We start from the raw sequence: 72,089 nt of genomic DNA on the forward strand, positions 1-72,089 counted from the left end.
ATAGATACCCAGTAATGGGATGGCTGGGTCATAGGGTATTTCTATTTTTAACTTTTTGAGAAATCTCCATACTGTTTTCCATAGTGGCTGTACCAGTTTGCATTCCCACCAACAGTGTATGAGGGTTCCTCTTTGTCCACAACCTCTGCAACATTTGTCGTTCTTGCTTTTGGATGTTTTTGCCAATCTAACGGGGGTAAGGTGATATCTTAGTGTAGTTTTGATTTGCATTTCCCTGATGATTAGCGATGATGAACATCTTTTCATGTGTCTATTGGCCATGTGCATATCTTCTTTGGAGAAATGTCTGTTCATGTCCTCTGCCCATTTTTTGATCGGGTTGTTTGTTTTTTTGTTGTTAAGCAGTGTGAGTTCTTTGTACCTATTCTCCTCAAACTGTTCCAGAAAATTGAGAAAGATGGAGAACTCCCTAACACATTCTATGAAGCCAACATCACTCTGATCCCCAAACCTGACAAGGACAACACAAAGAAGGAGAACTACAGGCCGATATCACTGATGAACATAGATGCAAAAATCCTCAACCAAATTTTGGCAAACCGATTACAGCAATACATCAAAAAGATTATACACCATGATCAAGTGGGATTTATACCAGGGACACAGGGATGGTTCAACACCCGCAAGTCAATCAACGTGATACACTACATCAACAAAATGAAAAACAAAAACCACATGATCATCTCAATAGACGCAGAGAAAGCATTCGACAAGATCCAACACCCATTTATGATAAAAACCCTCAGTAAAACGGGTATAGAAGGAAAGTACCTCAACATAATAAAGGCCATATATGATAGACCCACAGCCAACATCATACTCAATGGACAAAAGCTGAAAGCCATCCCTCTGAGGACAGGAACAAGACAAGGGTGCCCACTTTCACCACTCCTATTCAACATAGTACTGGAGGTGCTGGCCAGAGCAATTCGGCAGGAAAAAAAATGAAAGGAATCCAAATCGGTAACGAAGAAGTAAAACTCGCGTTGTTTGCAGACGACATGATCTTATACATAGAAAACCCCAAAGAATCCACAGAAAAACTATTAGAAATAATCAACAACTACAGCAAAGTAGCAGGGTATAAAATTAACGGGCCCCAAAGCATCTTGCTTCCAGCTCTCGGGAAGCTAAGAAACAACTCGCTCTGCACAGTGCTCTAACAGCCTACAGGGAACATCTCTTACAAAGGCCTGTGAAACGCAGTTTCTTTGCAGGTCTGATCTAGCTGAAGTAGAACTTCTGCTCTGGGTGTGCTACATTGCCCTAGAGCTGCAAGGCACAAAGTGCTGCCTTCTTTCCAAAGGGTGAGAAGGGCCCCAAAGCATCTTGCTTCCAGCTCTCTGGGAAGCTAAGAAATAAGTCGCTCTGCACAGTGCTCTTACAGCCTACCGGCAACATCTCTTACAAAGGCCTGTGAAACGAAGTTTCTTTGCAGGCCTGACCTGGCAGAAGTAGAACATCTGCTCTGGGTGTGCTACATTGCCCTAGAGCTGCAAGGCACAAAGTGCTGCCTTCTTTCCTTAAGGGCAGATGGCCCCTAAAGCATCTTGCTTCCAGCTCGTTGGGAATCTAGGAAACAACTCGCTCTGCACAGTGCTCTAACAGCCTACCGGGAACATCTCTTACAAAGGCCTGTGAAACGCAGTTTCTTTGCGGGCCTGATCTGGCTGAAGTAGAACTTCTGCTCTGGGTGTGCTACATTGCCCTAGAGCTGCAAGGCACAAAGTGCTGCCTTCTTTCCAAAGGGTGAGAAGGGCCCCAAAGCATCTTGCTTCCAGCTCTTTGGGAAGCTAAGAAACAACTCGCTCTGCACAGTGCTCTAACAGCCTACCGGGAACATCTCTTACAAAGGACTGTGAAATGCAGTTTCTTTGCAGGACTGACCTGGAAGAAGTAGAACATCTGCTCTGGGTGTGCTACATTGCCCTAGAGCTGCAAGGCACAAAGTGCTGCCTTCTTTCCAAAGGGGCAGATGAGTCTCAAACATTTTGCTTCCAGCTCTTTGGGAAGCTAAGAAACAACTCGCTCTGCACAGTGCTCTAACAGCCTACCGGGAACATCTCTTACAAAGGCCTGTGAAACGCAGTTTCTTTGCGGGCCTGATCTGGCTGAAGTAGAACTTCTGCTCTGGGTGTGCTACATTGCCCTAGAGCTGCAAGGCAGAAAGTGCTGCGTTCTTTCCATAGGGGCAGATGGGCCCCAAAGCATCTTTTTTTGTTTGTTTGTTTGTTTGTTTATTAATCTTATGACGGATTACAAGCTTGTGAAATTTCAGTTGTACATTTTTGTTAGTCATGTTGTGGGAACACCACTTCCCCCTCCGTGCCCTCCCCCCACCCCCCCTTTTCCCTGGTAACCACCGATCAGATCTCCTTCTCAATATACTAATTTCCACCTATGAGTGGAGTCATATAGAGTTCGTCTTTCTCTGACTGACTTATTTCGCTTAACATAATGCCCTCGAGGTCCATCCACATTGTTGTGAATGGGCCACTTTCGTCTTTTTTTATGGCTGAGTAGTATTCCATTGTGTATATATACCACATCTTCTTTATCCAATCATCAGTTTCTGGGCATGTAGGCTGGTTCCACGTCTTGGCTATTGTAAATAATGCTGCGATGAACATAGGGGTGCAACGGACTCTTGAGATATCTGATATCAGGTTCTTAGGATAGATACCCAGTAATGGGATGGCTGGGTCATAGGGTATTTCTATTTTTAACTTTTTGAGAAATCTCCATACTGTTTTCCATAGTGGCTGTACCAGTTTGCATTCCCACCAACAGTGTATGAGGGTTCCTCTTTGTCCACAACCTCTGCAACATTTGTCGTTCTTGGTTTTGGATGTTTTTGCCAATCTAACGGGGGTAAGGTGATATCTTAGTGTAGTTTTGATTTGCATTTCCCTGATGATTAGCGATGATGAACATCTTTTCATGTGTCTATTGGCCATGTTCATATCTTCTTTGGAGAAATGTCTGTTCATGTCCTCTGCCCATTTTTTGATCGGGTTGTTTGTTTTTTTGTTGTTAAGCAGTGTGAGTTCTTTGTACCTATTCTCCTCAAACTGTTCCAGAAAATTGAGAAAGATGGAGAACTCCCTAACACATTCTATGAAGCCAACATCACTCTGATCCCCAAACCTGACAAGGACAACACAAAGAAGGAGAACTACAGGCCGATATCACTGATGAACATAGATGCAAAAATCCTCAACCAAATTTTGGCAAACCGATTACAGCAATACATCAAAAAGATTATACACCATGATCAAGTGGGATTTCTACCAGGGACACAGGGATGGTTCAACACCCGCAAGTCAATCAACGTGATACACTACATCAACAAAATGAAAAACAAAAACCACATGATCATCTCAATAGACGCAGAGAAAGCATTCGACAAGATCCAACACCCATTTATGATAAAAACCCTCAGTAAAACGGGTATAGAAGGAAAGTACCTCAACATAATAAAGGCCATATATGATAGACCCACAGCCAACATCATACTCAATGGACAAAAGCTGAAAGCCATCCCTCTGAGGACAGGAACAAGACAAGGGTGCCCACTTTCACCACTCCTATTCAACATAGTACTGGAGGTGCTGGCCAGAGCAATTCGGCAGGAAAAAAAAAATGAAAGGAATCCAAATCGGTAACGAAGAAGTAAAACTCGCGTTGTTTGCAGACGACATGATCTTATACATAGAAAACACCAAAGAATCCACAGAAAAACTATTAGAAATAATCAACAACTACAGCAAAGTAGCAGGGTATAAAATTAACGGGCCCCAAAGCATCTTGCTTCCAGCTCTTTGCGAAGCTAAGAAACAAGTCGCTCTGCACAGTGCTCTAACAGCCTACCGGGAACATCTCTTACAAGGGCCTGTGAAACGAAGTTTCTTTGCAGGCCTGACCTGGCAGAAGTAGAACATCTGCTCTGGGTGTGCTACATTGCCCTAGAGCTGCAAGGCACAAAGTGCTGCCTTCTTTCCTTAAGGGCAGATGGCCCCTAAAGCATCTTGCTTCCAGCTCTTTGGGAAGCTAAGAAACAACTCGCTCTGCACAGTGCTCTAACAGCCTACAGGGAACATCTCTTACAAAGGCCTGTGAAACGCAGTTTCTTTGCAGGTCTGATCTAGCTGAAGTAGAACTTCTGCTCTGGGTGTGCTACATTGCCCTAGAGCTGCAAGGCACAAAGTGCTGCCTTCTTTCCAAAGGGTGAGAAGGGCCCCAAAGCATCTTGCTTCCAGCTCTCTGGGAAGCTAAGAAATAAGTCGCTCTGCACAGTGCTCTTACAGCCTACCGGCAACATCTCTTACAAAGGCCTGTGAAACGAAGTTTCTTTGCAGGCCTGACCTGGCAGAAGTAGAACATCTGCTCTGGGTGTGCTACATTGCCCTAGAGCTGCAAGGCACAAAGTGCTGCCTTCTTTCCTTAAGGGCAGATGGCCCCTAAAGCATCTTGCTTCCAGCTCGTTGGGAATCTAAGAAACAACTCGCTCTGCACAGTGCTCTAACAGCCTACCGGGAACATCTCTTACAAAGGCCTGTGAAACGCAGTTTCTTTGCGGGCCTGATCTGGCTGAAGTAGAACTTCTGCTCTGGGTGTGCTACATTGCCCTAGAGCTGCAAGGCACAAAGTGCTGCCTTCTTTCCAAAGGGTGAGAAGGGCCCCAAAGCATCATGCTTCCAGCTCTTTGGGAAGCTAAGAAACAACTCGCTCTGCACAGTGCTCTAACAGCCTACCGGGAACATCTCTTACAAAGGCCTGTGAAACGCAGTTTCTTTGCGGGCCTGATCTGGCTGAAGTAGAACTTCTGCTCTGGGTGTGCTACATTGCCCTAGAGCTGCAAGGCAGAAAGTGCTGCGTTCTTTCCCTAGGGGCAGATGGGCCCCAAAGCATCTTTTTTTGTTTGTTTGTTTGTTTGTTTATTAATCTTATGACGGATTACAAGCTTGTGAAATTTCAGTTGTACATTTTTGTTAGTCATGTTGTGGGAACACCACTTCCCCCTCCGTGCCCTCCCCCCACCCCCCCTTTTCCCTGGTAACCACCGATCAGATCTCCTTCTCAATATACTAATTTCCACCTATGAGTGGAGTCATATAGAGTTCGTCTTTCTCTGACTGACTTATTTCGCTTAACATAATGCCCTCGAGGTCCATCCACATTGTTGTGAATGGGCCACTTTCGTCTTTTTTTATGGCTGAGTAGTATTCCATTGTGTATATATACCACATCTTCTTTATCCAATCATCAGTTTCTGGGCATGTAGGCTGGTTCCACGTCTTGGCTATTGTAAATAATGCTGCGATGAACATAGGGGTGCAACGGACTCTTGAGATATCTGATATCAGGTTCTTAGGATAGATACCCAGTAATGGGATGGCTGGGTCATAGGGTATTTCTATTTTTAACTTTTTGAGAAATCTCCATACTGTTTTCCATAGTGGCTGTACCAGTTTGCATTCCCACCAACAGTGTATGAGGGTTCCTCTTTGTCCACAACCTCTGCAACATTTGTCGTTCTTGGTTTTGGATGTTTTTGCCAATCTAACGGGGGTAAGGTGATATCTTAGTGTAGTTTTGATTTGCATTTCCCTGATGATTAGCGATGATGAACATCTTTTCATGTGTCTATTGGCCATGTTCATATCTTCTTTGGAGAAATGTCTGTTCATGTCCTCTGCCCATTTTTTGATCGGGTTGTTTGTTTTTTTGTTGTTAAGCAGTGTGAGTTCTTTGTACCTATTCTCCTCAAACTGTTCCAGAAAATTGAGAAAGATGGAGAACTCCCTAACACATTCTATGAAGCCAACATCACTCTGATCCCCAAACCTGACAAGGACAACACAAAGAAGGAGAACTACAGGCCGATATCACTGATGAACATAGATGCAAAAATCCTCAACCAAATTTTGGCAAACCGATTACAGCAATACATCAAAAAGATTATACACCATGATCAAGTGGGATTTATACCAGGGACACAGGGATGGTTCAACACCCGCAAGTCAATCAACGTGATACACTACATCAACAAAATGAAAAACAAAAACCACATGATCATCTCAATAGACGCAGAGAAAGCATTCGACAAGATCCAACACCCATTTATGATAAAAACCCTCAGTAAAACGGGTATAGAAGGAAAGTACCTCAACATAATAAAGGCCATATATGATAGACCCACAGCCAACATCATACTCAATGGACAAAAGCTGAAAGCCATCCCTCTGAGGACAGGAACAAGACAAGGGTGCCCACTTTCACCACTCCTATTCAACATAGTACTGGAGGTGCTGGCCAGAGCAATTCGGCAGGAAAAAAAAATGAAAGGAATCCAAATCGGTAACGAAGAAGTAAAACTCGCGTTGTTTGCAGACGACATGATCTTATACATAGAAAACCCCAAAGAATCCACAGAAAAACTATTAGAAATAATCAACAACTACAGCAAAGTAGCAGGGTATAAAATTAACGGGCCCCAAAGCATCTTGCTTCCAGCTCTCTGGGAAGCTAAGAAACAACTCGCTCTGCACAGTGCTCTAACAGCCTACCGGGAACATCTCTTACAAAGGCCTGTGAAACGCAGTTTCTTTGCGGGCCAGATCTGGCTTAAGTAGAACTTCTGCTGTGGGTGTGCTACATTGCCCTAGAGCTGCAAGGCACAAAGTGCTGCCTTCTTTCCAAAGGGTGAGAAGGGCCCCAAAGCATCTTGCTTCCAGCTCTTTGGGAAGCTAAGAAACAAGTCGCTCTGCACAGTGCTCTAACAGCCTACCGGGAACATCTCATACAAGGGCCTGTGAAACGAAGTTTCTTTGCAGGCCTGACCTGGCAGAAGTAGAACATCTGCTCTGGGTGTGCTACATTGCCCTAGAGCTGCAAGGCACAAAGTGCTGCCTTCTTTCCTTAAGGGCAGATGGCCCCTAAAGCATCTTGCTTCCAGCTCTTTGGGAAGCTAAGAAACAACTCGCTCTGCACAGTGCTCTAACAGCCTACAGGGAACATCTCTTACAAAGGCCTGTGAAACGCAGTTTCTTTGCAGGTCTGATCTAGCTGAAGTAGAACTTCTGCTCTGGGTGTGCTACATTGCCCTAGAGCTACAAGGCACAAAGTGCTGCCTTCTTTCCAAAGGGTGAGAAGGGCCCCAAAGCATCTTGCTTCCAGCTCTCTGGGAAGCTAAGAAATAAGTCGCTCTGCACAGTGCTCTTACAGCCTACCGGCAACATCTCTTACAAAGGCCTGTGAAACGAAGTTTCTTTGCAGGCCTGACCTGGCAGAAGTAGAACATCTGCTCTGGGTGTGCTACATTGCCCTAGAGCTGCAAGGCACAAAGTGCTGCCTTCTTTCCTTAAGGGCAGATGGCCCCTAAAGCATCTTGCTTCCAGCTCGTTAGGAATCTAAGAAACAACTCGCTCTGCACAGTGCTCTAACAGCCTACCGGGAACATCTCTTACAAAGGCCTGTGAAACGCAGTTTCTTTGCGGGCCTGATCTGGCTGAAGTAGAACTTCTGCTCTGGGTGTGCTACATTGCCCTAGAGCTGCAAGGCACAAAGTGCTGCCTTCTTTCCAAAGGGTGAGAAGGGCCCCAAAGCATCTTGCTTCCAGCTCTTTGGGAAGCTAAGAAACAACTCGCTCTGCACAGTGCTCTAACAGTCTACCGGGAACATCTCTTACAAAGGACTGTGAAATGCAGTTTCTTTGCAGGACTGACCTGGAAGAAGTAGAACATCTGCTCTGGGTGTGCTACATTGCCCTAGAGCTGCAAGGCACAAAGTGCTGCCTTCTTTCCAAAGGGGCAGATGAGTCTCAAAGCATTTTGCTTCCAGCTCTTTGGGAAGCTAAGAAACAACTCGCTCTGCACAGTGCTCTAACAGCCTACCGGGAACATCTCTTACAAAGGCCTGTGAAACGCAGTTTCTTTGCGGGCCTGATCTGGCTGAAGTAGAACTTCTGCTCTGGGTGTGCTACATTGCCCTAGAGCTGCAAGGCAGAAAGTGCTGCGTTCTTTCCCTAGGGGCAGATGGGCCCCAAAGCATCTTTTTTTGTTTGTTTGTTTGTTTGTTTATTAATCTTATGACGGATTACAAGCTTGTGAAATTTCAGTTGTACATTTTTGTTAGTCATGTTGTGGGAACACCACTTCCCCCTCCGTGCCCTCCCCCCACCCCCCCTTTTCCCTGGTAACCACCGATCAGATCTCCTTCTCAATATACTAATTTCCACCTATGAGTGGAGTCATATAGAGTTCGTCTTTCTCTGACTGACTTATTTCGCTTAACATAATGCCCTCGAGGTCCATCCACATTGTTGTGAATGGGCCACTTTCGTCTTTTTTTATGGCTGAGTAGTATTCCATTGTGTATATATACCACATCTTCTTTATCCAATCATCATTTTCTGGGCATGTAGGCTGGTTCCACGTCTTGGCTATTGTAAATAATGCTGCGATGAACATAGGGGTGCAACGGACTCTTGAGATATCTGATATCAGGTTCTTAGGATAGATACCCAGTAATGGGATGGCTGGGTCATAGGGTATTTCTATTTTTAACTTTTTGAGAAATCTCCATACTGTTTTCCATAGTGGCTGTACCAGTTTGCATTCCCACCAACAGTGTATGAGGGTTCCTCTTTGTCCACAACCTCTGCAACATTTGTCGTTCTTGGTTTTGGATGTTTTTGCCAATCTAACGGGGGTAAGGTGATATCTTAGTGTAGTTTTGATTTGCATTTCCCTGATGATTAGCGATGATGAACATCTTTTCATGTGTCTATTGGCCATGTTCATATCTTCTTTGGAGAAATGTCTGTTCATGTCCTCTGCCCATTTTTTGATCGGGTTGTTTGTTTTTTTGTTGTTAAGCAGTGTGAGTTCTTTGTACCTATTCTCCTCAAACTGTTCCAGAAAATTGAGAAAGATGGAGAACTCCCTAACACATTCTATGAAGCCAACATCACTCTGATCCCCAAACCTGACAAGGACAACACAAAGAAGGAGAACTACAGGCCGATATCACTGATGAACATAGATGCAAAAATCCTCAACCAAATTTTGGCAAACCGATTACAGCAATACATCAAAAAGATTATACACCATGATCAAGTGGGATTTATACCAGGGACACAGGGATGGTTCAACACCCGCAAGTCAATCAACGTGATACACTACATCAACAAAATGAAAAACAAAAACCACATGATCATCTCAATAGACGCAGAGAAAGCATTCGACAAGATCCAACACCCATTTATGATAAAAACCCTCAGTAAAACGGGTATAGAAGGAAAGTACCTCAACATAATAAAGGCCATATATGATAGACCCACAGCCAACATCATACTCAATGGACAAAAGCTGAAAGCCATCCCTCTGAGGACAGGAACAAGACAAGGGTGCCCACTTTCACCACTCCTATTCAACATAGTACTGGAGGTGCTGGCCAGAGCAATTCGGCAGGAAAAAAAAATGAAAGGAATCCAAATCGGTAACGAAGAAGTAAAACTCGCGTTGTTTGCAGACGACATGATCTTATACATAGAAAACCCCAAAGAATCCACAGAAAAACTATTAGAAATAATCAACAACTACAGCAAAGTAGCAGGGTATAAAATTAACGGGCCCCAAAGCATCTTGCTTCCAGCTCTCTGGGAAGCTAAGAAACAACTCGCTCTGCACAGTGCTCTAACAGCCTACCGGGAACATCTCTTACAAAGGCCTGTGAAACGCAGTTTCTTTGCGGGCCAGATCTGGCTTAAGTAGAACTTCTGCTGTGGGTGTGCTACATTGCCCTAGAGCTGCAAGGCACAAAGTGCTGCCTTCTTTCCAAAGGGTGAGAAGGGCCCCAAAGCATCTTGCTTCCAGCTCTTTGGGAAGCTAAGAAACAAGTCGCTCTGCACAGTGCTCTAACAGCCTACCGGGAACATCTCTTACAAGGGCCTGTGAAACGAAGTTTCTTTGCAGGCCTGACCTGGCAGAAGTAGAACATCTGCTCTGGGTGTGCTACATTGCCCTAGAGCTGCAAGGCACAAAGTGCTGCCTTCTTTCCTTAAGGGCAGATGGCCCCTAAAGCATCTTGCTTCCAGCTCTTTGGGAAGCTAAGAAACAACTCGCTCTGCACAGTGCTCTAACAGCCTACAGGGAACATCTCTTACAAAGGCCTGTGAAACGCAGTTTCTTTGCAGGTCTGATCTAGCTGAAGTAGAACTTCTGCTCTGGGTGTGCTACATTGCCCCAGAGCTGCAAGGCACAAAGTGCTGCCTTCTTTCCAAAGGGTGAGAAGGGCCCCAAAGCATCTTGCTTCCAGCTCTCTGGGAAGCTAAGAAATAAGTCGCTCTGCACAGTGCTCTTACAGCCTACCGGCAACATCTCTTACAAAGTCCTGTGAAACGAAGTTTCTTTGCAGGCCTGACCTGGCAGAAGTAGAACATCTGCTCTGGGTGTGCTACATTGCCCTAGAGCTGCAAGGCACAAAGTGCTGCCTTCTTTCCTTAAGGGCAGATGGCCCCTAAAGCATCTTGCTTCCAGCTCGTTGGGAATCTAAGAAACAACTCGCTCTGCACAGTGCTCTAACAGCCTACCGGGAACATCTCTTACAAAGGCCTGTGAAACGCAGTTTCTTTGCGGGCCTGATCTGGCTGAAGTAGAACTTCTGCTCTGGGTGTGCTACATTGCCCTAGAGCTGCAAGGCACAAAGTGCTGCCTTCTTTCCAAAGGGTGAGAAGGGCCCCAAAGCATCTTGCTTCCAGCTCTTTGGGAAGCTAAGAAACAACTCGCTCTGCACAGTGCTCTAACAGCCTACCGGGAACATCTCTTACAAAGGACTGTGAAATGCAGTTTCTTTGCAGGACTGACCTGGAAGAAGTAGAACATCTGCTCTGGGTGTGCTACATTGCCCTAGAGCTGCAAGGCACAAAGTGCTGCCTTCTTTCCAAAGGGGCAGATGAGTCTCAAAGCATTTTGCTTCCAGCTCTTTGGGAAGCTAAGAAACAACTCGCTCTGCACAGTGCTCTAACAGCCTACCGGGAACATCTCTTACAAAGGCCTGTGAAACGCAGTTTCTTTGCGGGCCTGATCTGGCTGAAGTAGAACTTCTGCTCTGGGTGTGCTACATTGCCCTAGAGCTGCAAGGCAGAAAGTGCTGCGTTCTTTCCCTAGGGGCAGATGGGCCCCAAAGCATCTTTTTTTGTTTGTTTGTTTGTTTGTTTATTAATCTTATGACGGATTACAAGCTTGTGAAATTTCAGTTGTACATTTTTGTTAGTCATGTTGTGGGAACACCACTTCCCCCTCCGTGCCCTCCCCCCACCCCCCCTTTTCCCTGGTAACCACCGATCAGATCTCCTTCTCAATATACTAATTTCCACCTATGAGTGGAGTCATATAGAGTTCGTCTTTCTCTGACTGACTTATTTCGCTTAACATAATGCCCTCGAGGTCCATCCACATTGTTGTGAAGGGGCCAATGTCGTCTTTTTTTATGGCTGAGTAGTATTCCATTGTGTATATATACCACATCTTCTTTATCCAATCATCAGTTTCTGGGCATGTAGGCTGGTTCCACGTCTTGGCTATTGTAAATAATGCTGCGATGAACATAGGGGTGCAACGGACTCTTGAGATATCTGATATCAGGTTCTTAGGATAGATACCCAGTAATGGGATGGCTGGGTCATAGGGTATTTCTATTTTTAACTTTTTGAGAAATCTCCATACTGTTTTCCATAGTGGCTGTACCAGTTTGCATTCCCACCAACAGTGTATGAGGGTTCCTCTTTGTCCACAACCTCTGCAACATTTGTCGTTCTTGGTTTTGGATGTTTTTGCCAATCTAACGGGGGTAAGGTGATATCTTAGTGTAGTTTTGATTTGCATTTCCCTGATGATTAGCGATGATGAACATCTTTTCATGTGTCTATTGGCCATGTTCATATCTTCTTTGGAGAAATGTCTGTTCATGTCCTCTGCCCATTTTTTGATCGGGTTGTTTGTTTTTTTGTTGTTAAGCAGTGTGAGTTCTTTGTACCTATTCTCCTCAAACTGTTCCAGAAAATTGAGAAAGATGGAGAACTCCCTAACACATTCTATGAAGCCAACATCACTCTGATCCCCAAACCTGACAAGGACAACACAAAGAAGGAGAACTACAGGCCGATATCACTGATGAACATAGATGCAAAAATCCTCAACCAAATTTTGGCAAACCGATTACAGCAATACATCAAAAAGATTATACACCATGATCAAGTGGGATTTATACCAGGGACACAGGGATGGTTCAACACCCGCAAGTCAATCAACGTGATACACTACATCAACAAAATGAAAAACAAAAACCACATGATCATCTCAATAGACGCAGAGAAAGCATTCGACAAGATCCAACACCCATTTATGATAAAAACCCTCAGTAAAACGGGTATAGAAGGAAAGTACCTCAACATAATAAAGGCCATATATGATAGACCCACAGCCAACATCATACTCAATGGACAAAAGCTGAAAGCCATCCCTCTGAGGACAGGAACAAGACAAGGGTGCCCACTTTCACCACTCCTATTCAACATAGTACTGGAGGTGCTGGCCAGAGCAATTCGGCAGGAAAAAAAAATGAAAGGAATCCAAATCGGTAATGAAGAAGTAAAACTCGCGTTGTTTGCAGACGACATGATCTTATACATAGAAAACCCCACAGAATCCACAGAAAAACTATTAGAAATAATCAACAACTACAGCAAAGTAGCAGGGTATAAAATTAACGGGCCCCAAAGCATCTTGCTTCCAGCTCTTTGGGAAGCTAAGAAACAAGTCGCTCTGCACAGTGCTCTAACAGCCTACCGGGAACATCTCTTACAAGGGCCTGTGAAACGAAGTTTCTTTGCAGGCCTGACCTGGCAGAAGTAGAACATCTGCTCTGGGTGTGCTACATTGCCCTAGAGCTGCAAGGCACAAAGTGTTGCCTTCTTTCCTTAAGGGCAGATGGCCCCTAAAGCATCTTGCTTCCAGCTCTTTGGGAAGCTAAGAAACAACTCGCTCTGCACAGTGCTCTAACAGCCTACAGGGAACATCTCTTACAAAGGCCTGTGAAACGCAGTTTCTTTGCAGGTCTGATCTAGCTGAAGTAGAACTTCTGCTCTGGGTGTGCTACATTGCCCTAGAGCTGCAAGGCACAAAGTGCTGCCTTCTTTCCAAAGGGTGAGAATGGCCCCAAAGCATCTTGCTTCCAGCTCTCTGGGAAGCTAAGAAATAAGTCGCTCTGCACAGTGCTCTTACAGCCTACCGGCAACATCTCTTACAAAGGCCTGTGAAACGAAGTTTCTTTGCAGGCCTGACCTGGCAGAAGTAGAACATCTGCTCTGGGTGTGCTACATTGCCCTAGAGCTGCAAGGCACAAAGTGCTGCCTTCTTTCCTTAAGGGCAGATGGCCCCTAAAGCATCTTGCTTCCAGCTCGTTGGGAATCTAAGAAACAACTCGCTCTGCACAGTGCTCTAACAGCCTACCGGGAACATCTCTTACAAAGGCCTGTGAAACGCAGTTTCTTTGCGGGCCTGATCTGGCTGAAGTAGAACTTCTGCTCTGGGTGTGCTACATTGCCCTAGAGCTGCAAGGCACAAAGTGCTGCCTTCTTTCCAAAGGGTGAGAAGGGCCCCAAAGCATCTTGCTTCCAGCTCTTTGGGAAGCTAAGAAACAACTCGCTCTGCACAGTGCTCTAACAGCCTACCGGGAACATCTCTTACAAAGGCCTGTGAAACGCAGTTTCTTTGCGGGCCTGATCTGGCTGAAGTAGAACTTCTGCTCTGGGTGTGCTACATTGCCCTAGAGCTGCAAGGCAGAAAGTGCTGCGTTCTTTCCCTAGGGGCAGATGGGCCCCAAAGCATCTTTTTTTGTTTGTTTGTTTGTTTGTTTATTAATCTTATGACGGATTACAAGCTTGTGAAATTTCAGTTGTACATTTTTGTTAGTCATGTTGTGGGAACACCACTTCCCCCTCCGTGCCCTCCCCCCACCCCCCCTTTTCCCTGGTAACCACCGATCAGATCTCCTTCTCAATATACTAATTTCCACCTATGAGTGGAGTCATATAGAGTTCGTCTTTCTCTGACTGACTTATTTCGCTTAACATAATGCCCTCGAGGTCCATCCACATTGTTGTGAATGGGCCACTTTCGTCTTTTTTTATGGCTGAGTAGTATTCCATTGTGTATATATACCACATCTTCTTTATCCAATCATCAGTTTCTGGGCATGTAGGCTGGTTCCACGTCTTGGCTATTGTAAATAATGCTGCGATGAACATAGGGGTGCAACGGACTCTTGAGATATCTGATATCAGGTTCTTAGGATAGATACCCAGTAATGGGATGGCTGGGTCATAGGGTATTTCTATTTTTAACTTTTTGAGAAATCTCCATACTGTTTTCCATAGTGGCTGTACCAGTTTGCATTCCCACCAACAGTGTATGAGGGTTCCTCTTTGTCCACAACCTCTGCAACATTTGTCGTTCTTGGTTTTGGATGTTTTTGCCAATCTAACGGGGGTAAGGTGATATCTTAGTGTAGTTTTGATTTGCATTTCCCTGATGATTAGCGATGATGAACATCTTTTCATGTGTCTATTGGCCATGTTCATATCTTCTTTGGAGAAATGTCTGTTCATGTCCTCTGCCCATTTTTTGATCGGGTTGTTTGTTTTTTTGTTGTTAAGCAGTGTGAGTTCTTTGTACCTATTCTCCTCAAACTGTTCCAGAAAATTGAGAAAGATGGAGAACTCCCTAACACATTCTATGAAGCCAACATCACTCTGATCCCCAAACCTGACAAGGACAACACAAAGAAGGAGAACTACAGGCCGATATCACTGATGAACATAGATGCAAAAATCCTCAACCAAATTTTGGCAAACCGATTACAGCAATACATCAAAAAGATTATACACCATGATCAAGTGGGATTTATACCAGGGACACAGGGATGGTTCAACACCCGCAAGTCAATCAACGTGATACACTACATCAACAAAATGAAAAACAAAAACCACATGATCATCTCAATAGACGCAGAGAAAGCATTTGACAAGATCCAACACCCATTTATGATAAAAACCCTCAGTAAAACGGGTATAGAAGGAAAGTACCTCAACATAATAAAGGCCATATATGATAGACCCACAGCCAACATCATACTCAATGGACAAAAGCTGAAAGCCATCCCTCTGAGGACAGGAACAAGACAAGGGTGCCCACTTTCACCACTCCTATTCAACATAGTACTGGAGGTGCTGGCCAGAGCAATTCGGCAGGAAAAAAAAATGAAAGGAATCCAAATCGGTAACGAAGAAGTAAAACTCGCGTTGTTTGCAGACGACATGATCTTATACATAGAAAACCCCAAAGAATCCACAGAAAAACTATTAGAAATAATCAACAACTACAGCAAAGTAGCAGGGTATAAAATTAACGGGCCCCAAAGCATCTTGCTTCCAGCTCTCTGGGAAGCTAAGAAACAACTCGCTCTGCACAGTGCTCTAACAGCCTACCGGGAACATCTCTTACAAAGGTCTGTGAAACGCAGTTTCTTTGCGGGCCAGATCTGGCTTAAGTAGAACTTCTGCTGTGGGTGTGCTACATTGCCCTAGAGCTGCAAGGCACAAAGTGCTGCCTTCTTTCCAAAGGGTGAGAAGGGCCCCAAAGCATCTTGCTTCCAGCTCTTTGGGAAGCTAAGAAACAAGTCGCTCTGCACAGTGCTCTAACAGCCTACCGGGAACATCTCTTACAAGGGCCTGTGAAACGAAGTTTCTTTGCAGGCCTGACCTTGCAGAAGTAGAACATCTGCTCTGGGTGTGCTACATTGCCCTAGAGCTGCAAGGCACAAAGTGCTGCCTTCTTTCCTTAAGGGCAGATGGCCCCTAAAGCATCTTGCTTCCAGCTCTTTGGGAAGCTAAGAAACAACTCGCTCTGCACAGTGCTCTAACAGCCTACAGGGAACATCTCTTACAAAGGCCTGTGAAACGCAGTTTCTTTGCAGGTCTGATCTAGCTGAAGTAGAACTTCTGCTCTGGGTGTGCTACATTGCCCTAGAGCTACAAGGCACAAAGTGCTGCCTTCTTTCCAAAGGGTGAGAAGGGCCCCAAAGCATCTTGCTTCCAGCTCTCGGGAAGCTAAGAAATAAGTCGCTCTGCACAGTGCTCTTACAGCCTACCGGCAACATCTCTTACAAAGGCCTGTGAAACGAAGTTTCTTTGCAGGCCTGACCTGGCAGAAGTAGAACATCTGCTCTGGGTGTGCTACATTGCCCTAGAGCTGCAAGGCACAAAGTGCTGCCTTCTTTCCTTAAGGGCAGATGGCCCCTAAAGCATCTTGCTTCCAGCTCGTTGGGAATCTAAGAAACAACTCGCTCTGCACAGTGCTCTAACAGCCTACCGGGAACATCTCTTACAAAGGCCTGTGAAACGCAGTTTCTTTGCGGGCCTGATCTGGCTGAAGTAGAACTTCTGCTCTGGGTGTGCTACATTGCCCTAGAGCTGCAAGGCACAAAGTGCTGCCTTCTTTCCAAAGGGTGAGAAGGGCCCCAAAGCATCTTGCTTCCAGCTCTTTGGGAAGCTAAGAAACAACTCGCTCTGCACAGTGCTCTAACAGCCTACCGGGAACATCTCTTACAAAGGACTGTGAAATGCAGTTTCTTTGCAGGACTGACCTGGAAGAAGTAGAACATCTGCTCTGGGTGTGCTACATTGCCCTAGAGCTGCAAGGCACAAAGTGCTGCCTTCTTTCCAAAGGGGCAGATGAGTCTCAAAGCATTTTGCTTCCAGCTCTTTGGGAAGCTAAGAAACAACTCGCTCTGCACAGTGCTCTAACAGCCTACCGGGAACATCTCTTACAAAGGCCTGTGAAACGCAGTTTCTTTGCGGGCCTGATCTGGCTGAAGTAGAACTTCTGCTCTGGGTGTGCTACATTGCCCTAGAGCTGCAAGGCAGAAAGTGCTGCGTTCTTTCCCTAGGGGCAGATGGGCCCCAAAGCATCTTTTTTTGTTTGTTTGTTTGTTTGTTTATTAATCTTATGACGGATTACAAGCTTGTGAAATTTCAGTTGTACATTTTTGTTAGTCATGTTGTGGGAACACCACTTCCCCCTCCGTGCCCTCCCCCCACCCCCCCTTTTCCCTGGTAACCACCGATCAGATCTCCTTCTCAATATACTAATTTCCACCTATGAGTGGAGTCATATAGAGTTCGTCTTTCTCTGACTGACTTATTTCGCTTAACATAATGCCCTCGAGGTCCATCCACATTGTTGTGAATGGGCCACTTTCGTCTTTTTTTATGGCTGAGTAGTATTCCATTGTGTATATATACCACATCTTCTTTATCCAATCATCAGTTTCTGGGCATGTAGGCTGGTTCCACGTCTTGGCTATTGTAAATAATGCTGCGATGAACATAGGGGTGCAACGGACTCTTGAGATATCTGATATCAGGTTCTTAGGATAGATACCCAGTAATGGGATGGCTGGGTCATAGGGTATTTCTATTTTTAACTTTTTGAGAAATCTCCATACTGTTTTCCATAGTGGCTGTACCAGTTTGCATTCCCACCAACAGTGTATGAGGGTTCCTCTTTGTCCACAACCTCTGCAACATTTGTCGTTCTTGGTTTTGGATGTTTTTGCCAATCTAACGGGGGTAAGGTGATATCTTAGTGTAGTTTTGATTTGCATTTCCCTGATGATTAGCGATGATGAACATCTTTTCATGTGTCTATTGGCCATGTTCATATCTTCTTTGGAGAAATGTCTGTTCATGTCCTCTGCCCATTTTTTGATCGGGTTGTTTGTTTTTTTGTTGTTAAGCAGTGTGAGTTCTTTGTACCTATTCTCCTCAAACTGTTCCAGAAAATTGAGAAAGATGGAGAACTCCCTAACACATTCTATGAAGCCAACATCACTCTGATCCCCAAACCTGACAAGGACAACACAAAGAAGGAGAACTACAGGCCGATATCACTGATGAACATAGATGCAAAAATCCTCAACCAAATTTTGGCAAACCGATTACAGCAATACATCAAAAAGATTATACACCATGATCAAGTGGGATTTATACCAGGGACACAGGGATGGTTCAACACCCGCAAGTCAATCAACGTGATACACTACATCAACAAAATGAAAAACAAAAACCACATGATCATCTCAATAGACGCAGAGAAAGCATTCGACAAGATCCAACACCCATTTATGATAAAAACCCTCAGTAAAACGGGTATAGAAGGAAAGTACCTCAACATAATAAAGGCCATATATGATAGACCCACAGCCAACATCATACTCAATGGACAAAAGCTGAAAGCCATCCCTCTGAGGACAGGAACAAGACAAGGGTGCCCACTTTCACCACTCCTATTCAACATAGTACTGGAGGTGCTGGCCAGAGCAATTCGGCAGGAAAAAAAAATGAAAGGAATCCAAATCGGTAACGAAGAAGTAAAACTCGCGTTGTTTGCAGACGACATGATCTTATACATAGAAAACCCCAAAGAATCCACAGAAAAACTATTAGAAATAATCAACAACTACAGCAAAGTAGCAGGGTATAAAATTAACGGGCCCCAAAGCATCTTGCTTCCAGCTCTCTGGGAAGCTAAGAAACAACTCGCTCTGCACAGTGCTCTAACAGCCTACCGGGAACATCTCTTACAAGGGCCTGTGAAACGAAGTTTCTTTGCAGGCCTGACCTGGCAGAAGTAGAACATCTGCTCTGGGTGTGCTACATTGCCCTAGAGCTGCAAGGCACAAAGTGTTGCCTTCTTTCCTTAAGGGCAGATGGCCCCTAAAGCATCTTGCTTCCAGCTCTTTGGGAAGCTAAGAAACAACTCGCTCTGCACAGTGCTCTAACAGCCTACAGGGAACATCTCTTACAAAGGCCTGTGAAACGCAGTTTCTTTGCAGGTCTGATCTAGCTGAAGTAGAACTTCTGCTCTGGGTGTGCTACATTGCCCTAGAGCTACAAGGCACAAAGTGCTGCCTTCTTTCCAAAGGGTGAGAATGGCCCCAAAGCATCTTGCTTCCAGCTCTCTGGGAAGCTAAGAAATAAGTCGCTCTGCACAGTGCTCTTACAGCCTACCGGCAACATCTCTTACAAAGGCCTGTGAAACGAAGTTTCTTTGCAGGCCTGACCTGGCAGAAGTAGAACATCTGCTCTGGGTGTGCTACATTGCCCTAGAGCTGCAAGGCACAAAGTGCTGCCTTCTTTCCTTAAGGGCAGATGGCCCCTAAAGCATCTTGCTTCCAGCTCGTTGGGAATCTAAGAAACAACTCGCTCTGCACAGTGCTCTAACAGCCTACCGGGAACATCTCTTACAAAGGCCTGTGAAACGCAGTTTCTTTGCGGGCCTGATCTGGCTGAAGTAGAACTTCTGCTCTGGGTGTGCTACATTGCCCTAGAGCTGCAAGGCACAAAGTGCTGCCTTCTTTCCAAAGGGTGAGAAGGGCCCCAAAGCATCATGCTTCCAGCTCTTTGGGAAGCTAAGAAACAACTCGCTCTGCACAGTGCTCTAACAGCCTACCGGGAACATCTCTTACAAAGGCCTGTGAAACGCAGTTTCTTTGCGGGCCTGATCTGGCTGAAGTAGAACTTCTGCTCTGGGTGTGCTACATTGCCCTAGAGCTGCAAGGCAGAAAGTGCTGCGTTCTTTCCCTAGGGGCAGATGGGCCCCAAAGCATCTTTTTTTGTTTGTTTGTTTGTTTGTTTATTAATCTTATGACGGATTACAAGCTTGTGAAATTTCAGTTGTACATTTTTGTTAGTCATGTTGTGGGAACACCACTTCCCCCTCCGTGCCCTCCCCCCACCCCCCCTTTTCCCTGGTAACCACCGATCAGATCTCCTTCTCAATATACTAATTTCCACCTATGAGTGGAGTCATATAGAGTTCGTCTTTCTCTGACTGACTTATTTCGCTTAACATAATGCCCTCGAGGTCCATCCACATTGTTGTGAATGGGCCACTTTCGTCTTTTTTTATGGCTGAGTAGTATTCCATTGTGTATATATACCACATCTTCTTTATCCAATCATCAGTTTCTGGGCATGTAGGCTGGTTCCACGTCTTGGCTATTGTAAATAATGCTGCGATGAACATAGGGGTGCAACGGACTCTTGAGATATCTGATATCAGGTTCTTAGGATAGATACCCAGTAATGGGATGGCTGGGTCATAGGGTATTTCTATTTTTAACTTTTTGAGAAATCTCCATACTGTTTTCCATAGTGGCTGTACCAGTTTGCATTCCCACCAACAGTGTATGAGGGTTCCTCTTTGTCCACAACCTCTGCAACATTTGTCGTTCTTGGTTTTGGATGTTTTTGCCAATCTAACGGGGGTAAGGTGATATCTTAGTGTAGTTTTGATTTGCATTTCCCTGATGATTAGCGATGATGAACATCTTTTCATGTGTCTATTGGCCATGTTCATATCTTCTTTGGAGAAATGTCTGTTCATGTCCTCTGCCCATTTTTTGATCGGGTTGTTTGTTTTTTTGTTGTTAAGCAGTGTGAGTTCTTTGTACCTATTCTCCTCAAACTGTTCCAGAAAATTGAGAAAGATGGAGAACTCCCTAACACATTCTATGAAGCCAACATCACTCTGATCCCCAAACCTGACAAGGACAACACAAAGAAGGAGAACTACAGGCCGATATCACTGATGAACATAGATGCAAAAATCCTCAACCAAATTTTGGCAAACCGATTACAGCAATACATCAAAAAGATTATACACCATGATCAAGTGGGATTTATACCAGGGACACAGGGATGGTTCAACACCCGCAAGTCAATCAACGTGATACACTACATCAACAAAATGAAAAACAAAAACCACATGATCATCTCAATAGACGCAGAGAAAGCATTCGACAAGATCCAACACCCATTTATGATAAAAACCCTCAGTAAAACGGGTATAGAAGGAAAGTACCTCAACATAATAAAGGCCATATATGATAGACCCACAGCCAACATCATACTCAATGGACAAAAGCTGAAAGCCATCCCTCTGAGGACAGGAACAAGACAAGGGTGCCCACTTTCACCACTCCTATTCAACATAGTACTGGAGGTGCTGGCCAGAGCAATTCGGCAGGAAAAAAAAATGAAAGGAATCCAAATCGGTAACGAAGAAGTAAAACTCGCGTTGTTTGCAGACGACATGATCTTATACATAGAAAACCCCAAAGAATCCACAGAAAAACTATTAGAAATAATCAACAACTACAGCAAAGTAGCAGGGTATAAAATTAACGGGCCCCAAAGCATCTTGCTTCCAGCTCTCTGGGAAGCTAAGAAACAACTCGCTCTGCACAGTGCTCTAACAGCCTACCGGGAACATCTCTTACAAGGGCCTGTGAAACGAAGTTTCTTTGCAGGCCTGACCTGGCAGAAGTAGAACATCTGCTCTGGGTGTGCTACATTGCCCTAGAGCTGCAAGGCACAAAGTGTTGCCTTCTTTCCTTAAGGGCAGATGGCCCCTAAAGCATCTTGCTTCCAGCTCTTTGGGAAGCTAAGAAACAACTCGCTCTGCACAGTGCTCTAACAGCCTACAGGGAACATCTCTTACAAAGGCCTGTGAAACGCAGTTTCTTTGCAGGTCTGATCTAGCTGAAGTAGAACTTCTGCTCTGGGTGTGCTACATTGCCCTAGAGCTGCAAGGCACAAAGTGCTGCCTTCTTTCCAAAGGGTGAGAATGGCCCCAAAGCATCTTGCTTCCAGCTCTCTGGGAAGCTAAGAAATAAGTCGCTCTGCACAGTGCTCTTACAGCCTACCGGCAACATCTCTTACAAAGGCCTGTGAAACGAAGTTTCTTTGCAGGCCTGACCTGGCAGAAGTAGAACATCTGCTCTGGGTGTGCTACATTGCCCTAGAGCTGCAAGGCACAAAGTGCTGCCTTCTTTCCTTAAGGGCAGATGGCCCCTAAAGCATCTTGCTTCCAGCTCGTTGGGAATCTAAGAAACAACTCGCTCTGCACAGTGCTCTAACAGCCTACCGGGAACATCTCTTACAAAGGCCTGTGAAACGCAGTTTCTTTGCGGGCCTGATCTGGCTGAAGTAGAACTTCTGCTCTGGGTGTGCTACATTGCCCTAGAGCTGCAAGGCACAAAGTGCTGCCTTCTTTCCAAAGGGTGAGAAGGGCCCCAAAGCATCATGCTTCCAGCTCTTTGGGAAGCTAAGAAACAACTCGCTCTGCACAGTGCTCTAACAGCCTACCGGGAACATCTCTTACAAAGGCCTGTGAAACGCAGTTTCTTTGCGAGCCTGATCTGGCTGAAGTAGAACTTCTGCTCTGGGTGTGCTACATTGCCCTAGAGCTGCAAGGCAGAAAGTGCTGCGTTCTTTCCCTAGGGGCAGATGGGCCCCAAAGCATCTTTTTTTGTTTGTTTGTTTGTTTGTTTATTAATCTTATGACGGATTACAAGCTTGTGAAATTTCAGTTGTACATTTTTGTTAGTCATGTTGTGGGAACACCACTTCCCCCTCCGTGCCCTCCCCCCACCCCCCCTTTTCCCTGGTAACCACCGATCAGATCTCCTTCTCAATATACTAATTTCCACCTATGAGTGGAGTCATATAGAGTTCGTCTTTCTCTGACTGACTTATTTCACTTAACATAATGCCCTCGAGGTCCATCCACATTGTTGTGAATGGGCCACTTTCGTCTTTTTTTATGGCTGAGTAGTATTCCATTGTGTATATATACCACATCTTCTTTATCCAATCATCAGTTTCTGGGCATGTAGGCTGGTTCCACGTCTTGGCTATTGTAAATAATGCTGCGATGAACATAGGGGTGCAACGGACTCTTGAGATATCTGATATCAGGTTCTTAGGATAGATACCCAGTAATGGGATGGCTGGGTCATAGGGTATTTCTATTTTTAACTTTTTGAGAAATCTCCATACTGTTTTCCATAGTGGCTGTACCAGTTTGCATTCCCACCAACAGTGTATGAGGGTTCCTCTTTCTCCACAACCTCTCCAACATTTGTCGTTCTTGGTTTTGGATGTTTTTGCCAATCTAACGGGGGTAAGGTGATATCTTAGTGTAGTTTTGATTTGCATTTCCCTGATGATTAGCGATGATGAACATCTTTTCATGTGTCTATTGGCCATGTTCATATCTTCTTTGGAGAAATGTCTGTTCATGTCGTCTGCCCATTTTTTGATCGGGTTGTTTGTTTTTTTGTTGTTAAGCAGTGTGAGTTCTTTGTACCTATTCTCCTCAAACTGTTCCAGAAAATTGAGAAAGATGGAGAACTCCCTAACACATTCTATGAAGCCAACATCACTCTGATCCCCAAACCTGACAAGGACAACACAAAGAAGGAGAACTACAGGCCGATATCACTGATGAACATAGATGCAAAAATCCTCAACCAAATTTTGGCAAACCGATTACAGCAATACATCAAAAAGATTATACACCATGATCAAGTGGGATTTATACCAGGGACACAGGGATGGTTCAACACCCGCAAGTCAATCAACGTGATACACTACATCAACAAAATGAAAAACAAAAACCACATGATCATCTCAATAGACGCAGAGAAAGCATTCGACAAGATCCAACACCCATTTATGATAAAAACCCTCAGTAAAACGGGTATAGAAGGAAAGTACCTCAACATAATAAAGGCCATATATGATAGACCCACAGCCAACATCATACTCAATGGACAAAAGCTGAAAGCCATCCCTCTGAGGACAGGAACAAGACAAGGGTGCCCACTTTCACCACTCCTATTCAACATAGTACTGGAGGTGCTGGCCAGAGCAATTCGGCAGGAAAAAAAAATGAAAGGAATCCAAATCGGTAACGAAGAAGTAAAACTCGCGTTGTTTGCAGACGACATGATCTTATACATAGAAAACCCCAAAGAATCCACAGAAAAACTATTAGAAATAATCAACAACTACAGCAAAGTAGCAGGGTATAAAGTTAACGGGCCCCAAAGCATCTTGCTTCCAGCTCTCTGGGAAGCTAAGAAACAACTCGCTCTGCACAGTGCTCTAACAGCCTACCGGGAACATCTCTTACAAGGGCCTGTGAAACGAAGTTTCTTTGCAGGCCTGACCTGGCAGAAGTAGAACATCTGCTCTGGGTGTGCTACATTGCCCTAGAGCTGCAAGGCACAAAGTGTTGCCTTCTTTCCTTAAGGGCAGATGGCCCCTAAAGCATCTTGCTTCCAGCTCTTTGGGAAGCTAAGAAACAACTCGCTCTGCACAGTGCTCTAACAGCCTACAGGGAACATCTCTTACAAAGGCCTGTGAAACGCAGTTTCTTTGCAGGTCTGATCTAGCTGAAGTAGAACTTCTGCTCTGGGTGTGCTACATTGCCCTAGAGCTGCAAGGCACAAAGTGCTGCCTTCTTTCCAAAGGGTGAGAATGGCCCCAAAGCATCTTGCTTCCAGCTCTCTGGGAAGCTAAGAAATAAGTCGCTCTGCACAGTGCTCTTACAGCCTACCGGCAACATCTCTTACAAAGGCCTGTGAAACGAAGTTTCTTTGCAGGCCTGACCTGGCAGAAGTAGAACATCTGCTCTGGGTGTGCTACATTGCCCTAGAGCTGCAAGGCACAAAGTGCTGCCTTCTTTCCTTAAGGGCAGATGGCCCCTAAAGCATCTTGCTTCCAGCTCGTTGGGAATCTAAGAAACAACTCGCTCTGCACAGTGCTCTAACAGCCTACCGGGAACATCTCTTACAAAGGCCTGTGAAACGCAGTTTCTTTGCGGGCCTGATCTGGCTGAAGTAGAACTTCTGCTCTGGGTGTGCTACATTGCCCTAGAGCTGCAAGGCACAAAGTGCTGCCTTCTTTCCAAAGGGTGAGAAGGGCCCCAAAGCATCATGCTTCCAGCTCTTTGGGAAGCTAAGAAACAACTCGCTCTGCACAGTGCTCTAACAGCCTACCGGGAACATCTCTTACAAAGGCCTGTGAAACGCAGTTTCTTTGCGGGCCTGATCTGGCTGAAGTAGAACTTCTGCTCTGGGTGTGCTACATTGCCCTAGAGCTGCAAGGCAGAAAGTGCTGCGTTCTTTCCCTAGGGGCAGATGGGCCCCAAAGCATCTTTTTTTGTTTGTTTGTTTGTTTGTTTATTAATCTTATGACGGATTACAAGCTTGTGAAATTTCAGTTGTACATTTTTGTTAGTCATGTTGTGGGAACACCACTTCCCCCTCCGTGCCCTCCCCCCACCCCCCCTTTTCCCTGGTAACCACCGATCAGATCTCCTTCTCAATATACTAATTTCCACCTATGAGTGGAGTCATATAGAGTTCGTCTTTCTCTGACTGACTTATTTCGCTTAACATAATGCCCTCGAGGTCCATCCACATTGTTGTGAATGGGCCACTTTCGTCTTTTTTTATGGCTGAGTAGTATTCCATTGTGTATATATACCACATCTTCTTTATCCAATCATCAGTTTCTGGGCATGTAGGCTGGTTCCACGTCTTGGCTATTGTAAATAATGCTGCGATGAACATAGGGGTGCAACGGACTCTTGAGATATCTGATATCAGGTTCTTAGGATAGATACCCAGTAATGGGATGGCTGGGTCATAGGGTATTTCTATTTTTAACTTTTTGAGAAATCTCCATACTGTTTTCCATAGTGGCTGTACCAGTTTGCATTCCCACCAACAGTGTATGAGGGTTCCTCTTTGTCCACAACCTCTGCAACATTTGTCGTTCTTGGTTTTGGATGTTTTTGCCAATCTAACGGGGGTAAGGTGATATCTTAGTGTAGTTTTGATTTGCATTTCCCTGATGATTAGCGATGATGAACATCTTTTCATGTGTCTATTGGCCATGTTCATATCTTCTTTGGAGAAATGTCTGTTCATGTCCTCTGCCCATTTTTTGATCGGGTTGTTTGTTTTTTTGTTGTTAAGCAGTGTGAGTTCTTTGTACCTATTCTCCTCAAACTGTTCCAGAAAATTGAGAAAGATGGAGAACTCCCTAACACATTCTATGAAGCCAACATCACTCTGATCCCCAAACCTGACAAGGACAACACAAAGAAGGAGAACTACAGGCCGATATCACTGATGAACATAGATGCAAAAATCCTCAACCAAATTTTGGCAAACCGATTACAGCAATACATCAAAAAGATTATACACCATGATCAAGTGGGATTTATACCAGGGACACAGGGGTGGTTCAACACCCGCAAGTCAATCAACGTGATACACTACATCAACAAAATGAAAAACAAAAACCACATGATCATCTCAATAGACGCAGAGAAAGCATTCGACAAGATCCAACACCCATTTATGATAAAAACCCTCAGTAAAACGGGTATAGAAGGAAAGTACCTCAACATAATAAAGGCCATATATGATAGACCCACAGCCAACATCATACTCAATGGACAAAAGCTGAAAGCCATCCCTCTGAGGACAGGAACAAGACAAGGGTGCCCACTTTCACCACTCCTATTCAACATAGTACTGGAGGTGCTGGCCAGAGCAATTCGGCAGGAAAAAAAAATGAATGGAATCCAAATCGGTAACGAAGAAGTAAAACTCGCGTTGTTTGCAGACGACATGATCTTATACATAGAAAACCCCAAAGAATCCACAGAAAAACTATTAGAAATAATCAACAACTACAGCAAAGTAGCAGGGCATAAAATTAACGGGCCCCAAAGCATCTTGCTTCCAGCTCTCTGGGAAGCTAAGAAACAACTCGCTCTGCACAGTGCTCTAACAGCCTACCGGGAACATCTCTTACAAAGGTCTGTGAAACGCAGTTTCTTTGCGGGCCAGATCTGGCTTAAGTAGAACTTCTGCTGTGGGTGTGCTACATTGCCCTAGAGCTGCAAGGCACAAAGTGCTGCCTTCTTTCCAAAGGGTGAGAAGGGCCCCAAAGCATCTTGCTTCCAGCTCTTTGGGAAGCTAAGAAACAAGTCGCTCTGCACAGTGCTCTAACAGCCTACCGGGAACATCTCTTACAAGGGCCTGTGAAACGAAGTTTCTTTGCAGGCCTGACCTGGCAGAAGTAGAACATCTGCTCTGGGTGTGCTACATTGCCCTAGAGCTGCAAGGCACAAAGTGCTGCCTTCTTTCCTTAAGGGCAGATGGCCCCTAAAGCATCTTGCTTCCAGCTCTTTGGGAAGCTAAGAAACAACTCGCTCTGCACAGTGCTCTAACAGCCTACAGGCAACATCTCTTACAAAGGCCTGTGAAACGCAGTTTCTTTGCAGGTCTGATCTAGCTGAAGTAGAACTTCTGCTCTGGGTGTGCTACATTGCCCTAGAGCTACAAGGCACAAAGTGCTGCCTTCTTTCCAAAGGGTGAGAAGGGCCCCAAAGCATCTTGCTTCCAGCTCTCGGGAAGCTAAGAAATAAGTCGCTCTGCACAGTGCTCTTACAGCCTACCGGCAACATCTCTTACAAAGGCCTGTGAAACGAAGTTTCTTTGCAGGCCTGACCTGGCAGAAGTAGAACATCTGCTCTGGCTGTGCTACATTGCCCTAGAGCTGCAAGGCACAAAGTGCTGCCTTCTTTCCTTAAGGGCAGATGGCCCCTAAAGCATCTTGCTTCCAGCTCGTTGGGAATCTAAGAAACAACTCGCTCTGCACAGTGCTCTAACAGCCTACCGGGAACATCTCTTACAAAGGCCTGTGAAACGCAGTTTCTTTGCGGGCCTGATCTGGCTGAAGTAGAACTTCTGCTCTGGGTGTGCTACATTGCCCTAGAGCTGCAAGGCACAAAGTGCTGCCTTCTTTCCAAAGGGTGAGAAGGGCCCCAAAGCATCATGCTTCCAGCTCTTTGGGAAGCTAAGAAACAACTCGCTCTGCACAGTGCTCTAACAGCCTACCGGGAACATCTCTTACAAAGGCCTGTGAAACGCAGTTTCTTTGCGGGCCTGATCTGGCTGAAGTAGAACTTCTGCTCTGGGTGTGCTACATTGCCCTAGAGCTGCAAGGCAGAAAGTGCTGCGTTCTTTCCCTAGGGGCAGATGGGCCCCAAAGCATCTTTTTTTGTTTGTTTGTTTGTTTGTTTATTAATCTTATGACGGATTACAAGCTTGTGAAATTTCAGTTGTACATTTTTGTTAGTCATGTTGTGGGAACACCACTTCCCCCTCCGTGCCCTCCCCCCACCCCCCCTTTTCCCTGGTAACCACCGATCAGATCTCCTTCTCAATATACTAATTTCCACCTATGAGTGGAGTCATATAGAGTTCGTCTTTCTCTGACTGACTTATTTCGCTTAACATAATGCCCTCGAGGTCCATCCACATTGTTGTGAATGGGCCACTTTCGTCTTTTTTTATGGCTGAGTAGTATTCCATTGTGTATATATACCACATCTTCTTTATCCAATCATCAGTTTCTGGGCATGTAGGCTGGTTCCACGTCTTGGCTATTGTAAATAATGCTGCGATGAACATAGGGGTGCAACGGACTCTTGAGATATCTGATATCAGGTTCTTAGGATAGATACCCAGTAATGGGATGGCTGGGTCATAGGGTATTTCTATTTTTAACTTTTTGAGAAATCTCCATACTGTTTTCCATAGTGGCTGTACCAGTTTGCATTCCCACCAACAGTGTATGAGGGTTCCTCTTTGTCCACAACCTCTGCAACATTTGTCGTTCTTGGTTTTGGATGTTTTTGCCAATCTAACGGGGGTAAGGTGATATCTTAGTGTAGTTTTGATTTGCATTTCCCTGATGATTAGCGATGATGAACATCTTTTCATGTGTCTATTGGCCATGTTCATATCTTCTTTGGAGAAATGTCTGTTCATGTCCTCTGCCCATTTTTTGATCGGGTTGTTTGTTTTTTTGTTGTTAAGCAGTGTGAGTTCTTTGTACCTATTCTCCTCAAACTGTTCCAGAAAATTGAGAAAGATGGAGAACTCCCTAACACATTCTATGAAGCCAACATCACTCTGATCCCCAAACCTGACAAGGACAACACAAAGAAGGAGAACTACAGGCCGATATCACTGATGAACATAGATGCAAAAATCCTCAACCAAATTTTGGCAAACCGATTACAGCAATACATCAAAAAGATTATACACCATGATCAAGTGGGATTTATACCAGGGACACAGGGATGGTTCAACACCCGCAAGTCAATCAACGTGATACACTACATCAACAAAATGAAAAACAAAAACCACATGATCATCTCAATAGACGCAGAGAAAGCATTTGACAAGATCCAACACCCATTTATGATAAAAACCCTCAGTAAAACGGGTATAGAAGGAAAGTACCTCAACATAATAAAGGCCATATATGATAGACCCACAGCCAACATCATACTCAATGGACAAAAGCTGAAAGCCATCCCTCTGAGGACAGGAACAAGACAAGGGTGCCCACTTTCACCACTCCTATTCAACATAGTACTGGAGGTGCTGGCCAGAGCAATTCGGCAGGAAAAAAAAATGAAAGGAATCCAAATCGGTAACGAAGAAGTAAAACTCGCGTTGTTTGCAGACGACATGATCTTATACATAGAAAACCCCAAAGAATCCACAGAAAAACTATTAGAAAGAATCAACAACTACAGCAAAGTAGCAGGGTATAAAATGAACGGGCCCCAAAGCATCTTGCTTCCAGCTCTCTGGGAAGCTAAGAAACAACTCGCTCTGCACAGTGCTCTAACAGCCTACCGGGAACATCTCTTACAAAGGCCTGTGAAACGCAGTTTCTTTGCGGGCCAGATCTGGCTTAAGTAGAACTTCTGCTGTGGGTGTGCTACATTGCCCTAGAGCTGCAAGGCACAAAGTGCTGCCTTCTTTCCAAAGGGTGAGAAGGGCCCCAAAGCATCTTGCTTCCAGCTCTTTGGGAAGCTAAGAAACAAGTCGCTCTGCACAGTGCTCTAACAGCCTACCGGGAACATCTCTTACAAGGGCCTGTGAAACGAAGTTTCTTTGCAGGCCTGACCTGGCAGAAGTAGAACATCTGCTCTGGGTGTGCTACATTGCCCTAGAGCTGCAAGGCACAAAGTGCTGCCTTCTTTCCTTAAGGGCAGATGGCCCCTAAAGCATCTTGCTTCCAGCTCTTTGGGAAGCTAAGAAACAACTCGCTCTGCACAGTGCTCTAACAGCCTACCGGGAACATCTCTTACAAAGGCCTGTGAAACGCAGTTTCTTTGCGGGCCTGATCTGGCTGAAGTAGAACTTCTGCTCTGGGTGTGCTACATTGCCCTAGAGCTGCAAGGCAGAAAGTGCTGTGTTCTTTCCATAGGGGCAGATGGGCCCCAAAGCATCTTTTTTTGTTTGTTTGTTTGTTTGTTTATTAATCTTATGACGGATTACAAGCTTGTGAAATTTCAGTTGTACATTTTTGTTAGTCATGTTGTGGGAACACCACTTCCCCCTCCGTGCCCTCCCCCCACCCCCCCTTTTCCCTGGTAACCACCGATCAGATCTCCTTCTCAATATACTAATTTCCACCTATGAGTGGAGTCATATAGAGTTCGTCTTTCTCTGACTGACTTATTTCGCTTAACATAATGCCCTCGAGGTCCATCCACATTGTTGTGAATGGGCCACTTTCGTCTTTTTTTATGGCTGAGTAGTATTCCATTGTGTATATATACCACATCTTCTTTATCCAATCATCAGTTTCTGGGCATGTAGGCTGGTTCCACGTCTTGGCTATTGTAAATAATGCTGCGATGAACATAGGGGTGCAACGGACTCTTGAGATATCTGATATCAGGTTCTTAGGATAGATACCCAGTAATGGGATGGCTGGGTCATAGGGTATTTCTATTTTTAACTTTTTGAGAAATCTCCATACTGTTTTCCATAGTGGCTGTACCAGTTTGCATTCCCACCAACAGTGTATGAGGGTTCCTCTTTGTCCACAACCTCTGCAACATTTGTCGTTCTTGGTTTTGGATGTTTTTGCCAATCTAACGGGGGTAAGGTGATATCTTAGTGTAGTTTTGATTTGCATTTCCCTGATGATTAGCGATGATGAACATCTTTTCATGTGTCTATTGGCCATGTTCATATCTTCTTTGGAGAAATGTCTGTTCATGTCCTCTGCCCATTTTTTGATCGGGTTGTTTGTTTTTTTGTTGTTAAGCAGTGTGAGTTCTTTGTACCTATTCTCCTCAAACTGTTCCAGAAAATTGAGAAAGATGGAGAACTCCCTAACACATTCTATGAAGCCAACATCACTCTGATCCCCAAACCTGACAAGGACAACACAAAGAAGGAGAACTACAGGCCGATATCACTGATGAACATAGATGCAAAAATCCTCAACCAAATTTTGGCAAACCGATTACAGCAATACATCAAAAAGATTATACACCATGATCAAGTGGGATTTCTACCAGGGACACAGGGATGGTTCAACACCCGCAAGTCAATCAACGTGATACACTACATCAACAAAATGAAAAACAAAAACCACATGATCATCTCAATAGACGCAGAGAAAGCATTCGACAAGATCCAACACCCATTTATGATAAAAACCCTCAGTAAAACGGGTATAGAAGGAAAGTACCTCAACATAATAAAGGCCATATATGATAGACCCACAGCCAACATCATACTCAATGGACAAAAGCTGAAAGCCATCCCTCTGAGGACAGGAACAAGACAAGGGTGCCCACTTTCACCACTCCTATTCAACATAGTACTGGAGGTGCTGGCCAGAGCAATTCGGCAGGAAAAAAAAATGAAAGGAATCCAAATCGGTAACGAAGAAGTAAAACTCGCGTTGTTTGCAGACGACATGATCTTATACATAGAAAACCCCAAAGAATCCACAGAAAAACTATTAGAAAGAATCAACAACTACAGCAAAGTAGCAGGGTATAAAATGAACGGGCCCCAAAGCATCTTGCTTCCAGCTCTCTGGGAAGCTAAGAAACAACTCGCTCTGCACAGTGCTCTAACAGCCTACCGGGAACATCTCTTACAAAGGACTGTGAAATGCAGTTTCTTTGCAGGACTGACCTGGAAGAAGTAGAACATCTGCTCTGGGTGTGCTACATTGCCCTAGAGCTGCAAGGCACAAAGTGCTGCCTTCTTTCCAAAGGGGCAGATGAGTCTCAAAGCATTTTGCTTCCAGCTCTTTGGGAAGCTAAGAAACAACTCGCTCTGCACAGTGCTCTAACAGCCTACCGGGAACATCTCTTACAAAGGCCTGTGAAACGCAGTTTCTTTGCGGGCCTGATCTGGCTGAAGTAGAACTTCTGCTCTGGGTGTGCTACATTGCCCTAGAGCTGCAAGGCAGAAAGTGCTGCGTTCTTTCCATAGGGGCAGATGGGCCCCAAAGCATCTTTTTTTGTTTGTTTGTTTGTTTGTTTATTAATCTTATGACGGATTACAAGCTTGTGAAATTTCAGTTGTACATTTTTGTTAGTCATGTTGTGGGAACACCACTTCCCCCTCCGTGCCCTCCCCCCACCCCCCCTTTTCCCTGGTAACCACCGATCAGATCTCCTTCTCAATATACTAATTTCCACCTATGAGTGGAGTCATATAGAGTTCGTCTTTCTCTGACTGACTTATTTCGCTTAACATAATGCCCTCGAGGTCCATCCACATTGTTGTGAATGGGCCACTTTCGTCTTTTTTTATGGCTGAGTAGTATTCCATTGTGTATATATACCACATCTTCTTTATCCAATCATCAGTTTCTGGGCATGTAGGCTGGTTCCACGTCTTGGCTATTGTAAATAATGCTGCGATGAACATAGGGGTGCAACGGACTCTTGAGATATCTGATATCAGGTTCTTAGGATAGATACCCAGTAATGGGATGGCTGGGTCATAGGGTATTTCTATTTTTAACTTTTTGAGAAATCTCCATACTGTTTTCCATAGTGGCTGTACCAGTTTGCATTCCCACCAACAGTGTATGAGGGTTCCTCTTTGTCCACAACCTCTGCAACATTTGTCGTTCTTGGTTTTGGATGTTTTTGCCAATCTAACGGGGGTAAGGTGATATCTTAGTGTAGTTTTGATTTGCATTTCCCTGATGATTAGCGATGATGAACATCTTTTCATGTGTCTATTGGCCATGTTCATATCTTCTTTGGAGAAATGTCTGTTCATGTCCTCTGCCCATTTTTTGATCGGGTTGTTTGTTTTTTTGTTGTTAAGCAGTGTGAGTTCTTTGTACCTATTCTCCTCAAACTGTTCCAGAAAATTGAGAAAGATGGAGAACTCCCTAACACATTCTATGAAGCCAACATCACTCTGATCCCCAAACCTGACAAGGACAACACAAAGAAGGAGAACTACAGGCCGATATCACTGATGAACATAGATGCAAAAATCCTCAACCAAATTTTGGCAAACCGATTACAGCAATACATCAAAAAGATTATACACCATGATCAAGTGGGATTTATACCAGGGACACAGGGATGGTTCAACACCCGCAAGTCAATCAACGTGATACACTACATCAACAAAATGAAAAACAAAAACCACATGATCATCTCAATAGACGCAGAGAAAGCATTTGACAAGATCCAACACCCATTTATGATAAAAACCCTCAGTAAAACGGGTATAGAAGGAAAGTACCTCAACATAATAAAGGCCATATATGATAGACCCACAGCCAACATCATACTCAATGGACAAAAGCTGAAAGCCATCCCTCTGAGGACAGGAACAAGACAAGGGTGCCCACTTTCACCACTCCTATTCAACATAGTACTGGAGGTGCTGGCCAGAGCAATTCGGCAGGAAAAAAAAATGAAAGGAATCCAAATCGGTAACGAAGAAGTAAAACTCGCGTTGTTTGCAGACGACATGATCTTATACATAGAAAACCCCAAAGAATCCACAGAAAAACTATTAGAAATAATCAACAACTACAGCAAAGTAGCAGGGTATAAAATTAACGGGCCCCAAAGCATCTTGCTTCCAGCTCTCTGGGAAGCTAAGAAACAACTCGCTCTGCACAGTGCTCTAACAGCCTACCGGGAACATCTCTTACAAAGGTCTGTGAAACGCAGTTTCTTTGCGGGCCAGATCTGGCTTAAGTAGAACTTCTGCTGTGGGTGTGCTACATTGCCCTAGAGCTGCAAGGCACAAAGTGCTGCCTTCTTTCCAAAGGGTGAGAAGGGCCCCAAAGCATCTTGCTTCCAGCTCTTTGGGAAGCTAAGAAACAAGTCGCTCTGCACAGTGCTCTAACAGCCTACCGGGAACATCTCTTACAAGGGCCTGTGAAACGAAGTTTCTTTGCAGGCCTGACCTTGAAGAAGTAGAACATCTGCTCTGGGTGTGCTACATTGCCCTAGAGCTGCAAGGCACAAAGTGCTGCCTTCTTTCCTTAAAGGCAGATGGCCCCTAAAGCATCTTGCTTCCAGCTCTTTGGGAAGCTAAGAAACAACTCGCTCTGCACACTGCTCTAACAGCCTACAGGGAACATCTCTTACAAAGGCCTGTGAAACGCAGTTTCTTTGCAGGTCTGATCTAGCTGAAGTAGAACTTCTGCTCTGGGTGTGCTACATTGCCCTAGAGCTACAAGGCACAAAGTGCTGCCTTCTTTCCAAAGGGTGAGAAGGGCCCCAAAGCATCTTGCTTCCAGCTCTCTGGGAAGCTAAGAAATAAGTCGCTCTGCACAGTGCTCTTACAGCCTACCGGCAACATCTCTTACAAAGGCCTGTGAAACGAAGTTTCTTTGCAGGCCTGACCTGGCAGAAGTAGAACATCTGCTCTGGGTGTGCTACATTGCCCTAGAGCTGCAAGGCACAAAGTGCTGCCTTCTTTCCTTAAGGGCAGATGGCCCCTAAAGCATCTTGCTTCCAGCTCGTTGGGAATCTAAGAAACAACTCGCTCTGCACAGTGCTCTAACAGCCTACCGGGAACATCTCTTACAAAGGCCTGTGAAACGCAGTTTCTTTGCGGGCCTGATCTGGCTGAAGTAGAACTTCTGCTCTGGGTGTGCTACATTGCCCTAGAGCTGCAAGGCACAAAGTGCGGCCTTCTTTCCAAAGGGTGAGAAGGGCCCCAAAGCATCTTGCTTCCAGCTCTTTGGGAAGCTAAGAAACAACTCGCTCTGCACAGTGCTCTAACAGCCTACCGGGAACATCTCTTACAAAGGACTGTGAAATGCAGTTTCTTTGCAGGACTGACCTGGAAGAAGTAGAACATCTGCTCTGGGTGTGCTACATTGCCCTAGAGCTGCAAGGCACAAAGTGCTGCCTTCTTTCCAAAGGGGCAGATGAGTCTCAAAGCATTTTGCTTCCAGCTCTTTGGGAAGCTAAGAAACAACTCGCTCTGCACAGTGCTCTAACAGCCTACCGGGAACATCTCTTACAAAGGCCTGTGAAACGCAGTTTCTTTGCGGGCCTGATCTGGCTGAAGTAGAACTTCTGCTCTGGGTGTGCTACATTGCCCTAGAGCTGCAAGGCAGAAAGTGCTGCGTTCTTTCCATAGGGGCAGATGGGCCCCAAAGCATCTTTTTTTGTTTGTTTGTTTGTTTGTTTATTAATCTTATGACGGATTACAAGCTTGTGAAATTTCAGTTGTACATTTTTGTTAGTCATGTTGTGGGAACACCACTTCCCCCTCCGTGCCCTCCCCCCACCCCCCCTTTTCCCTGGTAACCACCGATCAGATCTCCTTCTCAATATACTAATTTCCACCTATGAGTGGAGTCATATAGAGTTCGTCTTTCTCTGACTGACTTATTTCGCTTAACATAATGCCCTCGAGGTCCATCCACATTGTTGTGAATGGGCCACTTTCGTCTTTTTTTATGGCTGAGTAGTATTCCATTGTGTATATATACCACATCTTCTTTATCCAATCATCAGTTTCTGGGCATGTAGGCTGGTTCCACGTCTTGGCTATTGTAAATAATGCTGCGATGAACATAGGGGTGCAACGGACTCTTGAGATATCTGATATCAGGTTCTTAGGATAGATACCCAGTAATGGGATGGCTGGGTCATAGGGTATTTCTATTTTTAACTTTTTGAGAAATCTCCATACTGTTTTCCATAGTGGCTGTACCAGTTTGCATTCCCACCAACAGTGTATGAGGGTTCCTCTTTGTCCACAACCTCTGCAACATTTGTCGTTCTTGGTTTTGGATGTTTTTGCCAATCTAACGGGGGTAAGGTGATATCTTAGTGTAGTTTTGATTTGCATTTCCCTGATGATTAGCGATGATGAACATCTTTTCATGTGTCTATTGGCCATGTTCATATCTTCTTTGGAGAAATGTCTGTTCATGTCCTCTGCCCATTTTTTGATCGGGTTGTTTGTTTTTTTGTTGTTAAGCAGTGTGAGTTCTTTGTACCTATTCTCCTCAAACTGTTCCAGAAAATTGAGAAAGATGGAGAACTCCCTAACACATTCTATGAAGCCAACATCACTCTGATCCCCAAACCTGACAAGGACAACACAAAGAAGGAGAACTACAGGCCGATATCACTGATGAACATAGATGCAAAAATCCTCAACCAAATTTTGGCAAACCGATTACAGCAATACATCAAAAAGATTATACACCATGATCAAGTGGGATTTATACCAGGGACACAGGGATGGTTCAACACCCGCAAGTCAATCAACGTGATACACTACATCAACAAAATGAAAAACAAAAACCACATGATCATCTCAATAGACGCAGAGAAAGCATTTGACAAGATCCAACACCCATTTATGATAAAAACCCTCAGTAAAACGGGTATAGAAGGAAAGTACCTCAACATAATAAAGGCCATATATGATAGACCCACAGCCAACATCATACTCAATGGACAAAAGCTGAAAGCCATCCCTCTGAGGACAGGAACAAGACAAGGGTGCCCACTTTCACCACTCCTATTCAACATAGTACTGGAGGTGCTGGCCAGAGCAATTCGGCAGGAAAAAAAAATGAAAGGAATCCAAATCGGTAACGAAGAAGTAAAACTCGCGTTGTTTGCAGACGACATGATCTTATACATAGAAAACCCCAAAGAATCCACAGAAAAACTATTAGAAATAATCAACAACTACAGCAAAGTAGCAGGGTATAAAATTAACGGGCCCCAAAGCATCTTGCTTCCAGCTCTCTGGGAAGCTAAGAAACAACTCGCTCTGCACAGTGCTCTAACAGCCTACCGGGAACATCTCTTACAAAGGCCTGTGAAACGCAGTTTCTTTGCGGGCCAGATCTGGCTTAAGTAGAACTTCTGCTGTGGGTGTGCTACATTGCCCTAGAGCTGCAAGGCACAAAGTGCTGCCTTCTTTCCTTAAGGGCAGATGGCCCCTAAAGCATCTTGCTTCCAGCTCGTTGGGAATCTAAGAAACAACTCGCTCTGCACAGTGCTCTAACAGCCTACCGGGAACATCTCTTACAAAGGCCTGTGAAACGCAGTTTCTTTGCGGGCCTGATCTGGCTGAAGTAGAACTTCTGCTCTGGGTGTGCTACATTGCCCTAGAGCTGCAAGGCACAAAGTGCGGCCTTCTTTCCAAAGGGTGAGAAGGGCCCCAAAGCATCTTGCTTCCAGCTCTTTGGGAAGCTAAGAAACAACTCGCTCTGCACAGTGCTCTAACAGCCTACCGGGAACATCTCTTACAAAGGACTGTGAAATGCAGTTTCTTTGCAGGACTGACCTGGAAGAAGTAGAACATCTGCTCTGGGTGTGCTACATTGCCCTAGAGCTGCAAGGCACAAAGTGCTGCCTTCTTTCCAAAGGGGCAGATGAGTCTCAAAGCATTTTGCTTCCAGCTCTTTGGGAAGCTAAGAAACAACTCGCTCTGCACAGTGCTCTAACAGCCTACCGGGAACATCTCTTACAAAGGCCTGTGAAACGCAGTTTCTTTGCGGGCCTGATCTGGCTGAAGTAGAACTTCTGCTCTGGGTGTGCTACATTGCCCTAGAGCTGCAAGGCAGAAAGTGCTGCGTTCTTTCCATAGGGGCAGATGGGCCCCAAAGCATCTTTTTTTGTTTGTTTGTTTGTTTGTTTATTAATCTTATGACGGATTACAAGCTTGTGAAATTTCAGTTGTACATTTTTGTTAGTCATGTTGTGGGAACACCACTTCCCCCTCCGTGCCCTCCCCCCACCCCCCCTTTTCCCTGGTAACCACCGATCAGATCTCCTTCTCAATATACTAATTTCCACCTATGAGTGGAGTCATATAGAGTTCGTCTTTCTCTGACTGACTTATTTCGCTTAACATAATGCCCTCGAGGTCCATCCACATTGTTGTGAATGGGCCACTTTCGTCTTTTTTTATGGCTGAGTAGTATTCCATTGTGTATATATACCACATCTTCTTTATCCAATCATCAGTTTCTGGGCATGTAGGCTGGTTCCACGTCTTGGCTATTGTAAATAATGCTGCGATGAACATAGGGGTGCAACGGACTCTTGAGATATCTGATATCAGGTTCTTAGGATAGATACCCAGTAATGGGATGGCTGGGTCATAGGGTATTTCTATTTTTAACTTTTTGAGAAATCTCCATACTGTTTTCCATAGTGGCTGTACCAGTTTGCATTCCCACCAACAGTGTATGAGGGTTCCTCTTTGTCCACAACCTCTGCAACATTTGTCGTTCTTGGTTTTGGATGTTTTTGCCAATCTAACGGGGGTAAGGTGATATCTTAGTGTAGTTTTGATTTGCATTTCCCTGATGATTAGCGATGATGAACATCTTTTCATGTGTCTATTGGCCATGTTCATATCTTCTTTGGAGAAATGTCTGTTCATGTCCTCTGCCCATTTTTTGATCGGGTTGTTTGTTTTTTTGTTGTTAAGCAGTGTGAGTTCTTTGTACCTATTCTCCTCAAACTGTTCCAGAAAATTGAGAAAGATGGAGAACTCCCTAACACATTCTATGAAGCCAACATCACTCTGATCCCCAAACCTGACAAGGACAACACAAAGAAGGAGAACTACAGGCCGATATCACTGATGAACATAGATGCAAAAATCCTCAACCAAATTTTGGCAAACCGATTACAGCAATACATCAAAAAGATTATACACCATGATCAAGTGGGATTTATACCAGGGACACAGGGATGGTTCAACACCCGCAAGTCAATCAACGTGATACACTACATCAACAAAATGAAAAACAAAAACCACATGATCATCTCAATAGACGCAGAGAAAGCATTTGACAAGATCCAACACCCATTTATGATAAAAACCCTCAGTAAAACGGGTATAGAAGGAAAGTACCTCAACATAATAAAGGCCATATATGATAGACCCACAGCCAACATCATACTCAATGGACAAAAGCTGAAAGCCATCCCTCTGAGGACAGGAACAAGACAAGGGTGCCCACTTTCACCACTCCTATTCAACATAGTACTGGAGGTGCTGGCCAGAGCAATTCGGCAGGAAAAAAAAATGAAAGGAATCCAAATCGGTAACGAAGAAGTAAAACTCGCGTTGTTTGCAGACGACATGATCTTATACATAGAAAACCCCAAAGAATCCACAGAAAAACTATTAGAAATAATCAACAACTACAGCAAAGTAGCAGGGTATAAAATTAACGGGCCCCAAAGCATCTTGCTTCCAGCTCTCTGGGAAGCTAAGAAACAACTCGCTCTGCACAGTGCTCTAACAGCCTACCGGGAACATCTCTTACAAAGGCCTGTGAAACGCAGTTTCTTTGCGGGCCAGATCTGGCTTAAGTAGAACTTCTGCTGTGGGTGTGCTACATTGCCCTAGAGCTGCAAGGCACAAAGTGCTGCCTTCTTTCCAAAGGGTGAGAAGGGCCCCAAAGCATCTTGCTTCCAGCTCTTTGGGAAGCTAAGAAACAAGTCGCTCTGCACAGTGCTCTAACAGCCTACCGGGAACATCTCTTACAAGGGCCTGTGAAACGAAGTTTCTTTGCAGGCCTGACCTGGCAGAAGTAGAACATCTGCTCTGGGTGTGCTACATTGCCCTAGAGCTGCAAGGCACAAAGTGCTGCCTTCTTTCCTTAAGGGCAGATGGCCCCTAAAGCATCTTGCTTCCAGCTCTTTGGGAAGCTAAGAAACAACTCGCTCTGCACAGTGCTCTAACAGCCTACCGGGAACATCTCTTACAAAGGCCTGTGAAACGCAGTTTCTTTGCGGGCCTGATCTGGCTGAAGTAGAACTTCTGCTCTGGGTGTGCTACATTGCCCTAGACCTGCAAGACACAAAGTGCTGCCTTCTTTCCAAAGGGGCAGATGAGTCTCAAAGCATTTTGCTTCCAGCTCTTTGGGAAGCTAAGAACCAACTCGCTCTGCACAGTGCTCTAACAGCCTACCGGGAACATCTCTTACAAAGGCCTGTGAAACGCAGTTTCTTTGCGGGCCTGATCTGGCTGAAGTAGAACTTCTGCTCTGGGTGTGCTACATTGCCCTAGAGCTGCAAGGCAGAAAGTGCTGTGTTCTTTCCATAGGGGCAGATGGGCCCCAAAGCATCTTTTTTTGTTTGTTTGTTTGTTTGTTTATTAATCTTATGACGGATTACAAGCTTGTGAAATTTCAGTTGTACATTTTTGTTAGTCATGTTGTGGGAACACCACTTCCCCCTCCGTGCCCTCCCCCCACCCCCCCTTTTCCCTGGTAACCACCGATCAGATCTCCTTCTCAATATACTAATTTCCACCTATGAGTGGAGTCATATAGAGTTCGTCTTTCTCTGACTGACTTATTTCGCTTAACATAATGCCCTCGAGGTCCATCCACATTGTTGTGAATGGGCCACTTTCGTCTTTTTTTATGGCTGAGTAGTATTCCATTGTGTATATATACCACATCTTCTTTATCCAATCATCAGTTTCTGGGCATGTAGGCTGGTTCCACGTCTTGGCTATTGTAAATAATGCTGCGATGAACATAGGGGTGCAACGGACTCTTGAGATATCTGATATCAGGTTCTTAGGATAGATACCCAGTAATGGGATGGCTGGGTCATAGGGTATTTCTATTTTTAACTTTTTGAGAAATCTCCATACTGTTTTCCATAGTGGCTGTACCAGTTTGCATTCCCACCAACAGTGTATGAGGGTTCCTCTTTGTCCACAACCTCTGCAACATTTGTCGTTCTTGGTTTTGGATGTTTTTGCCAATCTAACGGGGGTAAGGTGATATCTTAGTGTAGTTTTGATTTGCATTTCCCTGATGATTAGCGATGATGAACATCTTTTCATGTGTCTATTGGCCATGTTCATATCTTCTTTGGAGAAATGTCTGTTCATGTCCTCTGCCCATTTTTTGATCGGGTTGTTTGTTTTTTTGTTGTTAAGCAGTGTGAGTTCTTTGTACCTATTCTCCTCAAACTGTTCCAGAAAATTGAGAAAGATGGAGAACTCCCTAACACATTCTATGAAGCCAACATCACTCTGATCCCCAAACCTGACAAGGACAACACAAAGAAGGAGAACTACAGGCCGATATCACTGATGAACATAGATGCAAAAATCCTCAACCAAATTTTGGCAAACCGATTACAGCAATACATCAAAAAGATTATACACCATGATCAAGTGGGATTTATACCAGGGACACAGGGATGGTTCAACACCCGCAAGTCAATCAACGTGATACACTACATCAACAAAATGAAAAACAAAAACCACATGATCATCTCAATAGACGCAGAGAAAGCATTCGACAAGATCCAACACCCATTTATGATAAAAACCCTCAGTAAAACGGGTATAGAAGGAAAGTACCTCAACATAATAAAGGCCATATATGATAGACCCACAGCCAACATCATACTCAATGGACAAAAGCTGAAAGCCATCCCTCTGAGGACAGGAACAAGACAAGGGTGCCCACTTTCACCACTCCTATTCAACATAGTACTGGAGGTGCTGGCCAGAGCAATTCGGCAGGAAAAAAAAATGAAAGGAATCCAAATCGGTAACGAAGAAGTAAAACTCGCGTTGTTTGCAGACGACATGATCTTATACATAGAAAACCCCAAAGAATCCACAGAAAAACTATTAGAAATAATCAACAACTACAGCAAAGTAGCAGGGTATAAAATTAACGGGCCCCAAAGCATCTTGCTTCCAGCTCTCTGGGAAGCTAAGAAACAACTCGCTCTGCACAGTGCTCTAACAGCCTACCGGGAACATCTCTTACAAAGGCCTGTGAAACGCAGTTTCTTTGCGGGCCAGATCTGGCTTAAGTAGAACTTCTGCTGTGGGTGTGCTACATTGCCCTAGAGCTGCAAGGCACAAAGTGCTGCCTTCTTTCCAAAGGGTGAGAAGGGCCCCAAAGCATCTTGCTTCCAGCTCTTTGGGAAGCTAAGAAACAAGTCGCTATGCACAGTGCTCTAACAGCCTACCGGGAACATCTCTTACAAGGGCCTGTGAAACGAAGTTTCTTTGCAGGCCTGACCTGGCAGAAGTAGAACATCTGCTCTGGGTGTGCTACATTGCCCTAGAGCTGCAAGGCACAAAGTGCTGCCTTCTTTCCTTAAGGGCAGATGGCCCCTAAAGCATCTTGCTTCCAGCTCTTTGGGAAGCTAAGAAACAACTCGCTCTGCACAGTGCTCTAACAGCCTACAGGGAACATCTCTTACAAAGGCCTGTGAAACGCAGTTTCTTTGCAGGTCTGATCTAACTGAAGTAGAACTTCTGCTCTGGGTGTGCTACATTGCCCTAGAGCTGCAAGGCACAAAGTGCTGCCTTCTTTCCAAAGGGTGAGAAGGGCCCCAAAGCATCTTGCTTCCAGCTCTCTGGGAAGCTAAGAAATAAGTCGCTCTGCACAGTGCTCTTACAGCCTACCGGCAACATCTCTTACAAAGGCCTGTGAAACGAAGTTTCTTTGCAGGCCTGACCTGGCAGAAGTAGAACATCTGCTCTGGGTGTGCTACATTGCCCTAGAGCTGCAAGGCACAAAGTGCTGCCTTCTTTCCTTAAGGGCAGATGGCCCCTAAAGCATCTTGCTTCCAGCTCGTTGGGATTCTAAGAAACAACTCGCTCTGCACAGTGCTCTAACAGCCTACCGGGAACATCTCTTACAAAGGCCTGTGAAACGCAGTTTCTTTGCGGGCCTGATCTGGCTGAAGTAGAACTTCTGCTCTGGGTGTGCTACATTGCCCTAGAGCTGCAAGGCACAAAGTGCTGCCTTCTTTCCAAAGGGTGAGAAGGGCCCCAAAGCATCTTGCTTCCAGCTCTTTGGGAAGCTAAGAAACAACTCGCTCTGCACAGTGCTCTAACAGCCTACCGGGAACATCTTTTACAAAGGACTGTGAAATGCAGTTTCTTTGCAGGACTGACCTGGAAGAAGTAGAACATCTGCTCTGGGTGTGCTACATTGCCCTAGAGCTGCAAGGCACAAAGTGCTGCCTTCTTTCCAAAGGGGCAGATGAGTCTCAAAGCATTTTGCTTCCAGCTCTTTGGGAAGCTAAGAAACAACTCGCTCTGCACAGTGCTCTAACAGCCTACCGGGAACATCTCTTACAAAGGCCTGTGAAACGCAGTTTCTTTGCGGGCCTGATCTGGCTGAAGTAGAACTTCTGCTCTGGGTGTGCTACATTGCCCTAGAGCTGCAAGGCGGAAAGTGCTGCGTTCTTTCCATAGGGGCAGATGGGCCCCAAAGCATCTTTTTTTGTTTGTTTGTTTGTTTGTTTATTAATCTTATGACGGATTACAAGCTTGTGAAATTTCAGTTGTACATTTTTGTTAGTCATGTTGTGGGAACACCACTTCCCCCTCCGTGCCCTCCCCCCACCCCCCCTTTTCCCTGGTAACCACCGATCAGATCTCCTTCTCAATATACTAATTTCCACCTATGAGTGGAGTCATATAGAGTTCGTCTTTCTCTGACTGACTTATTTCGCTTAACATAATGCCCTCGAGGTCCATCCACATTGTTGTGAATGGGCCACTTTCGTCTTTTTTTATGGCTGAGTAGTATTCCATTGTGTATATATACCACATCTTCTTTATCCAATCATCAGTTTCTGGGCATGTAGGCTGGTTCCACGTCTTGGCTATTGTAAATAATGCTGCGATGAACATAGGGGTGCAACGGACTCTTGAGATATCTGATATCAGGTTCTTAGGATAGATACCCAGTAATGGGATGGCTGGGTCATAGGGTATTTCTATTTTTAACTTTTTGAGAAATCTCCATACTGTTTTCCATAGTGGCTGTACCAGTTTGCATTCCCACCAACAGTGTATGAGGGTTCCTCTTTGTCCACAACCTCTGCAACATTTGTCGTTCTTGGTTTTGGATGTTTTTGCCAATCTAACGGGGGTAAGGTGATATCTTAGTGTAGTTTTGATTTGCATTTCCCTGATGATTAGCGATGATGAACATCTTTTCATGTGTCTATTGGCCATGTTCATATCTTCTTTGGAGAAATGTCTGTTCATGTCCTCTGCCCATTTTTTGATCGGGTTGTTTGTTTTTTTGTTGTTAAGCAGTGTGAGTTCTTTGTACCTATTCTCCTCAAACTGTTCCAGAAAATTGAGAAAGATGGAGAACTCCCTAACACATTCTATGAAGCCAACATCACTCTGATCCCCAAACCTGACAAGGACAACACAAAGAAGGAGAACTACAGGCCGATATCACTGATGAACATAGATGCAAAAATCCTCAACCAAATTTTGGCAAACCGATTACAGCAATACATCAAAAAGATTATACACCATGATCAAGTGGGATTTATACCAGGGACACAGGGATGGTTCAACACCCGCAAGTCAATCAACGTGATACACTACATCAACAAAATGAAAAACAAAAACCACATGATCATCTCAATAGACGCAGAGAAAGCATTCGACAAGATCCAACACCCATTTATGATAAAAACCCTCAGTAAAACGGGTATAGAAGGAAAGTACCTCAACATAATAAAGGCCATATATGATAGACCCACAGCCAACATCATACTCAATGGACAAAAGCTGAAAGCCATCCCTCTGAGGACAGGAACAAGACAAGGGTGCCCACTTTCACCACTCCTATTCAACATAGTACTGGAGGTGCTGGCCAGAGCAATTCGGCAGGAAAAAAAAATGAAAGGAATCCAAATCGGTAACGAAGAAGTAAAACTCGCGTTGTTTGCAGACGACATGATCTTATACATAGAAAACCCCACAGAATCCACAGAAAAACTATTAGAAATAATCAACAACTACAGCAAAGTAGCAGGGTATAAAATTAACGGGCCCCAAAGCATCTTGCTTCCAGCTCTTTGGGAAGCTAAGAAACAAGTCGCTCTGCACAGTGCTCTAACAGCCTACCGGGAACATCTCTTACAAGGGCCTGTGAAACGAAGTTTCTTTGCAGGCCTGACCTGGCAGAAGTAGAACATCTGCTCTGGGTGTGCTACATTGCCCTAGAGCTGCAAGGCACAAAGTGTTGACTTCTTTCCTTAAGGGCAGATGGCCCCTAAAGCATCTTGCTTCCAGCTCTTTGGGAAGCTAAGAAACAACTCGCTCTGCACAGTGCTCTAACAGCCTACAGGGAACATCTCTTACAAAGGCCTGTGAAACGCAGTTTCTTTGCGGGCCTGATCTGGCTGAAGTAGAACTTCTGCTCTGGGTGTGCTACATTGCCCTAGAGCTGCAAGGCACAAAGTGCTGCCTTCTTTCCAAAGGGTGAGAAGGGCCCCAAAGCATCTTGCTTCCAGCTCTTTGGGAAGCTAAGAAACAACTCGCTCTGCACAGTGCTCTAACAGCCTACCGGGAACATCTTTTACAAAGGACTGTGAAATGCAGTTTCTTTGCAGGACTGACCTGGAAGAAGTAGAACATCTGCTCTGGGTGTGCTACATTGCCCTAGAGCTGCAAGGCACAAAGTGCTGCCTTCTTTCCAAAGGGGCAGATGAGTCTCAAAGCATTTTGCTTCCAGCTCTTTGGGAAGCTAAGAAACAACTCGCTCTGCACAGTGCTCTAACAGCCTACCGGGAACATCTCTTACAAAGGCCTGTGAAACGCAGTTTCTTTGCGGGCCTGATCTGGCTGAAGTAGAACTTCTGCTCTGGGTGTGCTACATTGCCCTAGAGCTGCAAGGCGGAAAGTGCTGCGTTCTTTCCATAGGGGCAGATGGGCCCCAAAGCATCTTTTTTTGTTTGTTTGTTTGTTTGTTTATTAATCTTATGACGGATTACAAGCTTGTGAAATTTCAGTTGTACATTTTTGTTAGTCATGTTGTGGGAACACCACTTCCCCCTCCGTGCCCTCCCCCCACCCCCCCTTTTCCCTGGTAACCACCGATCAGATCTCCTTCTCAATATACTAATTTCCACCTATGAGTGGAGTCATATAGAGTTCGTCTTTCTCTGACTGACTTATTTCGCTTAACATAATGCCCTCGAGGTCCATCCACATTGTTGTGAATGGGCCACTTTCGTCTTTTTTTATGGCTGAGTAGTATTCCATTGTGTATATATACCACATCTTCTTTATCCAATCATCAGTTTCTGGGCATGTAGGCTGGTTCCACGTCTTGGCTATTGTAAATAATGCTGCGATGAACATAGGGGTGCAACGGACTCTTGAGATATCTGATATCAGGTTCTTAGGATAGATACCCAGTAATGGGATGGCTGGGTCATAGGGTATTTCTATTTTTAACTTTTTGAGAAATCTCCATACTGTTTTCCATAGTGGCTGTACCAGTTTGCATTCCCACCAACAGTGTATGAGGGTTCCTCTTTGTCCACAACCTCTGCAACATTTGTCGTTCTTGGTTTTGGATGTTTTTGCCAATCTAACGGGGGTAAGGTGATATCTTAGTGTAGTTTTGATTTGCATTTCCCTGATGATTAGCGATGATGAACATCTTTTCATGTGTCTATTGGCCATGTTCATATCTTCTTTGGAGAAATGTCTGTTCATGTCCTCTGCCCATTTTTTGATCGGGTTGTTTGTTTTTTTGTTGTTAAGCAGTGTGAGTTCTTTGTACCTATTCTCCTCAAACTGTTCCAGAAAATTGAGAAAGATGGAGAACTCCCTAACACATTCTATGAAGCCAACATCACTCTGATCCCCAAACCTGACAAGGACAACACAAAGAAGGAGAACTACAGGCCGATATCACTGATGAACATAGATGCAAAAATCCTCAACCAAATTTTGGCAAACCGATTACAGCAATACATCAAAAAGATTATACACCATGATCAAGTGGGATTTATACCAGGGACACAGGGATGGTTCAACACCCGCAAGTCAATCAACGTGATACACTACATCAACAAAATGAAAAACAAAAACCACATGATCATCTCAATAGACGCAGAGAAAGCATTCGACAAGATCCAACACCCATTTATGATAAAAACCCTCAGTAAAACGGGTATAGAAGGAAAGTACCTCAACATAATAAAGGCCATATATGATAGACCCACAGCCAACATCATACTCAATGGACAAAAGCTGAAAGCCATCCCTCTGAGGACAGGAACAAGACAAGGGTGCCCACTTTCACCACTCCTATTCAACATAGTACTGGAGGTGCTGGCCAGAGCAATTCGGCAGGAAAAAAAAATGAAAGGAATCCAAATCGGTAACGAAGAAGTAAAACTCGCGTTGTTTGCAGACGACATGATCTTATACATAGAAAACCCCACAGAATCCACAGAAAAACTATTAGAAATAATCAACAACTACAGCAAAGTAGCAGGGTATAAAATTAACGGGCCCCAAAGCATCTTGCTTCCAGCTCTTTGGGAAGCTAAGAAACAAGTCGCTCTGCACAGTGCTCTAACAGCCTACCGGGAACATCTCTTACAAGGGCCTGTGAAACGAAGTTTCTTTGCAGGCCTGACCTGGCAGAAGTAGAACATCTGCTCTGGGTGTGCTACATTGCCCTAGAGCTGCAAGGCACAAAGTGTTGCCTTCTTTCCTTAAGGGCAGATGGCCCCTAAAGCATCTTGCTTCCAGCTCTTTGGGAAGCTAAGAAACAACTCGCTCTGCACAGTGCTCTAACAGCCTACAGGGAACATCTCTTACAAAGGCCTGTGAAACGCAGTTTCTTTGCAGGTCTGATCTAGCTGAAGTAGAACTTCTGCTCTGGGTGTGCTACATTGCCCTAGAGCTGCAAGGCACAAAGTGCTGCCTTCTTTCCAAAGGGTGAGAAGGGCCCCAAAGCATCTTGCTTCCAGCTCTCTGGGAAGCTAAGAAATAAGTCGCTCTGCACAGTGCTCTTACAGCCTACCGGCAACATCTCTTACAAAGGCCTGTGAAACGAAGTTTCTTTGCAGGCCTGACCTGGCAGAAGTAGAACATCTGCTCTGGGTGTGCTACATTGCCCTAGAGCTGCAAGGCACAAAGTGCTGCCTTCTTTCCTTAAGGGCAGATGGCCCCTAAAGCATCTTGCTTCCAGCTCGTTGGGAATCTAAGAAACAACTCGCTCTGCACAGTGCTCTAACAGCCTACCGGGAACATCTCTTACAAAGGCCTGTGAAACGCAGTTTCTTTGCGGGCCTGATCTGGCTGAAGTAGAACTTCTGCTCTGGGTGTGCTACATTGCCCTAGAGCTGCAAGGCACAAAGTGCGGCCTTCTTTCCAAAGGGTGAGAAGGGCCCCAAAGCATCTTGCTTCCAGCTCTTTGAGAAGCTAAGAAACAACTCGCTCTGCACAGTGCTCTAACAGCCTACCGGGAACATCTCTTACAAAGGACTGTGAAATGCAGTTTCTTTGCAGGACTGACCTGGAAGAAGTAGAACATCTGCTCTGGGTGTGCTACATTGCCCTAGAGCTGCAAGGCACAAAGTGCTGCCTTCTTTCCAAAGGGGCAGATGAGTCTCAAAGCATTTTGCTTCCAGCTCTTTGGGAAGCTAAGAAACAACTCGCTCTGCACAGTGCTCTAACAGCCTACCGGGAACATCTCTTACAAAGGCCTGTGAAACGCAGTTTCTTTGCGGGCCTGATCTGGCTGAAGTAGAACTTCTGCTCTGGGTGTGCTACATTGCCCTAGAGCTGCAAGGCAGAAAGTGCTGCGTTCTTTCCATAGGGGCAGATGGGCCCCAAAGCATCTTTTTTTGTTTGTTTGTTTGTTTGTTTATTAATCTTATGACGGATTACAAGCTTGTGAAATTTCAGTTGTACATTTTTGTTAGTCATGTTGTGGGAACACCACTTCCCCCTCCGTGCCCTCCCCCCACCCCCCCTTTTCCCTGGTAACCACCGATCAGATCTCCTTCTCAATATACTAATTTCCACCTATGAGTGGAGTCATATAGAGTTCGTCTTTCTCTGACTGACTTATTTCGCTTAACATAATGCCCTCGAGGTCCATCCACATTGTTGTGAATGGGCCACTTTCGTCTTTTTTTATGGCTGAGTAGTATTCCATTGTGTATATATACCACATCTTCTTTATCCAATCATCAGTTTCTGGGCATGTAGGCTGGTTCCACGTCTTGGCTATTGTAAATAATGCTGCGATGAACATAGGGGTGCAACGGACTCTTGAGATATCTGATATCAGGTTCTTAGGATAGATACCCAGTAATGGGATGGCTGGGTCATAGGGTATTTCTATTTTTAACTTTTTGAGAAATCTCCATACTGTTTTCCATAGTGGCTGTACCAGTTTGCATTCCCACCAACAGTGTATGAGGGTTCCTCTTTGTCCACAACCTCTGCAACATTTGTCGTTCTTGGTTTTGGATGTTTTTGCCAATCTAACGGGGGTAAGGTGATATCTTAGTGTAGTTTTGATTTGCATTTCCCTGATGATTAGCGATGATGAACATCTTTTCATGTGTCTATTGGCCATGTTCATATCTTCTTTGGAGAAATGTCTGTTCATGTCCTCTGCCCATTTTTTGATCGGGTTGTTTGTTTTTTTGTTGTTAAGCAGTGTGAGTTCTTTGTACCTATTCTCCTCAAACTGTTCCAGAAAATTGAGAAAGATGGAGAACTCCCTAACACATTCTATGAAGCCAACATCACTCTGATCCCCAAACCTGACAAGGACAACACAAAGAAGGAGAACTACAGGCCGATATCACTGATGAACATAGATGCAAAAATCCTCAACCAAATTTTGGCAAACCGATTACAGCAATACATCAAAAAGATTATACACCATGATCAAGTGGGATTTCTACCAGGGACACAGGGATGGTTCAACACCCGCAAGTCAATCAACGTGATACACTACATCAACAAAATGAAAAACAAAAACCACATGATCATCTCAATAGACGCAGAGAAAGCATTCGACAAGATCCAACACCCATTTATGATAAAAACCCTCAGTAAAACGGGTATAGAAGGAAAGTACCTCAACATAATAAAGGCCATATATGATAGACCCACAGCCAACATCATACTCAATGGACAAAAGCTGAAAGCCATCCCTCTGAGGACAGGAACAAGACAAGGGTGCCCACTTTCACCACTCCTATTCAACATAGTACTGGAGGTGCTGGCCAGAGCAATTCGGCAGGAAAAAAAAATGAAAGGAATCCAAATCGGTAACGAAGAAGTAAAACTCGCGTTGTTTGCAGACGACATGATCTTATACATAGAAAACCCCAAAGAATCCACAGAAAAACTATTAGAAAGAATCAACAACTACAGCAAAGTAGCAGGGTATAAAATGAACGGGCCCCAAAGCATCTTGCTTCCAGCTCTCTGGGAAGCTAAGAAACAACTCGCTCTGCACAGTGCTCTAACAGCCTACCGGGAACATCTCTTACAAAGGACTGTGAAATGCAGTTTCTTTGCAGGACTGACCTGGAAGAAGTAGAACATCTGCTCTGGGTGTGCTACATTGCCCTAGAGCTGCAAGGCACAAAGTGCTGCCTTCTTTCCAAAGGGGCAGATGAGTCTCAAAGCATTTTGCTTCCAGCTCTTTGGGAAGCTAAGAAACAACTCGCTCTGCACAGTGCTCTAACAGCCTACCGGGAACATCTCTTACAAAGGCCTGTGAAACGCAGTTTCTTTGCGGGCCTGATCTGGCTGAAGTAGAACTTCTGCTCTGGGTGTGCTACATTGCCCTAGAGCTGCAAGGCAGAAAGTGCTGCGTTCTTTCCATAGGGGCAGATGGGCCCCAAAGCATCTTTTTTTGTTTGTTTGTTTGTTTGTTTATTAATCTTATGACGGATTACAAGCTTGTGAAATTTCAGTTGTACATTTTTGTTAGTCATGTTGTGGGAACACCACTTCCCCCTCCGTGCCCTCCCCCCACCCCCCCTTTTCCCTGGTAACCACCGATCAGATCTCCTTCTCAATATACTAATTTCCACCTATGAGTGGAGTCATATAGAGTTCGTCTTTCTCTGACTGACTTATTTCGCTTAACATAATGCCCTCGAGGTCCATCCACATTGTTGTGAATGGGCCACTTTCGTCTTTTTTTATGGCTGAGTAGTATTCCATTGTGTATATATACCACATCTTCTTTATCCAATCATCAGTTTCTGGGCATGTAGGCTGGTTCCACGTCTTGGCTATTGTAAATAATGCTGCGATGAACATAGGGGTGCAACGGACTCTTGAGATATCTGATATCAGGTTCTTAGGATAGATACCCAGTAATGGGATGGCTGGGTCATAGGGTATTTCTATTTTTAACTTTTTGAGAAATCTCCATACTGTTTTCCATAGTGGCTGTACCAGTTTGCATTCCCACCAACAGTGTATGAGGGTTCCTCTTTGTCCACAACCTCTGCAACATTTGTCGTTCTTGGTTTTGGATGTTTTTGCCAATCTAACGGGGGTAAGGTGATATCTTAGTGTAGTTTTGATTTGCATTTCCCTGATGATTAGCGATGATGAACATCTTTTCATGTGTCTATTGGCCATGTTCATATCTTCTTTGGAGAAATGTCTGTTCATGTCCTCTGCCCATTTTTTGATCGGGTTGTTTGTTTTTTTGTTGTTAAGCAGTGTGAGTTCTTTGTACCTATTCTCCTCAAACTGTTCCAGAAAATTGAGAAAGATGGAGAACTCCCTAACACATTCTATGAAGCCAACATCACTCTGATCCCCAAACCTGACAAGGACAACACAAAGAAGGAGAACTACAGGCCGATATCACTGATGAACATAGATGCAAAAATCCTCAACCAAATTTTGGCAAACCGATTACAGCAATACATCAAAAAGATTATACACCATGATCAAGTGGGATTTATACCAGGGACACAGGGATGGTTCAACACCCGCAAGTCAATCAACGTGATACACTACATCAACAAAATGAAAAACAAAAACCACATGATCATCTCAATAGACGCAGAGAAAGCATTTGACAAGATCCAACACCCATTTATGATAAAAACCCTCAGTAAAACGGGTATAGAAGGAAAGTACCTCAACATAATAAAGGCCATATATGATAGACCCACAGCCAACATCATACTCAATGGACAAAAGCTGAAAGCCATCCCTCTGAGGACAGGAACAAGACAAGGGTGCCCACTTTCACCACTCCTATTCAACATAGTACTGGAGGTGCTGGCCAGAGCAATTCGGCAGGAAAAAAAAATGAAAGGAATCCAAATCGGTAACGAAGAAGTAAAACTCGCGTTGTTTGCAGACGACATGATCTTATACATAGAAAACCCCAAAGAATCCACAGAAAAACTATTAGAAATAATCAACAACTACAGCAAAGTAGCAGGGTATAAAATTAACGGGCCCCAAAGCATCTTGCTTCCAGCTCTCTGGGAAGCTAAGAAACAAGTCGCTCTGCACAGTGCTCTAACAGCCTACCGGGAACATCTCTTACAAGGGCCTGTGAAACGAAGTTTCTTTGCAGGCCTGACCTTGAAGAAGTAGAACATCTGCTCTGGGTGTGCTACATTGCCCTAGAGCTGCAAGGCACAAAGTGCTGCCTTCTTTCCTTAAAGGCAGATGGCCCCTAAAGCATCTTGCTTCCAGCTCTTTGGGAAGCTAAGAAACAACTCGCTCTGCACACTGCACTAACAGCCTACAGGGAACATCTCTTACAAAGGCCTGTGAAACGCAGTTTCTTTGCAGGTCTGATCTAGCTGAAGTAGAACTTCTGCTCTGGGTGTGCTACATTGCCCTAGAGCTACAAGGCACAAAGTGCTGCCTTCTTTCCAAAGGGTGAGAAGGGCCCCAAAGCATCTTGCTTCCAGCTCTCTGGGAAGCTAAGAAATAAGTCGCTCTGCACAGTGCTCTTACAGCCTACCGGCAACATCTCTTACAAAGGCCTGTGAAACGAAGTTTCTTTGCAGGCCTGACCTGGCAGAAGTAGAACATCTGCTCTGGGTGTGCTACATTGCCCTAGAGCTGCAAGGCACAAAGTGCTGCCTTCTTTCCTTAAGGGCAGATGGCCCCTAAAGCATCTTGCTTCCAGCTCGTTGGGAATCTAAGAAACAACTCGCTCTGCACAGTGCTCTAACAGCCTACCGGGAACATCTCTTACAAAGGCCTGTGAAACGCAGTTTCTTTGCGGGCCTGATCTGGCTGAAGTAGAACTTCTGCTCTGGGTGTGCTACATTGCCCTAGAGCTGCAAGGCACAAAGTGCGGCCTTCTTTCCAAAGGGTGAGAAGGGCCCCAAAGCATCTTGCTTCCAGCTCTTTGGGAAGCTAAGAAACAACTCGCTCTGCACAGTGCTCTAACAGCCTACCGGGAACATCTCTTACAAAGGCCTGTGAAACGCAGTTTCTTTGCGGGCCTGATCTGGCTGAAGTAGAACTTCTGCTCTGGGTGTGCTACATTGCCCTAGAGCTGCAAGGCAGAAAGTGCTGCGTTCTTTCCATAGGGGCAGATGGGCCCCAAAGCATCTTTTTTTGTTTGTTTGTTTGTTTGTTTATTAATCTTATGACGGATTACAAGCTTGTGAAATTTCAGTTGTACATTTTTGTTAGTCATGTTGTGGGAACACCACTTCCCCCTCCGTGCCCTCCCCCCACCCCCCCTTTTCCCTGGTAACCACCGATCAGATCTCCTTCTCAATATACTAATTTCCACCTATGAGTGGAGTCATATAGAGTTCGTCTTTCTCTGACTGACTTATTTCGCTTAACATAATGCCCTCGAGGTCCATCCACATTGTTGTGAATGGGCCACTTTCGTCTTTTTTTATGGCTGAGTAGTATTCCATTGTGTATATATACCACATCTTCTTTATCCAATCATCAGTTTCTGGGCATGTAGGCTGGTTCCACGTCTTGGCTATTGTAAATAATGCTGCGATGAACATAGGGGTGCAACGGACTCTTGAGATATCTGATATCAGGTTCTTAGGATAGATACCCAGTAATGGGATGGCTGGGTCATAGGGTATTTCTATTTTTAACTTTTTGAGAAATCTCCATACTGTTTTCCATAGTGGCTGTACCAGTTTGCATTCCCACCAACAGTGTATGAGGGTTCCTCTTTGTCCACAACCTCTGCAACATTTGTCGTTCTTGGTTTTGGATGTTTTTGCCAATCTAACGGGGGTAAGGTGATATCTTAGTGTAGTTTTGATTTGCATTTCCCTGATGATTAGCGATGATGAACATCTTTTCATGTGTCTATTGGCCATGTTCATATCTTCTTTGGAGAAATGTCTGTTCATGTCCTCTGCCCATTTTTTGATCGGGTTGTTTGTTTTTTTGTTGTTAAGCAGTGTGAGTTCTTTGTACCTATTCTCCTCAAACTGTTCCAGAAAATTGAGAAAGATGGAGAACTCCCTAACACATTCTATGAAGCCAACATCACTCTGATCCCCAAACCTGACAAGGACAACACAAAGAAGGAGAACTACAGGCCGATATCACTGATGAACATAGATGCAAAAATCCTCAACCAAATTTTGGCAAACCGATTACAGCAATACATCAAAAAGATTATACACCATGATCAAGTGGGATTTCTACCAGGGACACAGGGATGGTTCAACACCCGCAAGTCAATCAACGTGATACACTACATCAACAAAATGAAAAACAAAAACCACATGATCATCTCAATAGACGCAGAGAAAGCATTCGACAAGATCCAACACCCATTTATGATAAAAACCCTCAGTAAAACGGGTATAGAAGGAAAGTACCTCAACATAATAAAGGCCATATATGATAGACCCACAGCCAACATCATACTCAATGGACAAAAGCTGAAAGCCATCCCTCTGAGGACAGGAACAAGACAAGGGTGCCCACTTTCACCACTCCTATTCAACATAGTACTGGAGGTGCTGGCCAGAGCAATTCGGCAGGAAAAAAAAATGAAAGGAATCCAAATCGGTAACGAAGAAGTAAAACTCGCGTTGTTTGCAGACGACATGATCTTATACATAGAAAACCCCAAAGAATCCACAGAAAAACTATTAGAAATAATCAACAACTACAGCAAAGTAGCAGGGTATAAAATTAACGGGCCCCAAAGCATCTTGCTTCCAGCTCTCTGGGAAGCTAAGAAACAACTCGCTCTGCACAGTGCTCTAACAGCCTACCGGGAACATCTCTTACAAAGGCCTGTGAAACGCAGTTTCTTTGCGGGCCAGATCTGGCTTAAGTAGAACTTCTGCTGTGGGTGTGCTACATTGCCCTAGAGCTGCAAGGCACAAAGTGCTGCCTTCTTTCCAAAGGGTGAGAAGGGCCCCAAAGCATCTTGCTTCCAGCTCTTTGGGAAGCTAAGAAACAAGTCGCTCTGCACAGTGCTCTAACAGCCTACCGGGAACATCTCTTACAAGGGCCTGTGAAACGAAGTTTCTTTGCAGGCCTGACCTGGCAGAAGTAGAACATCTGCTCTGGGTGTGCTACATTGCCCTAGAGCTGCAAGGCACAAAGTGCTGCCTTCTTTCCTTAAGGGCAGATGGCCCCTAAAGCATCTTGCTTCCAGCTCTTTGGGAAGCTAAGAAACAACTCGCTCTGCACAGTGCTCTAACAGCCTACCGGGAACATCTCTTACAAAGGCCTGTGAAACGCAGTTTCTTTGCGGGCCTGATCTGGCTGAAGTAGAACTTCTGCTCTGGGTGTGCTACATTGCCCTAGACCTGCAAGACACAAAGTGCTGCCTTCTTTCCAAAGGGGCAGATGAGTCTCAAAGCATTTTGCTTCCAGCTCTTTGGGAAGCTAAGAACCAACTCGCTCTGCACAGTGCTCTAACAGCCTACCGGGAACATCTCTTACAAAGGCCTGTGAAACGCAGTTTCTTTGCGGGCCTGATCTGGCTGAAGTAGAACTTCTGCTCTGGGTGTGCTACATTGCCCTAGAGCTGCAAGGCAGAAAGTGCTGCGTTCTTTCCATAGGGGCAGATGGGCCCCAAAGCATCTTTTTTTGTTTGTTTGTTTGTTTGTTTATTAATCTTATGACGGATTACAAGCTTGTGAAATTTCAGTTGTACATTTTTGTTAGTCATGTTGTGGGAACACCACTTCCCCCTCCGTGCCCTCCCCCCACCCCCCCTTTTCCCTGGTAACCACCGATCAGATCTCCTTCTCAATATACTAATTTCCACCTATGAGTGGAGTCATATAGAGTTCGTCTTTCTCTGACTGACTTATTTCGCTTAACATAATGCCCTCGAGGTCCATCCACATTGTTGTGAATGGGCCACTTTCGTCTTTTTTTATGGCTGAGTAGTATTCCATTGTGTATATATACCACATCTTCTTTATCCAATCATCAGTTTCTGGGCATGTAGGCTGGTTCCACGTCTTGGCTATTGTAAATAATGCTGCGATGAACATAGGGGTGCAACGGACTCTTGAGATATCTGATATCAGGTTCTTAGGATAGATACCCAGTAATGGGATGGCTGGGTCATAGGGTATTTCTATTTTTAACTTTTTGAGAAATCTCCATACTGTTTTCCATAGTGGCTGTACCAGTTTGCATTCCCACCAACAGTGTATGAGGGTTCCTCTTTGTCCACAACCTCTGCAACATTTGTCGTTCTTGGTTTTGGATGTTTTTGCCAATCTAACGGGGGTAAGGTGATATCTTAGTGTAGTTTTGATTTGCATTTCCCTGATGATTAGCGATGATGAACATCTTTTCATGTGTCTATTGGCCATGTTCATATCTTCTTTGGAGAAATGTCTGTTCATGTCCTCTGCCCATTTTTTGATCGGGTTGTTTGTTTTTTTGTTGTTAAGCAGTGTGAGTTCTTTGTACCTATTCTCCTCAAACTGTTCCAGAAAATTGAGAAAGATGGAGAACTCCCTAACACATTCTATGAAGCCAACATCACTCTGATCCCCAAACCTGACAAGGACAACACAAAGAAGGAGAACTACAGGCCGATATCACTGATGAACATAGATGCAAAAATCCTCAACCAAATTTTGGCAAACCGATTACAGCAATACATCAAAAAGATTATACACCATGATCAAGTGGGATTTATACCAGGGACACAGGGATGGTTCAACACCCGCAAGTCAATCAACGTGATACACTACATCAACAAAATGAAAAACAAAAACCACATGATCATCTCAATAGACGCAGAGAAAGCATTCGACAAGATCCAACACCCATTTATGATAAAAACCCTCAGTAAAACGGGTATAGAAGGAAAGTACCTCAACATAATAAAGGCCATATATGATAGACCCACAGCCAACATCATACTCAATGGACAAAAGCTGAAAGCCATCCCTCTGAGGACAGGAACAAGACAAGGGTGCCCACTTTCACCACTCCTATTCAACATAGTACTGGAGGTGCTGGCCAGAGCAATTCGGCAGGAAAAAAAAATGAAAGGAATCCAAATCGGTAACGAAGAAGTAAAACTCGCGTTGTTTGCAGACGACATGATCTTATACATAGAAAACCCCAAAGAATCCACAGAAAAACTATTAGAAATAATCAACAACTACAGCAAAGTAGCAGGGTATAAAATTAACGGGCCCCAAAGCATCTTGCTTCCAGCTCTCTGGGAAGCTAAGAAACAACTCGCTCTGCACAGTGCTCTAACAGCCTACCGGGAACATCTCTTACAAAGGCCTGTGAAACGCAGTTTCTTTGCGGGCCAGATCTGGCTTAAGTAGAACTTCTGCTGTGGGTGTGCTACATTGCCCTAGAGCTGCAAGGCACAAAGTGCTGCCTTCTTTCCAAAGGGTGAGAAGGGCCCCAAAGCATCTTGCTTCCAGCTCTTTGGGAAGCTAAGAAACAAGTCGCTCTGCACAGTGCTCTAACAACCTACCGGGAACATTTCTTACAAGGGCCTGTGAAACGAAGTTTCTTTGCAGGCCTGACCTGGCAGAAGTAGAACATCTGCTCTGGGTGTGCTACATTGCCCTAGAGCTGCAAGGCACAAAGTGCTGCCTTCTTTCCTTAAGGGCAGATGGCCCCTAAAGCATCTTGCTTCCAGCTCTTTGGGAAGCTAAGAAACAACTCGCTCTGCACAGTGCTCTAACAGCCTACAGGGAACATCTCTTACAAAGGCCTGTGAAACGCAGTTTCTTTGCAGGTCTGATCTAACTGAAGTAGAACTTCTGCTCTGGGTGTGCTACATTGCCCTAGAGCTGCAAGGCACAAAGTGCTGCCTTCTTTCCAAAGGGTGAGAAGGGCCCCAAAGCATCTTGCTTCCAGCTCTCTGGGAAGCTAAGAAATAAGTCGCTCTGCACAGTGCTCTTACAGCCTACCGGCAACATCTCTTACAAAGGCCTGTGAAACGAAGTTTCTTTGCAGGCCTGACCTGGCAGAAGTAGAACATCTGCTCTGGGTGTGCTACATTGCCCTAGAGCTGCAAGGCACAAAGTGCTGCCTTCTTTCCTTAAGGGCAGATGGCCCCTAAAGCATCTTGCTTCCAGCTCGTTGGGAATCTAAGAAACAACTCGCTCTGCACAGTGCTCTAACAGCCTACCGGGAACATCTCTTACAAAGGCCTGTGAAACGCAGTTTCTTTGCGGGCCTGATCTGGCTGAAGTAGAACTTCTGCTCTGGGTGTGCTACATTGCCCTAGAGCTGCAAGGCACAAAGTGCTGCCTTCTTTCCAAAGGGTGAGAAGGGCCCCAAAGCATCTTGCTTCCAGCTCTTTGGGAAGCTAAGAAACAACTCGCTCTGCACAGTGCTCTAACAGCCTACCGGGAACATCTTTTACAAAGGACTGTGAAATGCAGTTTCTTTGCAGGACTGACCTGGAAGAAGTAGAACATCTGCTCTGGGTGTGCTACATTGCCCTAGAGCTGCAAGGCACAAAGTGCTGCCTTCTTTCCAAAGGGGCAGATGAGTCTCAAAGCATTTTGCTTCCAGCTCTTTGGGAAGCTAAGAAACAACTCGCTCTGCACAGTGCTCTAACAGCCTACCGGGAACATCTCTTACAAAGGCCTGTGAAACGCAGTTTCTTTGCGGGCCTGATCTGGCTGAAGTAGAACTTCTGCTCTGGGTGTGCTACATTGCCCTAGAGCTGCAAGGCGGAAAGTGCTGCGTTCTTTCCATAGGGGCAGATGGGCCCCAAAGCATCTTTTTTTGTTTGTTTGTTTGTTTGTTTATTAATCTTATGACGGATTACAAGCTTGTGAAATTTCAGTTGTACATTTTTGTTAGTCATGTTGTGGGAACACCACTTCCCCCTCCGTGCCCTCCCCCCACCCCCCCTTTTCCCTGGTAACCACCGATCAGATCTCCTTCTCAATATACTAATTTCCACCTATGAGTGGAGTCATATAGAGTTCGTCTTTCTCTGACTGACTTATTTCGCTTAACATAATGCCCTCGAGGTCCATCCACATTGTTGTGAATGGGCCACTTTCGTCTTTTTTTATGGCTGAGTAGTATTCCATTGTGTATATATACCACATCTTCTTTATCCAATCATCAGTTTCTGGGCATGTAGGCTGGTTCCACGTCTTGGCTATTGTAAATAATGCTGCGATGAACATAGGGGTGCAACGGACTCTTGAGATATCTGATATCAGGTTCTTAGGATAGATACCCAGTAATGGGATGGCTGGGTCATAGGGTATTTCTATTTTTAACTTTTTGAGAAATCTCCATACTGTTTTCCATAGTGGCTGTACCAGTTTGCATTCCCACCAACAGTGTATGAGGGTTCCTCTTTGTCCACAACCTCTGCAACATTTGTCGTTCTTGGTTTTGGATGTTTTTGCCAATCTAACGGGGGTAAGGTGATATCTTAGTGTAGTTTTGATTTGCATTTCCCTGATGATTAGCGATGATGAACATCTTTTCATGTGTCTATTGGCCATGTTCATATCTTCTTTGGAGAAATGTCTGTTCATGTCCTCTGCCCATTTTTTGATCGGGTTGTTTGTTTTTTTGTTGTTAAGCAGTGTGAGTTCTTTGTACCTATTCTCCTCAAACTGTTCCAGAAAATTGAGAAAGATGGAGAACTCCCTAACACATTCTATGAAGCCAACATCACTCTGATCCCCAAACCTGACAAGGACAACACAAAGAAGGAGAACTACAGGCCGATATCACTGATGAACATAGATGCAAAAATCCTCAACCAAATTTTGGCAAACCGATTACAGCAATACATCAAAAAGATTATACACCATGATCAAGTGGGATTTATACCAGGGACACAGGGATGGTTCAACACCCGCAAGTCAATCAACGTGATACACTACATCAACAAAATGAAAAACAAAAACCACATGATCATCTCAATAGACGCAGAGAAAGCATTCGACAAGATCCAACACCCATTTATGATAAAAACCCTCAGTAAAACGGGTATAGAAGGAAAGTACCTCAACATAATAAAGGCCATATATGATAGACCCACAGCCAACATCATACTCAATGGACAAAAGCTGAAAGCCATCCATCTGAGGACAGGAACAAGACAAGGGTGCCCACTTTCACCACTCCTATTCAACATAGTACTGGAGGTGCTGGCCAGAGCAATTCGGCAGGAAAAAAAAATGAAAGGAATCCAAATCGGTAACAAAGAAGTAAAACTCGCGTTGTTTGCAGACGACATGATCTTATACATAGAAAACCCCACAGAATCCACAGAAAAACTATTAGAAATAATCAACAACTACAGCAAAGTAGCAGGGTATAAAATTAACGGGCCCCAAAGCATCTTGCTTCCAGCTCTTTGGGAAGCTAAGAAACAAGTCGCTCTGCACAGTGCTCTAACAGCCTACCGGGAACATCTCTTACAAGGGCCTGTGAAACGAAGTTTCTTTGCAGGCCTGACCTGGCAGAAGTAGAACATCTGCTCTGGGTGTGCTACATTGCCCTAGAGCTGCAAGGCACAAAGTGCTGCCTTCTTTCCTTAAGGGCAGATGGCCCCTATAGCATCTTGCTTCCAGCTCTTTGGGAAGCTAAGAAACAACTCGCTCTGCACAGTGCTCTAACAGCCTACAGGGAACATCTCTTACAAAGGCCTGTGAAACGCAGTTTCTTTGCAGGTCTGATCTAACTGAAGTAGAACTTCTGCTCTGGGTGTGCTACATTGCCCTAGAGCTGCAAGGCACAAAGTGCTGCCTTCTTTCCAAAGGGTGAGAAGGGCCCCAAAGCATCTTGCTTCCAGCTCTCTGGGAAGCTAAGAAATAAGTCGCTCTGCACAGTGCTCTTACAGCCTACCGGCAACATCTCTTACAAAGGCCTGTGAAACGAAGTTTCTTTGCAGGCCTGACCTGGCAGAAGTAGAACATCTGCTCTGGGTGTGCTACATTGCCCTAGAGCTGCAAGGCACAAAGTGCTGCCTTCTTTCCTTAAGGGCAGATGGCCCCTAAAGCATCTTGCTTCCAGCTCGTTGGGAATCTAAGAAACAACTCGCTCTGCACAGTGCTCTAACAGCCTACCGGGAACATCTCTTACAAAGGCCTGTGAAACGCAGTTTCTTTGCGGGCCTGATCTGGCTGAAGTAGAACTTCTGCTCTGGGTGTGCTACATTACCCTAGAGCTGCAAGGCACAAAGTGCTGCCTTCTTTCCAAAGGGTGAGAAGGGCCCCAAAGCATCTTGCTTCCAGCTCTTTGGGAAGCTAAGAAACAACTCGCTCTGCACAGTGCTCTAACAGCCTACCGGGAACATCTCTTACAAAGGACTGTGAAATGCAGTTTCTTTGCAGGACTGACCTGGAAGAAGTAGAACATCTGCTCTGGGTGTGCTACATTGCCCTAGAGCTGCAAGGCACAAAGTGCTGCCTTCTTTCCAAAGGGGCAGATGAGTCTCAAAGCATTTTGCTTCCAGCTCTTTGGGAAGCTAAGAAACAACTCGCTCTGCACAGTGCTCTAACAGCCTACCGGGAACATCTCTTACAAAGGCCTGTGAAACGCAGTTTCTTTGCGGGCCTGATCTGGCTGAAGTAGAACTTCTGCTCTGGGTGTGCTACATTGCCCTAGAGCTGCAAGGCAGAAAGTGCTGCGTTCTTTCCATAGGGGCAGATGGGCCCCAAAGCATCTTTTTTTGTTTGTTTGTTTGTTTGTTTATTAATCTTATGACGGATTACAAGCTTGTGAAATTTCAGTTGTACATTTTTGTTAGTCATGTTGTGGGAACACCACTTCCCCCTCCGTGCCCTCCCCCCACCCCCCCTTTTCCCTGGTAACCACCGATCAGATCTCCTTCTCAATATACTAATTTCCACCTATGAGTGGAGTCATATAGAGTTCGTCTTTCTCTGACTGACTTATTTCGCTTAACATAATGCCCTCGAGGTCCATCCACATTGTTGTGAATGGGCCACTTTCGTCTTTTTTTATGGCTGAGTAGTATTCCATTGTGTATATATACCACATCTTCTTTATCCAATCATCAGTTTCTGGGCATGTAGGCTGGTTCCACGTCTTGGCTATTGTAAATAATGCTGTGATGAACATAGGGGTGCAACGGACTCTTGAGATATCTGATATCAGGTTCTTAGGATAGATACCCAGTAATGGGATGGCTGGGTCATAGGGTATTTCTATTTTTAACTTTTTGAGAAATCTCCATACTGTTTTCCATAGTGGCTGTACCAGTTTGCATTCCCACCAACAGTGTATGAGGGTTCCTCTTTGTCCACAACCTCTGCAACATTTGTCGTTCTTGGTTTTGGATGTTTTTGCCAATCTAACGGGGGTAAGGTGATATCTTAGTGTAGTTTTGATTTGCATTTCCCTGATGATTAGCGATGATGAACATCTTTTCATGTGTCTATTGGCCATGTTCATATCTTCTTTGGAGAAATGTCTGTTCATGTCCTCTGCCCATTTTTTGATCGGGTTGTTTGTTTTTTTGTTGTTAAGCAGTGTGAGTTCTTTGTACCTATTCTCCTCAAACTGTTCCAGAAAATTGAGAAAGATGGAGAACTCCCTAACACATTCTATGAAGCCAACATCACTCTGATCCCCAAACCTGACAAGGACAACACAAAGAAGGAGAACTACAGGCCGATATCACTGATGAACATAGATGCAAAAATCCTCAACCAAATTTTGGCAAACCGATTACAGCAATACATCAAAAAGATTATACACCATGATCAAGTGGGATTTATACCAGGGACACAGGGATGGTTCAACACCCGCAAGTCAATCAACGTGATACACTACATCAACAAAATGAAAAACAAAAACCACATGATCATCTCAATAGACGCAGAGAAAGCATTCGACAAGATCCAACACCCATTTATGATAAAAACCCTCAGTAAAACGGGTATAGAAGGAAAGTACCTCAACATAATAAAGGCCATATATGATAGACCCACAGCCAACATCATACTCAATGGACAAAAGCTGAAAGCCATCCCTCTGAGGACAGGAACAAGACAAGGGTGCCCACTTTCACCACTCCTATTCAACATAGTACTGGAGGTGCTGGCCAGAGCAATTCGGCAGGAAAAAAAAATGAAAGGAATCCAAATCGGTAACAAAGAAGTAAAACTCGCGTTGTTTGCAGACGACATGATCTTATACATAGAAAACCCCACAGAATCCACAGAAAAACTATTAGAAATAATCAACAACTACAGCAAAGTAGCAGGGTATAAAATTAACGGGCCCCAAAGCATCTTGCTTCCAGCTCTTTGGGAAGCTAAGAAACAAGTCGCTCTGCACAGTGCTCTAACAGCCTACCGGGAACATCTCTTACAAGGGCCTGTGAAACGAAGTTTCTTTGCAGGCCTGACCTGGCAGAAGTAGAACATCTGCTCTGGGTGTGCTACATTGCCCTAGAGCTGCAAGGCACAAAGTGTTGCCTTCTTTCCTTAAGGGCAGATGGCCCCTAAAGCATCTTGCTTCCAGCTCTTTGGGAAGCTAAGAAACAACTCGCTCTGCACAGTGCTCTAACAGCCTACAGGGAACATCTCTTACAAAGGCCTGTGAAACGCAGTTTCTTTGCAGGTCTGATCTAGCTGAAGTAGAACTTCTGCTCTGGGTGTGCTACATTGCCCTAGAGCTGCAAGGCACAAAGTGCTGCCTTCTTTCCAAAGGGTGAGAAGGGCCCCAAAGCATCTTGCTTCCAGCTCTCTGGGAAGCTAAGAAATAAGTCGCTCTGCACAGTGCTCTTACAGCCTACCGGCAACATCTCTTACAAAGGCCTGTGAAACGAAGTTTCTTTGCAGGCCTGACCTGGCAGAAGTAGAACATCTGCTCTGGGTGTGCTACATTGCCCTAGAGCTGCAAGGCACAAAGTGCTGCCTTCTTTCCTTAAGGGCAGATGGCCCCTAAAGCATCTTGCTTCCAGCTCGTTGGGAATCTAAGAAACAACTCGCTCTGCACAGTGCTCTAACAGCCTACCGGGAACATCTCTTACAAAGGCCTGTGAAACGCAGTTTCTTTGCGGGCCTGATCTGGCTGAAGTAGAACTTCTGCTCTGGGTGTGCTACATTGCCCTAGAGCTGCAAGGCAGAAAGTGCTGCGTTCTTTCCATAGGGGCAGATGGGCCCCAAAGCATCTTTTTTTGTTTGTTTGTTTGTTTGTTTATTAATCTTATGACGGATTACAAGCTTGTGAAATTTCAGTTGTACATTTTTGTTAGTCATGTTGTGGGAACACCACTTCCCCCTCCGTGCCCTCCCCCCACCCCCCCTTTTCCCTGGTAACCACCGATCAGATCTCCTTCTCAATATACTAATTTCCACCTATGAGTGGAGTCATATAGAGTTCGTCTTTCTCTGACTGACTTATTTCGCTTAACATAATGCCCTCGAGGTCCATCCACATTGTTGTGAATGGGCCACTTTCGTCTTTTTTTATGGCTGAGTAGTATTCCATTGTGTATATATACCACATCTTCTTTATCCAATCATCAGTTTCTGGGCATGTAGGCTGGTTCCACGTCTTGGCTATTGTAAATAATGCTGCGATGAACATAGGGGTGCAACGGACTCTTGAGATATCTGATATCAGGTTCTTAGGATAGATACCCAGTAATGGGATGGCTGGGTCATAGGGTATTTCTATTTTTAACTTTTTGAGAAATCTCCATACTGTTTTCCATAGTGGCTGTACCAGTTTGCATTCCCACCAACAGTGTATGAGGGTTCCTCTTTGTCCACAACCTCTGCAACATTTGTCGTTCTTGGTTTTGGATGTTTTTGCCAATCTAACGGGGGTAAGGTGATATCTTAGTGTAGTTTTGATTTGCATTTCCCTGATGATTAGCGATGATGAACATCTTTTCATGTGTCTATTGGCCATGTTCATATCTTCTTTGGAGAAATGTCTGTTCATGTCCTCTGCCCATTTTTTGATCGGGTTGTTTGTTTTTTTGTTGTTAAGCAGTGTGAGTTCTTTGTACCTATTCTCCTCAAACTGTTCCAGAAAATTGAGAAAGATGGAGAACTCCCTAACACATTCTATGAAGCCAACATCACTCTGATCCCCAAACCTGACAAGGACAACACAAAGAAGGAGAACTACAGGCCTATATCACTGATGAACATAGATGCAAAAATCCTCAACCAAATTTTGGCAAACCGATTACAGCAATACATCAAAAAGATTATACACCATGATCAAGTGGGATTTATACCAGGGACACAGGGATGGTTCAACACCCGCAAGTCAATCAACGTGATACACTACATCAACAAAATGAAAAACAAAAACCACATGATCATCTCAATAGACGCAGAGAAAGCATTCGACAAGATCCAACACCCATTTATGATAAAAACCCTCAGTAAAACGGGTATAGAAGGAAAGTACCTCAACATAATAAAGGCCATATATGATAGACCCACAGCCAACATCATACTCAATGGACAAAAGCTGAAAGCCATCCCTCTGAGGACAGGAACAAGACAAGGGTGCCCACTTTCACCACTCCTATTCAACATAGTACTGGAGGTGCTGGCCAGAGCAATTCGGCAGGAAAAAAAAATGAAAGGAATCCAAATCGGTAACGAAGAAGTAAAACTCGCGTTGTTTGCAGACGACATGATCTTATACATAGAAAACCCCAAAGAATCCACAGAAAAACTATTAGAAAGAATCAACAACTACAGCAAAGTAGCAGGGTATAAAATTAACGGGCCCCAAAGCATCTTGCTTCCAGCTCTCTGGGAAGCTAAGAAACAACTCGCTCTGCACAGTGCTCTAACAGCCTACCGGGAACATCTCTTACAAAGGCCTGTGAAACGCAGTTTCTTTGCGGGCCAGATCTGGCTTAAGTAGAACTTCTGCTGTGGGTGTGCTACATTGCCCTAGAGCTGCAAGGCACAAAGTGCTGCCTTCTTTCCAAAGGGTGAGAAGGGCCCCAAAGCATCTTGCTTCCAGCTCTTTGGGAAGCTAAGAAACAAGTCGCTCTGCACAGTGCTCTAACAGCCTACCGGGAACATCTCTTACAAGGGCCTGTGAAACGAAGTTTCTTTGCAGGCCTGACCTGGCAGAAGTAGAACATCTGCTCTGGGTGTGCTACATTGCCCTAGAGCTGCAAGGCACAAAGTGCTGCCTTCTTTCCTTAAGGGCAGATGGCCCCTAAAGCATCTTGCTTCCAGCTCTTTGGGAAGCTAAGAAACAACTCGCTCTGCACAGTGCTCTAACAGCCTACAGGGAACATCTCTTACAAAGGCCTGTGAAACGCAGTTTCTTTGCAGGTCTGATCTAGCTGAAGTAGAACTTCTGCTCTGGGTGTGCTACATTGCCCTAGAGCTGCAAGGCACAAAGTGCTGCCTTCTTTCCAAAGGGTGAGAAGGGCCCCAAAGCATCTTGCTTCCAGCTCTCTGGGAAGCTAAGAAATAAGTCGCTCTGCACAGTGCTCTTACAGCCTACCGGCAACATCTCTTACAAAGGCCTGTGAAACGAAGTTTCTTTGCAGGCCTGACCTGGCAGAAGTAGAACATCTGCTCTGGGTGTGCTACATTGCCCTAGAGCTGCAAGGCACAAAGTGCTGCCTTCTTTCCTTAAGGGCAGATGGCCCCTAAAGCATCTTGCTTCCAGCTCGTTGGGAATCTAAGAAACAACTCGCTCTGCACAGTGCTCTAACAGCCTACCGGGAACATCTCTTACAAAGGCCTGTGAAACGCAGTTTCTTTGCGGGCCTGATCTGGCTGAAGTAGAACTTCTGCTCTGGGTGTGCTACATTGCCCTAGAGCTGCAAGGCACAAAGTGCTGCCTTCTTTCCAAAGGGTGAGAAGGGCCCCAAAGCATCTTGCTTCCAGCTCTTTGGGAAGCTAAGAAACAACTCGCTCTGCACAGTGCTCTAACAGCCTACCGGGAACATCTCTTACAAAGGACTTTGAAATGCAGTTTCTTTGCAGGACTGACCTGGAAGAAGTAGAACATCTGCTCTGGGTGTGCTACATTGCCCTAGAGCTGCAAGGCACAAAGTGCTGCCTTCTTTCCAAAGGGGCAGATGAGTCTCAAAGCATTTTGCTTCCAGCTCTTTGGGAAGCTAAGAAACAACTCGCTCTGCACAGTGCTCTAACAGCCTACCGGGAACATCTCTTACAAAGGCCTGTGAAACGCAGTTTCTTTGCGGGCCTGATCTGGCTGAAGTAGAACTTCTGCTCTGGGTGTGCTACATTGCCCTAGAGCTGCAAGGCAGAAAGTGCTGCGTTCTTTCCATAGGGGCAGATGGGCCCCAAAGCATCTTTTTTTGTTTGTTTGTTTGTTTGTTTATTAATCTTATGACGGATTACAAGCTTGTGAAATTTCAGTTGTACATTTTTGTTAGTCATGTTGTGGGAACACCACTTCCCCCTCCGTGCCCTCCCCCCACCCCCCCTTTTCCCTGGTAACCACCGATCAGATCTCCTTCTCAATATACTAATTTCCACCTATGAGTGGAGTCATATAGAGTTCGTCTTTCTCTGACTGACTTATTTCGCTTAACATAATGCCCTCGAGGTCCATCCACATTGTTGTGAATGGGCCACTTTCGTCTTTTTTTATGGCTGAGTAGTATTCCATTGTGTATATATACCACATCTTCTTTATCCAATCATCAGTTTCTGGGCATGTAGGCTGGTTCCACGTCTTGGCTATTGTAAATAATGCTGCGATGAACATAGGGGTGCAACGGACTCTTGAGATATCTGATATCAGGTTCTTAGGATAGATACCCAGTAATGGGATGGCTGGGTCATAGGGTATTTCTATTTTTAACTTTTTGAGAAATCTCCATACTGTTTTCCATAGTGGCTGTACCAGTTTGCATTCCCACCAACAGTGTATGAGGGTTCCTCTTTGTCCACAACCTCTGCAACATTTGTCGTTCTTGGTTTTGGATGTTTTTGCCAATCTAACGGGGGTAAGGTGATATCTTAGTGTAGTTTTGATTTGCATTTCCCTGATGATTAGCGATGATGAACATCTTTTCATGTGTCTATTGGCCATGTTCATATCTTCTTTGGAGAAATGTCTGTTCATGTCCTCTGCCCATTTTTTGATCGGGTTGTTTGTTTTTTTGTTGTTAAGCAGTGTGAGTTCTTTGTACCTATTCTCCTCAAACTGTTCCAGAAAATTGAGAAAGATGGAGAACTCCCTAACACATTCTATGAAGCCAACATCACTCTGATCCCCAAACCTGACAAGGACAACACAAAGAAGGAGAACTACAGGCCGATATCACTGATGAACATAGATGCAAAAATCCTCAACCAAATTTTGGCAAACCGATTACAGCAATACATCAAAAAGATTATACACCATGATCAAGTGGGATTTATACCAGGGACACAGGGATGGTTCAACACCCGCAAGTCAATCAACGTGATACACTACATCAACAAAATGAAAAACAAAAACCACATGATCATCTCAATAGACGCAGAGAAAGCATTCGACAAGATCCAACACCCATTTATGATAAAAACCCTCAGTAAAACGGGTATAGAAGGAAAGTACCTCAACATAATAAAGGCCATATATGATAGACACACAGCCAACATCATACTCAATGGACAAAAGCTGAAAGCCATCCATCTGAGGACAGGAACAAGACAAGGGTGCCCACTTTCACCACTCCTATTCAACATAGTACTGGAGGTGCTGGCCAGAGCAATTCGGCAGGAAAAAAAAATGAAAGGAATCCAAATCGGTAACGAAGAAGTAAAACTCGCGTTGTTTGCAGACGACATGATCTTATACATAGAAAACCCCACAGAATCCACAGAAAAACTATTAGAAATAATCAACAACTACAGCAAAGTAGCAGGGTATAAAATTAACGGGCCCCAAAGCATCTTGCTTCCAGCTCTTTGGGAAGCTAAGAAACAAGTCGCTCTGCACAGTGCTCTAACAGCCTACCGGGAACATCTCTTACAAGGGCCTGTGAAACGAAGTTTCTTTGCAGGCCTGACCTGGCAGAAGTAGAACATCTGCTCTGGGTGTGCTACATTGCCCTAGAGCTGCAAGGCACAAAGTGTTGCCTTCTTTCCTTAAGGGCAGATGGCCCCTAAAGCATCTTGCTTCCAGCTCTTTGGGAAGCTAAGAAACAACTCGCTCTGCACAGTGCTCTAACAGCCTACAGGGAACATCTCTTACAAAGGCCTGTGAAACGCAGTTTCTTTGCAGGTCTGATCTAGCTGAAGTAGAACTTCTGCTCTGGGTGTGCTACATTGCCCTAGAGCTGCAAGGCACAAAGTGCTGCCTTCTTTCCAAAGGGTGAGAAGGGCCCCAAAGCATCTTGCTTCCAGCTCTCTGGGAAGCTAAGAAATAAGTCGCTCTGCACAGTGCTCTTACAGCCTACCGGCAACATCTCTTACAAAGGCCTGTGAAACGAAGTTTCTTTGCAGGCCTGACCTGGCAGAAGTAGAACATCTGCTCTGGGTGTGCTACATTGCCCTAGAGCTGCAAGGCACAAAGTGCTGCCTTCTTTCCTTAAGGGCAGATGGCCCCTAAAGCATCTTGCTTCCAGCTCGTTGGGAATCTAAGAAACAACTCGCTCTGCACAGTGCTCTAACAGCCTACCGGGAACATCTCTTACAAAGGACTGTGAAATGCAGTTTCTTTGCAGGACTGACCTGGAAGAAGTAGAACATCTGCTCTGGGTGTGCTACATTGCCCTAGAGCTGCAAGGCACAAAGTGCTGCCTTCTTTCCAAAGGGGCAGATGAGTCTCAAAGCATTTTGCTTCCAGCTCTTTGGGAAGCTAAGAAACAACTCGCTCTGCACAGTGCTCTAACAGCCTACCGGGAACATCTCTTACAAAGGCCTGTGAAACGCAGTTTCTTTGCGGGCCTGATCTGGCTGAAGTAGAACTTCTGCTCTGGGTGTGCTACATTGCCCTAGAGCTGCAAGGCAGAAAGTGCTGCGTTCTTTCCATAGGGGCAGATGGGCCCCAAAGCATCTTTTTTTGTTTGTTTGTTTGTTTGTTTATTAATCTTATGACGGATTACAAGCTTGTGAAATTTCAGTTGTACATTTTTGTTAGTCATGTTGTGGGAACACCACTTCCCCCTCCGTGCCCTCCCCCCACCCCCCCTTTTCCCTGGTAACCACCGATCAGATCTCCTTCTCAATATACTAATTTCCACCTATGAGTGGAGTCATATAGAGTTCGTCTTTCTCTGACTGACTTATTTCGCTTAACATAATGCCCTCGAGGTCCATCCACATTGTTGTGAATGGGCCACTTTCGTCTTTTTTTATGGCTGAGTAGTATTCCATTGTGTATATATACCACATCTTCTTTATCCAATCATCAGTTTCTGGGCATGTAGGCTGGTTCCACGTCTTGGCTATTGTAAATAATGCTGCGATGAACATAGGGGTGCAACGGACTCTTGAGATATCTGATATCAGGTTCTTAGGATAGATACCCAGTAATGGGATGGCTGGGTCATAGGGTATTTCTATTTTTAACTTTTTGAGAAATCTCCATACTGTTTTCCATAGTGGCTGTACCAGTTTGCATTCCCACCAACAGTGTATGAGGGTTCCTCTTTGTCCACAACCTCTGCAACATTTGTCGTTCTTGGTTTTGGATGTTTTTGCCAATCTAACGGGGGTAAGGTGATATCTTAGTGTAGTTTTGATTTGCATTTCCCTGATGATTAGCGATGATGAACATCTTTTCATGTGTCTATTGGCCATGTTCATATCTTCTTTGGAGAAATGTCTGTTCATGTCCTCTGCCCATTTTTTGATCGGGTTGTTTGTTTTTTTGTTGTTAAGCAGTGTGAGTTCTTTGTACCTATTCTCCTCAAACTGTTCCAGAAAATTGAGAAAGATGGAGAACTCCCTAACACATTCTATGAAGCCAACATCACTCTGATCCCCAAACCTGACAAGGACAACACAAAGAAGGAGAACTACAGGCCGATATCACTGATGAACATAGATGCAAAAATCCTCAACCAAATTTTGGCAAACCGATTACAGCAATACATCAAAAAGATTATACACCATGATCAAGTGGGATTTATACCAGGGACACAGGGATGGTTCAACACCCGCAAGTCAATCAACGTGATACACTACATCAACAAAATGAAAAACAAAAACCACATGATCATCTCAATAGACGCAGAGAAAGCATTCGACAAGATCCAACACCCATTTATGATAAAAACCCTCAGTAAAACGGGTATAGAAGGAAAGTACCTCAACATAATAAAGGCCATATATGATAGACCCACAGCCAACATCATACTCAATGGACAAAAGCTGAAAGCCATCCCTCTGAGGACAGGAACAAGACAAGGGTGCCCACTTTCACCACTCCTATTCAACATAGTACTGGAGGTGCTGGCCAGAGCAATTCGGCAGGAAAAAAAAATGAAAGGAATCCAAATCGGTAACGAAGAAGTAAAACTCGCGTTGTTTGCAGACGACATGATCTTATAC

Source organism: Equus asinus, chromosome 1 (assembly GCF_041296235.1).
Source record: "Equus asinus isolate D_3611 breed Donkey chromosome 1, EquAss-T2T_v2, whole genome shotgun sequence".
In the NCBI taxonomy this organism is placed as follows: domain Eukaryota; kingdom Metazoa; phylum Chordata; class Mammalia; order Perissodactyla; family Equidae; genus Equus; species Equus asinus.